The following is a 72089-nucleotide window of genomic DNA, read 5'->3' on the forward strand; positions in this document are numbered from 1 at the left end:
AAAATGGAGGTGTGGAAGGTAAAGGGGTAAGGAAGAGTAATGGAAGGGGTTGAACAGTCCAAAGTAAAGTGCACCCATGGTGGGCATACACTGAGATACCCCCTTGAGCATCAACTTAAATATTAATAACGAAAAACAGGACTGTAAAATAGGTACAGTGTATAGGGGGATACTAGTGGGATGGGGGAGGGTGAAGGAAGAAGATTAAGGTGACAGTATATGATAGATGCACTTCATATACCTATATGAAACAGAACTAAGAAACCTCCTGCAATTGCTTTAAGTGGGGTAGGAAGGAAGTTAAGGGGGAGAGATGATGGGGGCAATGTAAATAATGTACAATAAAAGTCTAATTGTCACTATGAATTCCACCTGTATAATGAATATATCTTAATAAAAAATTTATAAAAAATAAAAGTTTTGTTTTACATGACATTTGTTTCCTGAAACATCTATGATTTTAATTCTTGAATACATGAAAGTTTGTATCTCAATACTTCTTCTTTTTCTTAATTTGCTTGAATTTTTCAATGCAATTTGTTTTGAAATTTTCTTTAAAGTGTAGATAAGATTTTTTGGAAATTTTGGTTTTTAAAAAATTCACAAAGACTTACAGTCTCCCTAAAATGAAATGGATCTATTTTTCATGAGTTATATGTTTTTAAATGAATACTTTTATTTACCCATTTATTTCAAGGGCAGAAAGAATGGGTAACATTTTAATTAAAAGTAGAAATTTAACAGATTCACAAGTTATATAAAGTTGAAAAAAATCAAAACTTCCATCACCTATCCAAATTGTAATATTTATTCCATGTTTCAATTGATGCTCCAGATAATTCTATTCCCTCATTTGTCTCGTTTACCTGAAAAAGTTATGACAGGGAACAAAAGCAAGGACAGGAATAAGAACCTCCTTAAGTGTCTATCAGAACAAAACATAAGAAACAATGTACATTATGAATTTGGTTGCAACAGTGCTAAATGGAAATCAATAACAAAATAGTGTGAATAATTATTAAAAATGCCTCACACAGTGGAGACTCACTCATTTCCTTTACCAGTCTGTGTGGAAACCGTCTGTACTATGTTTAACACCAATAAAGCAAGAAGAAAATATCCCACTTTCAAAGAAGAATTACTAATATAAAGTTTTCAGTTGAAGTTTCTGTTGCACAGTGATAAAATATGTAAAAGTATATGTAGTTTACAACAATACTTTTCCTGAAGAAAAGTACTACAAAACAAGTGGTAGGAGTGAATTATTCAATACATGAGTCAATGCTTTAAAAACAAATGCAGATATTCTAGAAGCACTGCAGAAAGAGACAATGATTCTACATCAAGTTCTTTCTGAAAGCACCACAGACTCAGATTCTTTCACACAATTGTAGGCTGCTTACAAAGGCCAGAATTGCTTCTTTCAATGTGACAACACAACAGGCTAGAAAAATAAAATATTAAGATGATAAGTGCTGGAGGCACTGCTCAAGTGGTAGAGTGTCTACCTAGGAAGAGTTCAAACCCTAATACTGCCCAAAAAAAAGATACCCCCCAAAAAGTTTCAAGTTTTGCATGTTGCTGTTTTTTTATTCTCAAACATATTAAAATCCTTACCCAGTATCTATTCTTCAATCTAGAAATTTCTATCTTCTAGAAAAATATTCACCCTGCTGCTAAGTTTGTAGGTATATGTAAATGTCTAACAATATGAAATCATTTGTAAGCTCTCTTCTTTTCTCAACTTTAACCTCTCATGCCAAAAGAAAACCCACTTGGACCCAAATATGTGTTATGAATATAAAAGATACTGGGAGCTTATAGGAACATAGAGAATGTTGACAGAGATCACCCCATTATCCATTCATTCCTTCTTTCCATGCACCATCCTAGCCTGAAGACACTAGGTATCTTCTTTTCTCTCCTCTGCCCTTATCTCCTCTCTACTCCTCTCCCCCATTTACTTTCTTCCCCTTTTCTTTTCTTTCTCCCTCCATCCCCTCTTCCTTTCTTTAAAAAATTTTATTAGCATAACTTAATTTTACAAAGGGGTTTCATTGTTATATTTACATACATGCATATAATGTACTTTGATCAAATTCACCCCATCTACATTATCCTTAACCTTTTTCCCTCTCCCCTTTTTTTAACAGCTTTTGGTGGGTTTTGTTATGCCATTTTCATACATACATGTAATGTAACTTCTATCATATTCATCCCCTTATTCCTTTCTTTCAACCAAAACTTCCCTAGATCCAATCTTGTCCTTTCTTATTGAAGACCATTTTGTTCTATTCTCTTTTCCAACTCCTGCCAATTTTTCATTCTTTAATCCAGAGTTTACTAAAACAAAACCCAGGGAAGACTCCGCCTTGAACACAGTTTAAAGAGCCTATTTTGTATTTGTGGTACAATTTGAGTTATCTCATCCTTCAGGGAAAGATTAACAATGAATTCAGCCAACAAAGATGGGTCTCCCTTACTAGAAACTTATACAGTAATGACTGAAAAGAGAATGAGGTTTTCTGCATATTTTTACACATTCAATGGAACATTAAGCAACAAATAAAAATGATCTCATGGATGTCCATCTTATGACATTAATAGGCATTCAAGATACACTATCAGTAGACACATAAACAAATGAAATAGAGACCCAGAACTAAACTCATATAGCTACACCCATCTGATTTTCAGCAAAGATGCCAAAAATAAATGGAGAAAAGACCTTTTTCAACAACCTATGTTGGGAAAACTGGATATCCACAGTGGATGACTTAAAGTAGATCCCTATCTTTCACCTTGTACAAAAATCCATTTAAAATGGATGAAAGATCTTAATATCAGACCTGAAACTTTGAAACTACTTTGGGAAAACACTGAATATTTGAGCATAGGCAACAACTTTATTAGTAGAACTCCAGTTGCTCAGGAAATAAAAGCAAGAATTGGTAAGTGTGATTGCATCAAATTAAAAAGCTTCTGTTCATCAAAGGAAGCAATTACCAGAATGAAGAGATAATCTGCAGAATGGGAAAAAATCTTTATCAATTCTTCATCAGCCAAAGGATTAACATCCAGAATATAGAAAGAGCTTAAAAAACACCAAAAGAACAAATAATCCAATTAATAAATGGGCAAGTGCTGGTGGGGTGGCTCAAATGGTATAGCATCTACCTAGAAAGTACAAGGCACTGAGTTCAACCCCCAGTACTGCCACAAAAGTAAAAAATAAAAATGAGCAAATGAATTGAATAGATGGTTCTCAAGAAGAATTTCAAACAGCAAATAAATACATGAAGAAAAATTAGACATCCTTAGTCATAAAGGAAATGCACATCAAAACTATATTGAGATTTCATCACATCTCAGCCATAATGGCTATCATCAAGAAATCAAACAATAACAAATGCTGGTGAGGATATAACCCCCTTGGTGGGGGTATCAATTAATGAAGTCTATATGGAAATCAGTGTGGTGGTTCCTCAAAAAACTAAAAATAGAGCTAGCATATGGTCTTAAGATACCACTTTTGGGCGTATATCCAAAAGAATGTAAGTCAGCTCACACTAGAGACACTTGTACACCCATGTTTATAGCAGCCTTATTAACAATAGCCAAGCTATGGAATCAGTCTAGGTGCCCATCAATGATGAATGGATAAACAAAACATGATTTATATACACAATGGGGTATTATTCATCCATACAAAAGCATGAAATTATGTCATTTGGAGGAAAATGGATGGAACTAGATCTCATCATGTTAAATGAAATAAGACAGACACAGAAAGACAAATATCACAGGTTTTCTTTCATATGTGCAGAATCTACACCTTACAAAAATGACATGAATGTAAAAGGGGTACTGTTTTGGGGGCGAGTCAAAAGGAGAGGGTAATGGGGAGTGAATGATCAAAGTACTTTATATCCAGGTATGAAAATAGAATCATGAAACCATTAAAAGTTACAAAACAGGAGAAGAGGGGGATAAGAAAGTGAAAAGAGTGAATTTGACCAAAGCACATTCTATGCACGTATAGAAATAAAACAATGAAACACTTTTGTACAATTAATATATGCTGGTAGAAATTTTAATTTAAAAAGATGCAGTTGGTGACAAAATAGGATATAAATCAATTATTTATGCATGGTTCTATATTTTAAATAAATACATGAATGAAAATAAAAGACTGGAAATATAGGCAGTAAGTGTTCACAGTGATTAAGAACTAGCATAGTATTAGAGATAAGGGCAAAATAGCTTCTGCCTGGTAGCGAGAGGGGTGGAGGGAGAGGAAAGCGGGGAGGTAAGGGAGAGGGTGGGGGGAAAGAGGGAGAAATGACCCAAACATTGTATGCACATATGAATAAAAGAAAAAAAAGTAGCATAGTAGAATAGTTAGGGAACATGGTCCTAGAAACAGAAAAATCTTAATTATAGCCCGTCTCCCACTTAGTCATGTGACCTTGAGCAATTACTTAGACTCAAAGCTCTTGTTTCCTTCATTTATATGCTAAGGCTGTTGGAAGGCTTAAATGCAAAAATCTAGAGAGAATACTTACAACTTTTATGCTCAGTAAATGTGCATCTTAATAATCATTATTGTGCTATGTTTCTAGCTGTTTTGTTGATTTTTTTTCCCTGAATTTACCACCAATTTTTGGCAGTTTGACACATAGCCTTCCTAAAAATTTTAAATAAAAAACATCCAGAAATATTTACAAAGGAAGGGAAATAAATTGTCAAATTGTGTCAGACTGTAGAGAAAAAGCAGTCTTATGTGACTTGGTTAAAGTTAAGTTTCCTGAAGATGCTTCATATTTTAAGAAGAAGACAGGGAGAAGGTGGAGTGAAATGTTAGTAGAGTCTAAATAAATACCTTGTAGAAGAGATGAGTAAGACCACTTCTGTCTGGACTCCTGAATTGTTAAGAAAAACACAAAGAAAGCCAGGTTTGGTAGTGTATAACTATAATCCCAGTCCTGAGAAGGCTGAGACAGGTGATCATGAGTTCAAGCTCAGCCTGGGTTACATAGTAAACCTGCCTCAAAAAACACCTAGAGCAAAAGTTTTCTCTGAACTCAGTCTTGTTACCTGATTTACCTATTCTTTTCCCTTTTCCTTTCTTTCATGGCTACTTCCTTTGGTCACCTTGTAAAAGTAGATATGCAGCCATCTTATCTTTTTCTCCTCCTTCATCATGTTTAAGATGATTTCATGCAATTGAAGATAGTTACACTAAAAGATTACAGAAAGTCAAATATCTCTGTGATCTACTGCTGCATTTTTAATTATCTCCAAATGGTAGTTTTAAACAATACTCACTTATTTTACTCAGGAATCTACAATTTGGTCAGGGCTTGTGGGGAGGGGACAGACAGCTTGTCTCAGTTCTATGCAGTGTCATGGAGTTTAACTAAACAAGGTGGCTCACTCAAATGGCTGGGAAGCTGGTGCTTACTATTGACAGACTCAGAGCTTGGTGGGGGTTATTGGCCAAGGGCTTGAGTTCCTGTCTACATAGCCTCTCCTCAGGGATGCTTAGACTTCTTCATGGAATAGCAGCTGAATTCCAAGAGCAAGTATCCCAACCTACAGAAATTTAGAAAAAGAATGGAAGTTAAAACCTGGGCCCAGAAACTGGAAATAAACTTCATTTCTCTCACATTCTATGCACTGATCCAAGAGAACACATAGGCAGCAATTCTCAATGAGAGAAGTGTCAGGGAATTTGCATTTATTTTTACAGTATACTTTTTGAGCACAAATTATTTATATATTTTTCTCTTAGGCAAAATATATTCACTTATCCCCTTCCAAGAGTCCCCAAGTCTTATCCAATTATGAAAATTATGGCACAAATATAATACTTAAATAATATTATATCAAGGTCTCTTTTTTAACTTCACTGTTCCTTTCAGTCTGAGCTATGATGATTATTTAAAACATTTTGCACTATCAATTTATAATCAATTTCATTAAATGAATAATTCACCTATGTTTCTTTTCAAGATAACCCTTATATCACCAGTGACTCTTCTGTGGGCAGGCCCTTACAGTTTCTTAAGAAACCTACTAGACATGATTTTAAATGTTTCTGAGGTCTTACAACTCCCCATAAAACTACAGTTGTGCTAAACTTCCCACTACTATTTTCCCATAGTGGTTTCCCCATTGTCCTTCAGCCCTCACTACTAGCTTTCCTGAGGTCTTCCATCCTCCAACTGCCACCTAAATCCAAAGCCAATGCCACATGTTTTAAACTTCATTTACCATATCACCTTACCCTGGTACCAAATTCTGTGCTAGTTATCTGGAACAAATCAGTCCAAATCTCAGTGGTTTATTTGTGTTCATAATCCTTCAGTTTGAGCAGAGATCAGCCTCGGTGGTTCATCACGTTCCACATTGCTCACCTGGGAACTGGAGGAGTAGTGCTAAGTGATTCTAATCAGACTGCTGGCAGTCCAGCAAGATTTCAGCCAGAGCTGTTAGTATCGCTCCAGGTGCTCTCCACATGGGCCCCATATTGGAACTACTTGGAATTTGTCACAGTCTGTTGACTGTGTTGCAAGAACAAGTATTCCAAGTGACAAGAAGTAAGACCTGGAAAAAGCTGGGGATGCACCCTATGGTCAATGGATCAGAGCCCACCCAAAGTTCAGGGAAAGGGACATAGAACTCACATGTCATTGAAAAGAATGTCAAAGATTTTGCAATCATCTTTAGTGTGCCCCACCAAAAAATCTATTGGATGACTGCTGACTGTTAACATAACTTTGTTATCTATCTGCTTCCATTCTATTCCCAATGAGCCAATAGTCTCCAAGATCATTGTGTCAGAAGATTCACCAGAGCTTCTGACATCTTCAGAGCTATAGACACAGTACACCTCTGACCCAGGTAAGTAGCCCTCACCCACAGTTTACTGGAATACCCCTCCAGAACATGGCACCTATGACTTTGGCCCTTCCTTCCTCTGGCCCAAGTATAAATTTTATTCCTTAGCTGTGGACCTGCATCACTGGAGAGGTGGAACAGCACATGTTAAGCCTGGCCTGGCTCCTCCTTATGGATTTTGTATTTTTCCAAATTTTATCCCTAAGATCTATGCTAAGACACTTGCTCCAAGGTACAAAAGCAGAGATTTTCACTCAAGAGGGTGTGTACCAGAAATAAATAGGCTGTTAGTAATATAAGCAGAGGGAAAGGATGGATCTTGAGATTATATTACATTGACACATTGTGGCAGGGTACTGTTGAGAAGCTTAGATGGCTTTTGAAGACAAATAGAGAATTTATCTCAGGAAAATGCTTCAGGAACCCATTGCTTTGGGCTTTCTTTCCTTGATAGATATTGATTCTCAGATGGCTGGATACGACCTCTCTATGTGGTCTATTACTATCACCTGAGTGGGTACCATTTAAAGAACTTTTGGAAATTTCATCAGTCCTGTGACCAATTATGCTTGTATATTAGTTTTCTGTTATCATAGGCATTCTGAAACACATGAGGATGGGTAACTTATAAGAAAAGAAATTTATTTAGCTCACAATTTGGGAAGCTACAAGCTCAAATACAACGGTGCGAGCTCTGATAAAGATTGCCCTGCTTTTCTCATCTCATCGTGCATCATGGCACAAGTGTTGTGGGAGGGCATCATCACATGGCAAGACAGTGAAGGACCAGTAATGACTTCCCACTAGTCCCAACCTCTCAAAAGTCCCACCACCTCAACATCATCACACTGAGGACCAAGCTTCCAACATAGGAACCCTTAGGGGACAAGCCACATCCAAACCATAGCAGTGTGTAACCAGATGTCAGTCACCCAAATATCCTCAAGTACCCTAGGCTATGGAGGACATCTTATTTGCAGTGTTTAAGTAGGAATTGACTTAAACCCTTATTCAATATATGGTGGAGAACCCAATTTTCCTCACTCTATTTCCTGTTTCAGGACACCTCTTGGAGTCACTGATTTCATATATCTGCTGATCTTGCTCTCATGGTTCACATATCTCAGTTATTTTCTGTGTTGTTGCTAAACTGACCCAGAACTTTTGTTTCCCTCCCCAAAAAACACTCTCACAACTCTCACAAAGCATATGAATCAGCCCAATAGTTCTCCAACCTAACTTTAGAAATGCCTGGGGTCTTTTAAATGTCCCACTGCTGAATCTGCTTCCTAGAACAATCATAAAAGGTCCTTTGGAGGAGTGGCACCAGTCTTTGGTGTCTTGCTAAATTTCCTTGGGTATCTCAATGTCAGCCATGCTGCAGAATATACCATCTAGCACAGGTTTCACAGATACTTATGTGTGTGAGAATCAGCTGGGAAGCTGGTTAAAAATGGCAGGTTCTGATTCTGGGTCTGAGATGGGGCCCCAGATTTTGCATTTTTAATGATCTGTAATGTGGCTGGTCCCCAGAGTGCACTTTGACTAGCCAAGAAGCCAACAGACACATCAATGGTATTAGCCCAGCAAACAGCTCACACTGAACACCAGACACCCTCTGAGTAAGCATCTATCAGTGGCACCACTGATGGCTGTTTCTTGGAGGCATCTTGCACCTCCAGTCCTAGCTCCTAGACCTCCTGCTCTTCTATTTTCTTGTCTTCCTGCCTATTTTACAGGGCCCCTTCCTTGTCATTCTTGAGCTGCTGCTCCTGTATTGAGCAGATCAATCTAATCCTCTGTCTCCACGTGCTTCCCAATCATACTATAAGAGCTTAAATATGCCACCCAAAGGATTTACTCATCCCAAGGCAGTACTCTGCCCGAAGAACGCTTCCTTCAACTTCTAAACCACAACTTCACAAACCTCCCCACTTCTAATTAGTGTCTCAGAATTTCTTTACAGAGTCTTTAAGCCAAAAGAGGTGCTGACAATTCTGTTTACTAAGAAGTTGGGTTGAAAGAACTTAATGGATCACAAGACAAGGGGAGAGCACATACAGGAGATATAGGAATAGGTAGAAAACCCAAAACGTGAAAGCGTTTGATATTCCCACTCCAGAGGAACTAATACAGAAACCTTAAAACGGCGAGTTATCATGAGCAAGGGACCAGGAACCAATGTAAAGATCAGTTAGAGTTGAATCAACATGGGTCATAACACATGGGTACATGAAAGCAATAGTAGGAATTCTTCTGTATAGCTATCCTTAACTCAACTAGCAAAAATGCTTTGTTTTCCTTATTATGCTTATGTCTTTTCTTCAACAAAATCAGTGATAAGGGCAAAACAGGACCTGCCTGGAACTGAGTGGGGGAGGGGGAAATGGTAGGGGAGGGGGACAGGGTGCAGAAATGACCCAAACAATGTATGCACATGTGAATAAATGAACAAAAAAAAATTTTTAAATAAGAAAGAACTTACTGGTGATGGTTTGCATGGGTCTGGCAGATATTTCTGTATTTCATTCAAAAACTTTAAATATTTCATGGCCTCCTTGTAAGTGCCCTGAAGTACCTTAACGCTCCACACTTTAGGAACCATGGTTCTAAACTAGTAAATGATATACATGTGCTCCTCTCCCACAAAACCCCAGCAAGATAATAAGATACTAACTACACTGATGATTGTATCTGATCCAATGGGAAACTGAAATTGACAAGAGAAGAGATTTCAGGATATTGTGTCCCACTACAAATAACAACTGGAACCTGGCACAAACAGGCCAGCATTGTCTCTGCTCTAGCCAAAAAGTCACTTTTTAGATTCATCTCCCAGTGGCATTTCCAAAGGACACTGGAGTTAAAATCGTATAAGAAAGAAAATAAGAGTTTGTCTCTTGGTTGATTCATGTAATATCAGAAAATCTAGGTGGAGCACTTAATAATTAGCAGGAAATTGTGCCATCTGAGGGAACAACCTGTTTCCAGTTAAGAGCCCAACACTATAGCACAGTGATTCCCAACTGTGGAGATGGGACCCAGAGATCCATAATTTTTAAAGTTCCTCAGTTGATTCCAAGATGCATCCAGAGTTAAGTGATAGTCCGTAGATATATTGCCTCTGCATCCCCTAGTAGTTTATTGGAAATGCAGCCTTCAGATATGGTGAATCGGACTGCATTTTAACAAGGACCCAGCTCACTCATGTGCACTAAAGTTTGAGAATCTTCAGCTCACATGGAATCATAAAATGTCAGTGCTTTCTGAGACATTGCCAAACCTCTCATGTGTCTTTGGGGACCCAGTGAACTTATATTACTTAGCTGTCTTATCCTGCATATTGATGGCAGACTGAAATGAGCATTCAGGTCTGGTGAGCTCTAGCCTAGTGATCTCTCCAGAAAGCACTGGTGTGTGATGGGAAAAGCATTGAGAGGCCTGGATTTGAACTCCAGGGTCCTTCTTACTTGTTTCTAGGTCTGTTGCCTTGGAGATGTTTCTCAACTTCAGTTTTTTCATCTGTAAAAAAAGGAATTGAAATTCTTGCCCCATGTTCTTTGCAGTCTCATGGTAAGGATTTGCTAACTCACATATATTGCACAATGCTATACAGATCCAAAGAAGAAATGAGATCCCAAACCTCCTACCCCACAGAAAAGGCATGGTTGTGAGCTACTCTGCTCCAGGACACTAGAAGTTCAGTCTCTTAAGCCTTGCTACTCTGTGATCCATCAGTATCAGCACTGCTGAGAACTTGCTAGAAATGTGGAATCTCAGGACTCACCAGATCTACTGAATCAGATCCTGCATTCTAGTAAGACCCCCAGGTGATTCTGAGAGAATTAATTCACATGAAAAAATAGACAATGGCAAATGGCCAGAAATAAATGGTTATTTGATAGACAAACCAATTTGTGGGTAAAATCAAAGTAGAATTTCATTATGAGTTGGAATGATCTGGCATGGTGACATTAAAGCAACAAGTAGAAATAGGGCTGTGTCCTGCAGGTATTAGAGATATAAGGAGAGGTTTCCTAGGGGTGAAAGTTTCAATAACCAGTATTTTCTTATCTATGTTGGTCCTGCCTTCCCTCCCCTTTCCCATTGTGTTTATTATCAGCTTGGGGAATGTCCTCTTCAAATAGAAGCTCAAACGTGAAAACTTACCCTAAGTCCTGCAGAGACCGGGAATCCCAGCCAGATTTCAAAGGGTAAAAAAAAAAAAAAAAAAAAAAATCTGTCGTTGGCATCTAAAAGTGGTTCTTTAAACAGGCAAGTGTGCTAAATACTGTCTATAGACAGGAACAGTTGTGGAAAGTTGTAGAGATGGGTAATTATGGCTCAGGACCTCAGATATATCACAAGTAGACAGCTTTGGTACATGTGCTCAGATGAAAATTTTTAAAACTGCTTCTCTAGTTGACAAATTTGCACCTCAAAAGCCTCCTTCCCTCCAAAATAGTCAAATATACAAACAAAAATGAGAAGCATACTCTTTCGTATCCAAAGGCTTACCTAAATTTCCAGCCTCCAAATGGAATTCCTCTTCAGACAGGAAGGAGCTGGCTAAATCAACAGGTGGCAAAGATCTGTTATGATTCTTGCAAAAATATTTTGGAAAAAACTGTTTCTAAGAAATCCTGCTTTAGCCAGGTACGGGGGTCTCAAGTCTGTAACCTCAGCTTCTCAAAAGATGGAGAACAGCAAGATTGCAGTTTGATGCCAGCTAAGGCAAAAGATTCTCGAGACCCCCATCTCATTCAATAGCTGGGTATGGTGACATGTTCCTGTCATCCCCAGCTATGTGGGGAAGCACAAATAAGAGGATCATGGTTTAGGCCAAACTGGGCACAAAGTGAGATTCTGTCTCAAAAACAACAAAAGGGCTGGGGGTGTGGCTCAAGTGGCAGAGTCCTCCCTAGCAAGCATGGGGCTCAAGTTCAACACACAGTACCACTAAAAAAAAAAAAAACTAGACTTAATTCCTGTTGAATTGAGAGTATTCCAAAGCATTAATATGCTTCTGCATGGACTTTTTGTTGAGGATGCTTTGGAAACTATAGAAATTAGGAATTAATTTAAATTAAATCACTCCCCGACCCAAGGAAGTATAAATCATGGAATTGCATTTGCTAACCCCTTTTCTTTGATTCTTATCATCATCAAGAGGCCTTCTGCTGTCAGACCTTAGCCCTGTTTCTATGGCTTCCACCCACTCAGGTGATCATCCAAGGAGTCCTTGGGATACAGGGAACAGTGGTGGGTAGCTCAGCCTATCCAAGAAAATAAGGAACTGTCTTCCGGGACAACTAAAGAATATGGGGGGGAGGTAGCACCCATCCCTTACTTTTCCACTTTGAGAGTCTTAACCTTTGGGGAAAGAACAAACCCAGGAAGTCAACACAAGACTTGGTGCCCTGGTGAAAGGACCGAACATTTATTGAACAAATACATACTGGACATCAGGCTGAGCACTTTCCACAAAGGATGTAGTTTAGTCTTCACATCCATGGCATTAGGAAAGTGTTATATTACCATTTTTCCAATGAAGACTGAGCATAAGAAGGGTGAATCTGTTGCCCAAGACCCTGGACCAATAAAGAAGCAGAGCAGGCTTCCTGGGGGCATCTTCCTGCCTCCCCGATCCAGGGCACTTTCCCATCACACACACAGAGGTCGGAAGACCTCAGATTGTACCACAGAGTGTTTCCATATTCCCAGATCTTCCCTATTGGTAAAAATGTAGTGAAGGGCTAAGAAAATAGAGGTGAACCCTGACCCAGAAAGAGTGGCCACTCTCATTTTTGCTGATAGCAGGGCTGATTTGGTTGGTGTTGACAGTGCAGACTCCTGCTCAGGACAATGGCCCCGTGCCCAGCCCAAGTCATAGATTGTTGGTGCCAGAAGACCCCTCAGGGAACATGCTGCAAGAATCCCCCCAGACCCAGAAAGACCTACTCAGTGACCTAGTGCTGGCTATTATAAAGCCCCAAGCTAGGTCCTGTGCAAAATATAGAGTAAGTCAGAAATTCATCCTTCATGAGGTGCAGCTTCCCTCACCCAGCACTGTCTGAGTGTGGGGCAACTGAGGGAGGAAAATTTTGTCTCCAGTAAGGTTCTGAAGGAAGGTTTCAGGAAGGAAGAAGCATCTGAGCTGGGATTACAAAATGGAGAGAATGTGGGCTGCAGACAATAGGGAAGAGAGTGGAAGTCGGGGGTCCCATCTAAAGATACCACATTCATGGAGTAAGGGATAAGCCCATCTATATGTTTGTGTTCATGTATGTGGATAATTATATGTATAATTGCTAATCTACAATCTATCACATTATCACTCTTTATATCTGTTACTATAAAAAGACTCAGTTATCAGCCCTAAATTTGGCTCTTAACCATTCCCCATGAAAAACCTGAAATCAGTCACTGATAAACAGGTCATGTGCTCTACCAGAGATGGATGTAGGAACAACTTTCTGGTTTAGGATTTCACCTCCTAGGCATAACTGACTGGACTGAATACCTAAATCCTCCCATATTCGGGCAAATCCTTGGCCACAGTTGCAGCTGCTCCTGTCCACTCAGAAAGACACCACAAAGGGAGGCATGCCTCCTCTGGCTATTCCCCTAAGCTCCTGCCATTTCCAGCCCCTTCCTGACACAAGGCTGGTGCTCCCAGTAACTCTTGCCTGCCATCTCCACACTTTTGTTGTCTACCATCGGTTCATCCAGTGCCTGATGTGTTGAGACTCTATGGCATTGCTGATGGCATGACCCACCAGTGAGAGGATGCAGACAAGAAGTTTATCAATACCACTACTAACAATAATAATGAGCTTCCATTGATGTTATCAATGCTACAATGCATACTAATCATAATGAACTTTCATCGAATCCTTCCTATTCCTCCTGTCAGCCTTATGTAAGGTAACTTTTGTTATCACTATTTTGTTGGTGGACAGAATGAGATTTGGAGAAGTTTAGCAACTTGTTCATCTTGTAAATGAATGAACAGAAATCTGACCCCAAGTCAGTGTGGCCCCAGAACGCAAGTGCTTAACCACTAGAGGATCCAAAGTTCCTCTATCAGAGGGTGAGGAATATTAATTAAGCATCTGAGCCCACTGTGAGGGAAAGTCCTCCTAAAGAGGCATGATGGAAACAAAACACCAAGAGCATAGGTCAAGCATGGATGTTGATAAGAAATCACATCCTAGACTGCTGATATTAATTGAATGGTTTTTGACATACAGCAGGGTCTTGCCGACCTATAGCTCCTGGACCCACAGAAAATAACAGCCTAGGTCTGACCATGCAAGACCAAAACCTCTCCCTGCCTGATATGTAGGAAGAGTTGATAACACCTAACCTAGCCTGTAAAAGTTAATGACACATAGCCCAGTTTTCAGGACTAAACACCCCATTTTTACAGACCCCAATAAAAATTTGAGGTCTTGGGCCTCCATTGCAGCTCTCCTTCTTGAATCTTCACACCCTCCTGTCTGGACAGTGCTCTTGTGCTTTGCTTTCACTTTGCTTTGCATGGATAAAATCTCTTTCTTTTTATTTACTTGCCTTGGTAAATTCTTCTATCAATCTGTGCCACCCAAATCCCCTATACTTGTGACACAAAAGGGGGGATCTGGGGCTGAACTCAGACTTTCTAATTATTTATAATCTCTGTTACTGCTTTCCAGATTCAAGAATCAAATCCATTTACCCAGATAAATATCATATATGAGACACAAACCAGCAGGTTTTGGTCCTGGATGGTGGCATCCTCAAAGCACTTTCAGACAAATACCTCAAAACCAGAGGTGACTCTCAAACTTTCTTTATTCAGTGAAGATGGTCTTATCCTCACCCACTGCTCCCTGGCCTAGGTACAGCTCCTCTCCATGGGGACTGTTTGGCTCTTCCCTTCTCCTGAAAGGACAAAGCACTGCTGAACAGGGAGCAGTCCAGGGCCTCTGGAGTTGAGCAAGAGTGAGGAAGAGAAATGTGTTCACAGGAGTCCCTGATCCAAAAGCAGTATCCCTGGAGAGTTGGAAGGAACTCAAAGCCACAGATATAGGAAGAGGGAAATTCTGAGAATAAAGATGTTCTCAGCTCCCTGGCCAAAGTAGGGGTAAGAATTTGATCACATGGTTAAAGGGAGGAGAGTTGCTATAACCAAAACTTCAATAGAAAAAAAAAAAAGGAAATGTCTTTTTTCTACTCTAGAACTGACCCAATTTTCTTTTTTCAGAGACCTTTTAACATAACAAGTTCACAGTTTAAAAAAAAAAAAAAACTATAGTACCATGAAGGAAAATTATATTTTTTGACTATCTCTAAAGGAGAGCTCTGGGGTGGGGGCAGGGGGGAGAAATGAACCAAGCCTTGTATGCACATATGAATAATAAAAGAAAAAGGAAAAAAAAAAAAAAGGAGAGCTCTGTCTCTGCTGGGAGTCAAAGAGCCAAACTGTCCCTCATTGGAATTAAAGGTAAGAGATCTGGAAGTGGGAAAAGTCCCCTGACTTCCCAGTCCAGGGATATGGAAAACCTTAATGTTGGTGCTAGAAAAACCTAAACTTTAGCAAAGACTACCTTACTTTTTCCTTCTTTCCATCACAAAGTAGCCTGGCTTCTGTTAGCCACCTTTCAATAATAGTAACATATAAAGAGGAAATAGATAGCATATAAAGAGGAAAAGATTATTTTGGAAGTTTGAGTACTGGATCAGTTGGCCTTGAGGCTTTCAGTCCATGGTGGCACATCATGAAATCATGTGGGGGAGCAAAACTGCTTACCTAGCAGCTAGGACGCAAAAGAAAAAGAGGAAGGGTCCAGGGTCTCATGATCTCTGTTGAGGGCATACCCTCAATAACCTAAAACCTCCTGATAGACCCCACCTCTTAAAGTTTCTACCACTTCCCAATCACACTAAGCTGGGGACATGGACTTTTAGTGGGCATTCCAGATCCAAATTGTAGCATTAATAACAGCTACAATTTACTTTTTACTTCAGGAAAAGAACTAAAATCACTGAACTGTGAGGAGCACTTGACTTTCACCTTCTTCAAGGAAGAGATTAGCTCCTATTTCACTTTGGAATCCAAGGCAAATCCTGAATATTTCATCTACACCTCCAACAAACCCATGACCTGTCAGAGTAACAATAGAGGTAGGAGGGGGGATAACACTCAATTAGAATTTGCAAATTCAAATATGGACCTTAATGAAGTAAAAAGACTGAATACACAAAACAACAATGGCCAGACCATCTATGACAACAGAAATCTGACTTGTTAGAAATGAAAGAGGCATGGAAGAGGCAGAGACACAGCTCAAATACCAGCACACGGTTTATTGTTCAGGCAGGAGTCCTGTGGAGAGGGACCCCAGCAAGAGAGCTAGAACCCACTGCCACACACAGGCTTGGGCTAGCTAGATACAGGGGGTGGCTAGTGGAAATGTACCAGAAAGGTCACTAAGGGATACTGTTGCTGGGCAACCAAGAAAGATAAGTTGTAGTTAGGTTACTATCTGCTCAACTGTCCTTGGCACCCATCCAGGGAGATAAAGATTAACAACTGTCCCTTTGTCAGTCCTTGGGGTTGGGTGGGGAGTTTCTAGTAAGCCACCTGCAAAGGGGAGGGAGTCTGGTCCTAAAATGGCTATCCTCACTGTTAACCCCAACATTCCTGCACTTTGATAGAAAGATAAATGAATTAGATAAATAGATAGATAGACAGAGAAAAGGACAATGAAATTTCATTTAGCTACTTTTTGTTGAGGCAGGGTGTTGAGATCTCTAAAAGATAGGGATTATCAATAGGATCTTTTTGCTGTAGCAGGCCTGTTGGAGGAACAGGATTGAGTTGATCTGGGTAGTGTCCTGGACAAAAGCCTGGAACCTTTAGCCCAGGAAGACCACTGTCCCCAGCTGTCCATTGTTTGTTGTTGGAGATTGGTAGCACATTTTGAGGTCTCTTAGGTATTATGAACAATCCCGGACTAGTTGACATAAAAGCAGCATTTTTCCAGTAGAAGCAGCATGGTTTTGAGTGGCAATCTGTATAAAGGAATGTAGGCTTTGGGAGATAAAATGAGACATGTAGTTAAACACACATAGCCAATGCTTATCAGCTATCAGGAGAAAGGAAACCAAGGGATCTTGGGATACAGACATCGGCTATAGGCCTAGGTAAAAGAACTGGGGACAGGGACAAAGGCATGCATAGTAAATGGTCCCAACCACAGTTGAGACTGAATTGGTCACCATCTCAGTTCTGGTTTTGGGAGAGGTTCTGGAGTTGTTATGTGGGGGGTGCTTCATTCTGAGGAGAGTATGTTGTTGGGGGTAGTTTCAGTCCCTTGTCACAAAGATGTTATTGATCATTTCTGTCCTTTCTTGACTCCAGGTTGGCTGCAGGAAGGAATGGCTCAGAGCAAAGGACAACAGACAAAATGGAGAGATGCTATGTTTTTCTGTTTTTAATCAATCTGTGGTCCCAAGTAGGGAATCAGTGCCTTTTAATAAAAGTAGTAGAAGTACCTGGGAAATCAGGGAACTAGGGTCTTTTGGCCAGTGACAAATTCAGGAGAAGGGGACAGATAACTGACAGCTAAATCAAAAATACTTGTTTTTTAAGTTTAAAACTGGAAACATTTTTATAAAGTAGAATACAGAGTAAGTAAAATTCAGAAAACTCCCAGTTAAATAGGCTGCCTAGGGGAAAATAACTCCATGAGCACGGAGTACTAAAAAGATAAGTTTGGAGCCAGCAAAAGTAATTTGTCTTTACTTAAATAGAAGGTCTTGGCCTAAAATATGAGTTTGTCTTTTGTCAAAGATGCCTGCAAGGGCTTGGATGTTTAGTAGCTCTATGTAAGATCACTTCTTTAAAAACTCTTGGCTTTAGTAAAATTTGTGAGGTCTGCACAGGTGAGTCCATCTGGATTATGAAGAGCCTCCTCTGAAGATTTTGTCAATTAGCCATTTGGTTAATGAAAGTTCCTTGGTGCCAGAATAGCTTTTCCAGATGTTGACAGTGGAGGAGGAGGACCAGGCAGGTCAGATGAGAATCGGTGCCAATGAAGACTCATTTGGCCAAATTATAAGCAACAAAAGAGGTTTAGAAGAAGTGGGCTTACCAGGCATTCCATTTTTAGTTCTGTTTGGACTATAGATGATATTCTGACAACTTAAAAATGCTGCAGAATGTCAACAGACAAAAATTTTTCCAAAAAGCCAACAAAAACAAATATTTAAAAGGCTGACTCAATTGAAAAATAGGTACTTGTTAGAATCATTTTGGGAGGTTTGATTGCAAATGCTCCAGAAAAGAACGCAGACTGCTAATGACAAGATTTAGAATAGCTAGGGTTAAAATACTGAAAAGTAGTTTAGGAACTGTCAGAGTATCCATTATTTTTATTATAGACATTTTGACTGACAGCATTAAAGAGGCAACACTAAGTGCTCCTTGTTACAATTAGGAACACATGGATACAATACACCTGTGTGGTGAAGGTTTCCTTTTGAAGTAAAATTTAGAATTTTGGCTAGTAAGATAACAGGTACACAGCATTGACAAAAGTGAAAACTTTAGATCTCTTACAAGTTAGCCGGACAATGCTGTAATTTTAAAGTATTATTTTTAATGTACAAGTACATTATGTATATATATATATATATATATATATATATATGTATAAAATAACACTTATTTGACTAAAACTAATATAGGCCAGGTTTTATGTAGCAGGATTGCCCAAATGGCAGGTTATTTCTGAATGTTACTGATTACAAGCAGCAGAACTGCCAAAAGTTTCATTAACCAATTTATAAGCAAAATGTTAAGATGGAAAGCTTTTGTATAAAAGAGAAATGTAGCTGATCATTTTACATAAATTGACACTTTTAACTTTGTAAATATTTGTACAATATTTAGATAAAGTCTAGACACAGAACACAGTTATAAGGTGATCATTTAAGGCACCTTTATATGAGCAAATATGTAAATGAACTCTGATTTAGTAGTATTTAAAGCTTGACAAGATTAACAGAAAATACAAGTAATTACTTTGGTAAAATATTTCCCTATAACAGTTTTTTTACAGATATTATTCACAGCAGAGCAATATTAAGATAGCCTTATTATTTTATGGACATAGAGAATCAGGTTCTAGTTTGATATGACCCTACAAAATATTTTTGGTAACTCTTGAATTATAGTCAACTTAATCACACATCTAAGCTTTTATAAATTTCATCTATTACATACTTTTGAGACTTACTCAGGACCTTTATGTGATGTTTAAAACTTCACATGGTTTGAAACTTTTCATGTTTTGTAACTTTTCATGGTTTGTCCTTACCCCTCCTCTCTATCCCTCCTCCATATGTACAAACATTTTTATAAAATCCTTTTTTATTTAATAGTACTTTTTATTTTCTTTAACTTTTTCCCAAAAATATTTTTAAAACTTTTTATATCCTTTATAGACCCATGAAGAAAGGCAATCTTAAACTGTTTTTATACAATAAGTAACTTATAAAGATACCATTTATTAATAGCTCTAATTAGAAAAGAATTGAATGTAAATTACATTTACAGAGGATGAAACAGATTAAGGTTACTGTCCATAAAATAATGCCTGTATTGTAGTTAGACCTGATTGCATAAAACGTTAAAAAACTGGTTTGTCTTAAAAGTAGCAGCAGAAGAGGTGGGGAGAGAAGAGAATAGAAGCTTTTTATGTTTTTACATTAACTATAATAAGAATCATCCTAAAGATGTTTAAACACATGCATATGTAAAAAGTTTTAAATTAGGCATGCCATAAATGTCAATTTAAGCATGCACAGATTTAAGGGCTCAATAACATGTAAAAATTAACTAAGTGGCCATAAATAAATTGATTAGTTATTTTTTAATTTTTAGGAGCAGATTGAGGTGTATCCCATTTTGTTCTTTTAGGACTCATTTTGGGCAGCTTGATAGTTGAATTAAGTCAATTCTAGGAAAGTGTTTTAACTCAGCCTCAGTTTTTAATAAGACTGTTGTCATAGCTATTAGATTTTTGTCTTTAATAAGTTAGTCATATAATAGACATACACAAAGTTTACACAATGACATATAAAACAATTATATTAATTATAAGTGCACTCTTAGGTATTGAAGCCTTTAGATTTACCTCTAGAGGATTTTTTTAATAATCTTTAATAATAGTTTACCTTGGGCTACAGTAGCTTTGTTATTAAGCCAAATCTTTAAAGTGAATTGAGGGAGCCTAGTCTTGGGATGGTGTTGGCATCCCATGTCATCCTGACAAAGGACATGGGATGTATGAGGGGGTGTACAAGTTTACCCTCTTCTTTTATATTAAAAATTTGTTTTTAAATTAGAATTTGTATGACAGGCTGGGATAAGACTGTTGCAGTAAAAAGGATCACATCTCCATTAAAATTGGTGATAGTAAGCATAGAAAAATGTAGACTTAATTTTAGATAAGGGGCCTAATGAAAAACCTCAGTGCCTTATTGAATCCATAGCAGAACTCAGGAAGGCTGTTCTTTTGTCTTTTAGCTAACGTCCTAACCTGGAAAACTGAAATTTTAATTTTAAATACACGGAGCATTTTAGACAGAGAATTGAAATTTTGCCTATGTCCCTTTAGCCTGTGCACACATGAGGCTGAGGGCATGGCTCCATAATTCCAACCACATGGTGCCTTGGCCAGGAGGTGAATGGGCCAGCCCAGGGTTACCACCTGCAGTGACCTGACATGTCTGCAATGCGAAACTGCCCATCTCAAAAGCAAGACTTAAAGGAGAAAACTGTTAGTAGAGTGTTTAGGCAGACTTAGAGGCTTAGGTTTAGGTGGGAGACCAGGAGGTCAGGACAGAAAAGTCGCTCCAAACATTAACTATATGTTATTTGGATTTTTAATTGATTTTGTGTTCGTAGTCCTAGGATCATGTGAGTCACTCAGGTATCTAAGAAAATTGACAATGTAATTTGAGTAGGACTTTTTTCTCTCTCTCTTTTTTTCCCTTGTCTATCTCTGTCTCTGTTGTTCTCATTCAGATGGCTAGTCCAGGAGAGGAAACAGGAGCAGGCTATGGAGTAGGAGGGGTGAGAGAAATCTCCATAATGGCTGAGACAGATTTAGAGACAAGAGTTTTAAAGTTAAAGCTTTTCTTATGTATTGTGAGATGAGAGAAGAGGAAAGGATGACATAGAATTGGGTACAGTCAGAGGAGGAGGGGTTTTTTTAATGGAAGACAGGAACCCCAGGGGGATTTTTGTTTAAGAGAATATGATGAAGTGAACAAGATTGACAGAGGGAGAGTCTAGCAGGGAGATAAACAAAGGCCTAGATATAGGAGTACCTCAGACCATGTCTCACAGCATTGAAGGAAGTTTTTGAGATCATGCTGAATTTGGAAATTGAAAGTTCCTGTTTTTGTCAATAGTTATTATTGTCCAACTTATATTGGTGTCAGACTGTGTTGCAGTAGAAAATCTAGGCTTAAGATTTCTGTGAGACCCAGGGTCTGGAGGTTTTGGAGGAGACATCCCAAAAGACTGTCCCTCAGGGGTTTCTGGCCCATTTTTGTGGAAAAAGGTGGTGAGAAATCCCCACAGTGGTCCTTCCCAGTAGGACAGACATATCAGAGGGCAAGAACATCTTTACTTCCTACTGATAGTCTATGATATGCCTCTGAGGCAGTGTACCTGTATATTTTCTAGGCATCCCCAGAAAATAATAGGTGAGCCCACCCAGTTGGTAGACAGGGGGGTCTCTTGTCCAGCCGGTGCTTCCATGGTCTATAGTAGAACATCCACAGCACAACTAGAGAGAAACATGGATGAAGGGGAAAAGGACCAAAATTGAAGACCAGTGTTGGATGGAGGGTCCAGTGATGGGGAGTGGTCCCTGATGGAGCCATCAAAGTAAGGAAAGGATGGGAGAGACAGAGCATCGAAAAGGGAGGGAGAGGCAGCAGGGAACAGGAAGGAAGACTCTAGCCTCCGTTTAAGGCCCGAGAGTGAACCTGGGAAGAGCTGTTGCTGTTTATGGATTTTTAGGTTGTAACAGTGGAGTCAAACCTAAATGCCCCAGCAGTTTGAACAAAGGGAGGGTCAGGATCTGAGGTAGAAGAAAGCCTGGAGATAGGGAGTCTCTTGCCATTTGCCATTTCTCACAATAAAGTTGTTAAGGTCTCGGAGGACATTGGGATTAAAAGTTTTAAATTTGGGCCATTTAGAGGAATTATTTAATTTGAATTGAGGTCACATTTTTGTTGAAAAACTGATGAGGTTTTTTAATTTTAGATCACCCTTTAGGCCCAGTTTAGTAAGGTTGTATAAAAGACACCCTAGGGTGAGTTAGAGGGAATCTTTGAGTGGGTATTGCCCATGACTGGGGTTAGGAAGTTTTTCCTAGGGCATCCCCCAGAGAAAACTTGCAAAACAGGAAAAACGAACCTGGAGCAATATGTAGACATCTCTAATCTACATAGTCAGGGGCTAGACTCATCCGCCTACCTTTGAGTCTCTGCCAGACCCCAACCGGTCCCTTGCTGTAGCCAGCTCTAAATAAATAGCCACTGACTGTTCTCATTTGAATGGTCTTCATTAATGTTCATAGAGAACAGAAATAAGAAACTATCTTCTTCCTATACATATTACCTTCAACCAGCAAGTCCATGGATTTTGTTTATGGTGTTATTGTCCCTTTAAAACATATGTAGTCAGGGTGTCATTAATTATAAAGTTCTAGGCTGAAATAAATTTCTGGGTCACAATGATCTCAGTGTCAGTGAATTTGCTATTTTCTTAAACACAGCTGACCTCCCATAGTGCTTTTGTGTCCCAAGATGTAGCCAGGACATCCCTAGTTATCTCCTCTGGGAGGACAGCTGGAGTGATGCTATGTTGTGAAATCAATGATGAATGCATGTAGGGAGTGGGTGCATTCCAGTGATGCTGACCCAGTTGCAGGTGCAAACACAGGAGATTTGTGGAGTCTGGTGCTTATGGAGCATGGCAAGGCCCTGTGGTGTGAGTTCTCACAGGGGGAAGGTGGGGCAGCAGCTATGGATAGGTGGGAGGAGCCAGTGGGAAAAAAAATCTGAAGTAGGTGGCAGGCAGAGCTAGCCTTTGTGTTAAGGTCAAAGGCAGGTCAGGCCCAAATCCTGGCAAGGTTAGAGATCAGGCAGGTAATCAGACCAGGAACTTGAGGCCCAAGCCACAAAGTTGGGGGTGAGAGGATGCTTACATGGGTTTTGAGTTTGAAGGTGGCATGCAATATATCTAATGCTGACAGACTGGGTGGTTCTCACATACTCAAAAATTTTCATCTATAGCTGGGAAAGCCAGATGTCTGGAGGTTGGTATTTCCCATTGTTCTGTTGCTGATCTTTCCCTTCTATGTCCTTTGGAAAGGTAGACCCTGCCTGTGTCAACTTAAGACTAAAAACCAACCATTTACTCAAACTCGACACTTTTCCTTTATCATCCACTGAGCTATACGATTGCTTTCTGACTGAAAATCCTAATACTTACAGCATTAACTTAGTTACTCATTTGATTTATCTACTAATATAAAGTTCAGAATCACATGACATATCAAAACTAAAAATAAAACACTGTCTCTGCAATGTTTTTAAGAATTCTCCATTCTACATGATTATGTCTTTATTTAATACTGATTTTGTTCTGTTTACCTATTTTGTGTTTTGGGCATTCTATCAATTAACAGTCCCTGCTTGGCATTGGCATTTAAACATTGATTAGTGATGTGGATATCCCTTGATTTAATGAGGCTGCCTTGAAAAATTTCAGACTGGGCTCAGGTCAGATGATAAACACCCCCAGAATGATACTGGCTGTCAGACTAACTTGACATAACTCTTTCAGAACCATGTATAATAGACAGTATCTGTCCTTATCCATGGTTTCACATACCCAACCAAGTCTAAAAAATAGACAGTTCCAAAAATAAACAATTCATGAGTTTTAAATTGCACAACATTCTAGGTAGTATGATGTCATCTCATGCTGTCCTGCCACATCCCCCCTGACTTATGAATCACCCCTTTGGCCAGTGTATCAATACTGTATACACTACTTGCCCATCAGCTACTTAGTAGCTATCTCAGTTGTCATATTGACTGTCGTGGTACTACAGTGCTTTTGTTCAAGTAGTCCTTATTGTACTTAATAATGGCCTCAAAGTACAAAAGTAGTGATGCTGGCAATTTGGATATGCCAATGAGAAGTTATAAATTGGTTCCTTTATGTGAAAAGGTGAAAGTTCTCAACTTAATAGGGAAGAAACAAAATCATATGCTGAAGTTGCTGAGATCTATGGCAAGTTATTGTTGTTAATCATTTATTGTACCTAGTTTATAAATTAAACTTTATCACAAGTATGTATGTATACGGAAAAATACAGTAGTGTGTTTAAGCTGTAGTACCATTTATGGTACTGGACATCCATTGAAAGTCTTGGAACATGTTATATCCCCACAAATAAGAGGGGATTGCTGTTTTTGAGTAAATGTTCTTGATAAAAAATGTGCACCAATTGTTTTTGCTGTGAAAACTGACAGTTTGTACCTTCTATGTCCCTTATAGAGTAGACAGCTTTCTCATTCAGGCAGATCCTCAAATAACATGGGACTTGGAGTGAGCTGAGATTGCAAACTGCAGACCAGAACTCCCTTTAACAAATTGTTGTTCTTTCCATCTCTGATGCCATCTGGCAAGCACTGCTTTGAATCTGTCCCTCTCTGGCAACACTTTCTTGACCGAGGCAGGAAGTAACTTAACACACCTTATGAAATTATCCTTTTCTTTCCCCTCCCCTGCAGCCTCAGGTAGTATGTGGCCTATGTCCCAAGCCACATCTGGCCTTAACCTAATCATTTTCCATCTCACAAAAATGTTTCAATACACTTTCAGCATGCAGGAGTCAATAGCTACTCGTAGTGTGGAAATCCAGTATTGTTTGCCAACAATTACACATCCCAAAGTCACAAAACAAAACTGTCTCCTGCCATGGATTTCAGGAGATATACATGAAAACATTGAAAGAAGGCCATTACTGCCACACAGCTCAGGGGCTGCATCCTCTGAAGGGGTGTGCTGTCAGAGGGATAGCAAGAAAAGGGGAGAAAGTGACTACTTTTGTCAGGACACTTAAAAATCCAAATGTTTTCTGTGATCTGTTCCTTCATAGGTTTACTGGTGATTTACACCAAACAAGCTGGGTGTAGTGACTCAGACCTGTAATCCCAGCACTCAAGGCTGAGAGAGGAGTACTGAGAGTTTAAGGTCAGCCTGGGCTACACAGAGAAACCTTTAAAAAAAACAAAACAACAATGTAGACAGGACTCAGAAAGATCCACAGTTTCGGGCCTCCACTGGGGTCTTAGAACATATCCCCATGTATATGGTAACAAGCATACGACAGGATTCAGTGAAAAACTTAATCACAGCTAAGGCTTGTTTTCTCCACAGGTTCAAATTATGAATTTTCATCTAATGCAGATAATCTAGATGAAGACTTCATTAAAATATTTGGTAGGTCTCCTCCTCCTGTGACACTTTTGGACTATATATGGAGTTATATGCGTGTCCTTGGTTGTGTCCAGGTCACCTGTCCCAGCTGCTTTGAAGGGGGAAAGCAGGAGCTTTCCTTTTCCTTCCTTCCTTCCTTCCTCCCTCCCTTGCTCCCTGTCTTCCCCCCTCCTTCCCTCCCTCCTTCCTTTCCTGCCTTCCTTCCTCCCTTCCTTCCTTCTTTCTTCCTTTTTTTGTTTTTGCAGTACTGGGGTTTGAACTCAGGGCCTACACCTTGAACCAGTCTACCAACCCATTTTTGTGATAGGTTTTTCTAGATAGGGTCTTGTGAACTATTTGCCTGGGCTTTCTGCCAACAGTGATCCTCCTGATCTCTGCCACCTGAGGATGTCACCTGTGGTGCTCAGTGAGGAGGCAAGCACTTTGCATTATTGGTAGAATCCGTTCCTATAAGTGTCAGAGTCTCAAAAAATTAAGCAAAACCTGGAAGACAAATACTTGTAAAGAGCTCTGTTTCTCAAAATGGAGCCTGATAGCAGAGGCAGGGCCACCCTCTGGAAGCTCTTGAACTGCAGTGTCAGAGCCCAGTGCTGACCAGCTGCATCACAGCTGTGTGCAGGATTTCTGCTTATGAGAGATGGCGAGGCTCTGAGGCTGCAGGACCTTCTTCCAGGATTGTCAGCTTAAACTGAGTGTGAGAATCGCCTGGGAGTATTGTCACAGTAGCCATGGCACCTGCCCCTGTGATCAGTTTCCATGGCAGGGGGTACAAGCTTTAGTTCAGTTATTTATTGACTCATTTTTTTTGCTGGTGGATATGGAACCCAGAGCATCATGCATGCCAGGCATTTGTTGTACCACTGTTCCAGACCTCACCCCTGTGCAGTTAATTTTTTAAAAACATACTAGGAGTCTCCAGGCTGGGACTCTCTGATCTATTACAACTTTGTCATTTATGGCATGAGAAAAACAATGGCCAAGGAAGTCTTTTTAAGCAGAGAGAACAGATGTGAACCACAACTGTGAGCTGAGGAATCCATCTAAATTCCAGCAAAATCACTCCTTCCATGGCCTATGATGTAGGTCAGGAGTGAAGACTAGAACTGCCCTAGCTCTCAGAAAGACCTCCAGAGGCTGGACCTAGTGACTCATGGCTGCTGTTCCAGCTATTCAGGAGGCAGAGATTGGGAAGATTGTAGTTCCAAGTCAGCCAGGGCAAAAACTGGGTAGACTCCATCTCAATAAAGAAAGCTGTGCACATGCCCATCATCTCAGATATATGGGACCCATCCATCCGTAGGAGGATTGAGGTCTGAGGCCAACCCCAGTGTGCTCCTGCACCCTATCAGCTGTGCCTCTGGTACTAGCCTCTAATATTCTGGAGATGAGTGTCTGCTTCAGGGTTGGGAGCATGCATTTGCCCCAAGGGCTGCTGGCTTGCCCCTGCCATGCCAACACTGGCCTTGGCACTGGTGGACTCCCTGGCTGGCCAGCTGTTCTCTGAGCAACATCTTCCGGGACTTGTATGTTAGTGCCTTCATCCAGGAAAGCGTGGTGAGGAGGACATTAGAAAAATAGCTAACACCGATAAAGATAACCTCATAGGTAAATATAAAAGCCACTATTATTACACTTTTGGTTTCCTCTGTAACTTTTCTCTTTATCCTGTATTATTCAAAGGGCAAATGCATAAAAAAATTAAAAGTATAAGCTAATGATACAATGATAAAGACATACTCTGTGACAGTAACCATATAAAGGGGAGGGAATGGAGATATATATGATCAGAATGAACAGTATTGAAACTAAATTGATACTATTCTAACTAGGTTGTTATAAACTTAAGATAACCAGGTGTTTAAGTTTAACTAAGTACTTCCAATAACTAACTAAGAAAATAACAAAAAGTATAGGTAAAGAATGAAGGAACAAAAAATGGAACATTAAAAAAAGCCTATCACCAATAAAAAAACAATAATGGGGGAAGTAAGGAGCCAAAAAGGTAGAAAAGAAAACAAGTTTCTAAATGGCAGATTAAATACATTTTCAAAATCAGTAATCACATTAGGTTTAGAATTAAACTATTAAAAGACAGATAATAACAGTTTGGATTTTAAGAAATCATTTATGTGCTATCTACAAGAGATTCACTTTGGTTATAAAGACAGAAAGTTGTTGAAAGCAAAAGAATGGAAAATGTATTCTGTGCAAATAAAAGTCAAAAGAGAGCTTGGTAGCTACATTATTTTCATACAAAACAGATTTTAGGTAAAAACTATCTACACATATTTGGAGGTTTCAACATTTGACTTTCAAATATGGACAAAACAACTGGACAGAAGATCAATAAGGAAAGAGAAGATCTGAACAACAACACTATTGCCCAGTGAGAAGTAACAGACATACACCACATTCCACCCCACAACAGCAGAGTATGCATTCTTGTCAAGAGAAGAGGGATAGTCTCCAGTGTTCCATATATTAGGTCACAAATGCATCTCAATACATTGGAAAATATTGAAATCATACAAAATATCTTTTCAGATCATAGTGGAATGAAACTGGAATTCTACAGCAGAAGTGAAAGTCAATAATTCACACACACACATACATACATGGAAAGTAAGCAACACGCTCTAAAATAACCAATGGGTTAGAGATGAAATCTCAGGGAAATTAGAATTTACCCTGAGATAAATGAAAAAACAGAAACATACCAGACAGTGGAAAACAGAGGAAAATAAATGAACCCATGAGCTCATTCCTTAAAAGTATTGACAAAACTGACAAATCTTTAGCTAAATTGACAAAAAAAGCAAGACTAAAATTATTAATTATGAAATGATTTGGGGGACATTACTACTGCTTTTCCAGAGATAAAAATGATTAGAGGAGAACAGTATGAACATTTGAGTAACTTAGATGAAGTGAAAAAAATGCCTGAAAACATAGCAACTACTAAGATTAACTCCAACATAAATAGAAAAGCTGAGTAAATATAGGACAAGTAGGGAGACTGAATCACTACTTCCCAATGAAGGAAACCTAGGATCAGGTATACTCACTTGTGAAATTTATAAAACATAGATTAGACTAAAACTATTTTTTATGTTTCTACTCAAACTCCTCCCAAAAGATTGAAGAGGAAATAGTTCCTGACTCATTCTAAAAAGCCGCTATTATGTTGCTATCCTGTAGTCAAAAGACACTATAAAAAAACCCCATAAATCCATGTCCCTTATAAACAGATATCTAACTAACTACAACAAAACCTTAGCAACCAGATCCAGTGAGGATTATACACCAGACTATGTATGACTTATTCCTGGATGAAAGGATGGCTCAACATACAAAAACCCATTAATGTAACTCACTACATGGGCAGAATGAAAGGAAAAAACAAATGATCATATTAATTGATACAGAATAAAGCATTTGACAAAACTTAAATTTCTTCGTAATATCCTTCTTAAAGCATTTTATCATGAAACCCCTTTATGATCAAAAACTCAATAAACTAGGAATAAAAGGGACTACCTCAAAATAATAAAGGCCTATATGAATGGCACACAGATAACATCATACTCAATGGTGAAAGACTGAATGCTTTTCCACTCAGATCAGGAACCAGGCAAAGATGCCTGCTCTTATCATTTCTATTCAACTTAGTCCTGGAGGTCACAGCCAGACTAATTAGACAAGAAAAAGAAACAAGACATCCAAATTAGAAAGAAAGAAGTAGAATTCTGTCTGTTTACAGATGAATTGATTCAGTATGTTGAAAACCCTATTGACACCACAAAAATTGTCAGAACTAATAAATTCAGCAAAGTTGAAGGACACATATGTCACACACAAAAATCACTGTTTCTTTACATTGACAATGAGCAATCTGAGAAGAAAATTTAGACAATCTCATTTATAACAGTATTAAAAAGAATAAGCTATGTTGTATTGTGCCAGCACAGACTCAGTGGACTCGTGTCCAAAGGCTGAGCCCCGAGAACAAAGAGGTCTCCCCTTATATACCCTTGCAAGCAGGTTACAGAAGCAAAAGGCAAAGTTCAACCCACAGGTGGCTGCATGTGACTTCATTGGCTACTTCATTTTCCCAGAGTTATGTGACCTTCATGTTTCAATTCTTTAAGTTTTATCACTCTGCTTTGCCATCCCCTCCCCCTGGCTCATTGTCAGAACACCAACCTGTCTGTTTCTCTTCTGGTCCTCCTCCCTGCTACATCATTCCCCCCTTTGATGCTTGGACCCACCTAGGGTCAAAGAGCATCATCTTGATCTAGATTTGTATTTTTATAGTATCATTACATGTGTGGTCATTTTTGTTTTTTTTTAATAGCAGCCTCTATAATGGACCTGATAAACTGCAATACCAGAGGGACCAGGCAGGGTAACATCAAATATGCTCCCCAGATAAGACCCATTGTACCACTTTTCATGACAAATGTAGCCTGTATTCTTTTTCTTTTACTCTGGGGCTTTTAGTATCACTTACCAGTAACCTCATTAACCTGGAAGTATATGAGAAAATTTAACATCTGACCTGTTGGTGGGTGCATGATATAAACTATGGCTGTGCAGAGGTCCCAACAATAGCTCTCTAATAACATTTAGTACATGGGAAAAACCTTGTAAAGGCCAACCCAAAAGGTAGGAGTCCAAGTGTGTAGAGGAGAGCAGGGGTATGTCCCATGTTTGAACTTCCTCTGTGGGTAGACTAGTCAGCTTTCAGAGTGAGTAGAGCAGGGCTGTTGTCCCATTGTTTGTGGTCCCCTGTTGTCTCCTGGGAAGTGGAGTCCTGCCAAGTAAGGGGCACATGTTCTGGAGGGTGATCTTGAATGGTGAGGCTGAGTCAGGGAGGCACTCCCACTTGGGAGAGGCTGTCTTTACTGGGCTGTGGTGGATCCAGGGAGCAATTTTTGTTACTTTTAACTGTTTTGGAGATAGACAAGACAACAACAAAAGTCCCCTCTAAAGGGGTTTTAATGGTTGGACATTTTATTCTATTACCTAGACAGTATCTTTTGGGTTGTTTTTTTTCAACTGAGTAGAATTACCATGGTAACAATGTATTATCAGTATATATGTCTAAGAAAACTCATTGTTTAAAAAAGTTAAAACTACCATCTTTAAGTATCAAAGGACATGTTTAGAGCCAGTAAAAATTGTCATTTTGTCTCTAAGTAGAAGACCCTGTCTAAAGATAGGAGTTTGTGTCTGGAAGGGCTTTAATGCCAGATGGCCACACATGTATAAGAACCACTTCCTCAATCCTCTCAGCCTTGGTTATTCTTGAGAGGTCTGGCATGAGTGACTCCATTTGAACTTTGATGGCATTCCCCCCTTGTCTTTAACTGTTTGTCTCTGAGCAGTCTCTTTTGAAGATTTGTCTCCCGCCCGATACTAATCAGGCCCGACCGTGCCTAGCTTCTGAGACCAGTCGAGATTGGGCACGTTTAACGTGGTTTAGCTGTAGACTAAAGCTCTTTCTTGATTGGTCATTTTCTTTTTTCATCATGAGGATTTGCTCTTTCCTAGATTTTCTGTGTTTGTTTGGTTTTGATCCCACCTCGGGGGAAATAATGAGCAGATCAGGTGGGAGTCAGTGCCAACTAGACCCTTTTGGCCAAATTTAAATGATAGAGGCTTAGAAGGAGTGGCCCTTAGGCAAAAGGCTTTTAGACAAGGACAATACAAAACAAAATCCAACAAAAGCTGATGTCTAAAAGCTAATCTGATTGACACATAAAAGCACTTATTAGAGTCATTTTTTATGGACTTGATTGTAAATGCCCCAGAAGGATCAGAACTGTAATGACAAAAACTTAAAAGAGCCATGGTTAAAAGTTCGATGGACAATTTAGCAAGTAACAGAACAGTATATCAGTACCATCCACTTTTTGCTACCATATTTATCTAAATGTTGTATTTTAGAAGGCTTGAAATACTTGACAAACATAAATATTACTATAAGGAACCAGCAATAGCATCATAGCTCTATAGAGGTTATATATACATATTAATTTAGTTGAGGTTCTTGAAGTAAACTTTAGATTTTTATCAGTTGCAGGGGGAAGAAGAGTTTTAGTAAACCCAAATAGCCCAGTCACAGACACATAGGGTACCAACTGTATTAGAATCATCCAAGAAAACAGTTGTTTAACCATGAGGTCATCTAGAAAGTTTTACATAAACTGTTAGAAAATAAGAGGCATGGAAGAGGCAGAGAGACAGCTCAAACACCAGCACAGGGTTTACTGCTGAGGCAGGAGCCCTATGGAGGGGACCCCAGCAAGAGAGCTAGAGCCTATTACCACACACAGGCTTGGGCTATAGGGGGTTAGTGGAAAAGTACCAGGAAGGTCACCATGGGATACTGTTGCTGGGGAATCAGGAAAGATAAGTTGTAGTTAGGTTACTGTCTGCAACTGTCTTTGGCATCCATCCATCCAGGGAGATAAAGGTTACAATTGTCCCTTTGTCAGTCTTTGGGCTTGGGTGGGGAGTTTCTAGTAAGCCATCTGCAAGGAGGGTAGGGGGCCTTGTCCTAACATGGCTGTCCTCATTTTTAACCCCAATTTAAACCAACTCTTAAATGAACATGACTAATTTACCTTAGTAGTTAAAACCCTGACGAAAATTACCAGAGTACACAGCTAAATATTTATGGGGACTAAGTGTGGATTTGGGAAACCTAATGGCCAAGAATCATGGCTCAGATGTTGATAAGGGATCATGTCTGCTGACATTAACAGATGGCTCATGACATATAGCAGGATCCCGTCAACCTGTAGTCAATGGAGCTCCCTCTAACATAACAGGCCCAGTCTGGCCATCCTAGGACAAAAATTCCCTCCTCCTGCCATGTGGAAGGTGTAGGACTACCATTTCCAGTGTGTTCACTCCAATAAAAGCTGGAGGTCTTTACCTCCAGTGTAGTGATCCTTTTTGAGATTTTTTGTTTGTTTGTTTTACATAAGTAAATCTGTCTCATCCCTCCTATCAGTGCAGCAGTACTCCCTGTGCTCAGCTGTCTCCAGCTTCTCTGTGTTTTAATAAACTCTTGTTGTTTTGATAAATTTGTGGATTAACCTGTAGCACCAAAAATTTCTGACAGTTATCTTGACAAAATAAAAACCATTTTAAGACTGTTTTTGTAAATGTTATTTAAGAACAATATTTTTAAGATAGTTTTTTTGTTATGAGCTTAAAGAATTAAATTTTAGTTTAATATTAGTACATTAAAATTTGACTTTACAAAACATTTAATGCAACTGGATTTTAGTCAATTCAATCACTTACATAAGCATTTATAAGCTCCTTCTTTTTATAGCTTACTCTGTACATTTATGACAATTTATTTTGTATCCCCTGGGGGATCTTGTCTTTACCCTTTTTTTAAATTTAAAAGTATTTTAACCTTTTATTTTAAAAAGTCATATAATTAATAATATATATATGTACTTTACTTGTTGAAAATGACTTATTAAACCTTTTCACTTAGAACCTTATATTTGTATACAAAAAACCAGAAAGAAAGCAACCTCAAAATTATTTTTGTTTAAAAACAATTTATAGAAAGCCCATTTGTTAATAAACCCACGTATTGTAAGAGAGAATTAAATCCAAATTTTATTTATGACAGAATGAAACGGGCTAAGGTCATTTTCAACTACCCAAAATTTAAGATTCCTGTTGCAGACTGTGGTTCCCCCCTTTTCTCTTTTTTTTTTTCTCCTCTGGTCTAAGAGTGTTAACCCCTGAATGCCTGCATCCTAGTGAGACCAGATTGAAATGAATTTGAAAGCCTGTTTTCTTAAAAGTAGCACTAGAACAGAGTAATAATTTTTTACATTTACTTTATAATAAGAACCATCCTTAAGATGATTATATATTCATATGTAAAAAGCTTAAGCAGTTTATAACAGAGATCTTTAAAAACAAAAACCCTGGTTTTTTTGTTACCTTGAATATCATATCAACCTTATAACAGTAGTTTAAGAACCACTTTGAAGATGCTTACACATACACACATAAACACACACACACACACACACACACACACAAGTTTTATAAAATAAGTATGCCAGAAAAAAAAATGTCAACTTAAGCGCACATAAGATGAACTGGAATTCCAGGAGCAAATTAAAATTTTCCCAGTGCTTTAAACAAATTGACACACACACACACACACACACACACACACACACACACAAACTAGAGTGTACTCTCAACAAAAAGAAAAAAAACCTTTAAATTATACCCAAAGGGCTATCCAGTGGAATGGTGGATGATACCTCTGTTCTCTTGTAAGTCTCCCTCTTTGCATTGAATATTTGTTACCTATCCCTTAACCTCCATTGTGGCTATTTCCTGGGAAAAGCTCAACCCCCCTAATTCTTGGGAGTGTCTCACACACTTTCACATAGCACAGTACTTTCACATAGCCCGGCTACCTGAACCTGCGAGACACAGCTTCACCACAAAAGGCGGTTACTAGTGGTCTCTGGGAGGTGATTAGTCTCCCCTTCTGCCTCCTGAGGCAGGCCTAGATTTGAACCCAGGTTCTTATCAGTTCCTTCCTTCACCCCAACTCCCCAGATGATGAGTCCCTCCTCTGGATCAAGCTGTCTGTTGGCGCCTGGTGGGATCTTCTCCCAGTGTTCTAGGGGATGCACCCCAGCGACAAGGAAGGTGACAAATCACTGTCTCCACAATCCTGGACTATCCACCAAGAAATGTTGAAGGAATATCAAGCTGAGATTTGGGATGTTGAGGCAGTTTAGCAGGAAGGAATGTTTATTGTGCCAGCACAGACTCAGTGGACTTGTGTCCAAAAGCTGAGCCCCCAGAATAAAGAGGTCTCCCCTTATATACCCTCACAAGCTGGTTACAAAAGCAAAAAGCAAAGCTCAATCTACATATGGCTGCATGTGACTTCACTGGCTATTTCATTCCCCCAGTGCTATGTGACCTTCATGTTTCAATGTTTTAAGTTTTATCTCTCTGCTTTGCCATCCCTTCCCCCTGCCTCATTGTCAGAACACAGCCTGTCTGTTTCTCTTTTGGTCCTCTTCCCTTCTACAATTCAAGTTCTGATTCAGCCAGGACACAACTTTGTGAACCGCTCCCAACCTCTTTCCTTATGACAAGTGGCTTGATGGATGGGGTCAGCAAGGACAGTGTTTAAGAGAGTACCTTGCTTGGCCCACCAAGGATCTTGGGATCCTGTCCCAAGATGATAAACTTCACATCTCTTATTACACATTTGGGCCCATGTGAAGACTTGGTGTGGGGATGGATAAGCAGTATAATGTTTTCTGTCTTCTGCAACAAAGCCTATTAGTTTTATGAAATGTGGCTTCCCGAACTCCACACTGAGATGCTTCTTCCAGCTCTCCCAGACGTGGTGGGCAGCGAGTCTGAGCAGGCCCATGGCGTCGTCCTCTGGATGTGGATCAGCTGCGCCAAGCTCAGAGGCATAGCGGGCAGCATGCCTGGCTCGTCCTGTCTTGCCCAGGCCTTCTCGGCGTGGTTGGTTGGGCCCCCCTAGGCTGGCTCAGGGCTGCAAGCGCGTCACTGCCTGGCGGGGCTTGGAGAGAAGGAGGAGTGGAGGAACTTCTAGCCAATCATGCCGAAGTTGAGCGGATGCATGCTGCCAGGGGACTAGGGAGACTTACGCAGGGCTCCATCCTTAGCAGTTGGTTCCGCGCATGCTCAGGGTGAGGCCAACCTGCTTCCTTAGAGTTAAGATATCAAAACTTCCTAAAGTGTCTTATAGATGGAATACCATCCCTGTCATAATCACAGTGGCTTTGTATTTTCAGAAATAGAAAACTACACCTGAGATTCATATGGACTCTCAAGTGCCACTGAACTGTCAAATCAACACTGAGAGAAATTCCAGTTTCTCATTTCAAAATGTACTACAGTTATCAAAAATAGTGTGGTACTTGACATAAGGACGGACACACAAACCAGGGGGAATAGAATGGAAAATGAAGAAATGCATTTGACTTTTTTTTGAGTTGGAGTCTTAACTAGGAATGGGGGCACATGCTTGTAATTCAGATACTCAGGTAGCTGAGTCAGGAGGATTGCAAGTTCAAGGCCAGCCTGTATTTCATAGTGAGTTTGAGGACAGCCTATGCTACACTGTGAGACCCTGTGAAATCGGTGGAGAGAGACAGAGAGACAGAGAGATAGAGACAGAAGGAGGGAAAGGCAGAGATGGGGCCTTGAACACACTGTCTTCTTGCTTTAGCTTAAATAGAAGGATTGAGGTCCAGGCCCACCTGGGCAAAAAGTAAATCCCTATCTCCAAGATAGAACCAAAAGATAATTGTATATACATAAACACAAGCATAATTACATAATCATATGTGTGTGTGTGTGTGTGTGTGTGTGTGTGTGTGTGTGTGTGTACAGCATGTTTGCAATAGTTGAACTATTTGAGAGGACTAGAGGGAAGAAGGAGAGGAAAAGAGAACGGTAGTAATAGTGAAATACATTGCATCTGTGTAGGAAGAAGGCATAACAAAACGCACTGAAAACTGCTGAATAATAGAGGGTAGGGAGGAAAGGGTGAGAAAGAGTGAGGGATTAATCTGATTTAAGTAGAATATATTCACAGGTGAAATACCATGGCAAAGCCCCTTTAAACAATGAATATGCACTTAACTAAAAAGGAGTAGAAATTAAAAGAGGATCTGTTAGTGGGTGGATACTCATCGGAAGAGGAGGGTGAAAGGGAGGGTTAAACGAAAGTGAACATGGTCAAAAAACTTTATACACTTATGAAAATAGGACAAGGAAAGCTGTCGATCATTTTAAGTAGGGGGAGGGGGTGAGAAAGGATGCTGGGGTTGAACCTGAACAAGGTGTATTGTAAACGTATGTGGATATGCCACAATGAAACTCCCTGTGCAACTAGTACATGTGAATTAAAATGTCTTCAAACATAACCAGAGTGAAAAATGCTGGAGGTGTGGCTGAGGTGGGAGTGCCTGCCTAAGAAACACAAAGTAACAAGTGTTGGTGAGACGGAAGGAAGTAGAACCCCACAAGCATTGCAGGTGGGAATGTAAGATGGTACAGCTACTGTGGGAAACAGTATGGCAATTGCTCCAAACATTCAACATAGATTATCATGTGATCCAGCAATTCCGCTTCTAGGTATATACACACTAGTACTGTAAACAGGAGCTCAAACTGAGAGGTAGAAGGGGACGTATATATAACTGCTGTTTCCAAGGGAAAAGCAGGATCCTAACAACTTTAAAAAGAGGAGGCAACTTTAATGCATCTCACATCTTATAGGGGAATGACACTAGTAACAGGAAGGAAAATTAGGGCACTATGGCACTACCTATCATGAAGCATGGGACAGATTTTTCTAACCACGTATCTTTGGTGGACAGTGTTAACTGGACAGGATACCCAAACCTATTACAGTTTTCAGAAATGATTTAGGTTGCCCTTGCCAAGACAGGGCATTTAAGAGCTTACCATTCCTTTTCATTTGAACTTGTCACATTTATTGACACATTCAGAGATCTCTTTAGTTACTTATAAAGTATGTCAGTCCTGTTAACATGCCTTTGTTTGCTTCCCTGGAGACGCCACTCTACTGCAGTCGTTACCCATAGAAAAATACTTTATATTTCCATGGGCATGAAGTGGTTAGAGGGAGACGTGATCATCAATATCACTCAATGGATGATAAGAACAAATGTGACTTGTCACATCATAGAAATCTCAAAAATGAAGAGCATACTTTTCCCCCAAAGAAGATCCATGTTGTTGAAAAAAAGTAGGGAACTTAGACAGGGATGTGATCACATGTAGAAAGGATAGAATTCTGTGTCAGCAACCTGCCAATAGAGATAAATGACTTTGGCAGCAAGGTGTGAACCTATGTTGGCAGGATGTACAAGTTTGTGCAGTCCAGTTCCCAAAGATCATTTTCCCCCAGCATCTGCCTGGGCAGTCAGCAGTGAGGTAACTTCTCTCTCTACATTCACCTATTAACTTTCAAACACATTTCTGCAGACAAGCATTTAACTTGCTCCTAAGTGTGTCTGAAGAAAATTTCTCTCTTTCTTCTATGTGTTTCATCAAAGGATTCAGTCTTGCATAGAATTCTCCCGAACAGGAATATTTTCTTGATGTCATGAACAAAATTCTCAATAAGTGAAAATGGTAAAATTGGGATCAGGGTAAATACATAATTCCTCTTGTCTGAGTTCAGATCCAAATATGAGTCTCCACCATGGCTCTGGCAGATGGAGTCAAATCTCCTATAGAGAAAGTTTGGTTGGGTACCATGGGTGCTTTACCCCACATAAGAAGAGTGTGCAATCCTTAGTCATGTCCTCACACTGTGATATGCTGTGAACATCTGCTTCTATAAAATGTGAATTCTAGAATGTATTTTCTTGGCAGGCACACATGCCAAGAAGGAGAGGGGGAGCTGGCACAGTAGCTGGCCCTCCTCCCATACTTACCAGGGATGTCCTTCTCTCCTGGGGATGGTGGCACTTGTGAGGAGCTAAGCACATTCCTGAGGTGCCAGCCAGAGGATTGCTGTTCATCCCGAGAAGCATGTCAGTTACTTCTGCCTGCCATGCTGGCTCTGACCCCAGACCAGGCCTGGGACTCTCCCTTATAGGCAGCATTTTAAGCCTGAGGATCCTTCTCTGCTCCCCTGGAGGGCACTCATTCTAAAGTCTCCAGGATCGAAGGAAAGGCATTCCTCAAGCAAATTCTCCCAACAGGTTCAGCCAAGCTCTTTCTGGCATGGCAGCCCGTCTTATCCTGCTGCCACCAGCACCACAGGGAAAGATCTTCCTGAGCAGAAACAAAACATTTTGTAGAATTTGAAAGTAAAGAAGCCCTGAAGAAAAATTTCCAGGGGGTCTGGGGATGTAGCTCAAAGTCTGTGTTTAGCATTCTGGAGGCCCTGGGTTCAATTCCAAGCATGAAAAAAGACACAAAAGCCAAAACATTTCCAGGGAGGAAGGGGTGCACCTAACACCCTCCTCCCTTTCTATTGGAGTTTAGATCTCCCCTCTGGAGAGGACTCCCTTTTATTCTTGCTGCTGTCACTATTCCCCATCTCCAGGGCAATGCTGGGAACATTTGGCAGTGTCACATGACTGAAAGGGAGATAGGGTGTGTGTGCTTGTTGTATCTAGTGGTTAGAGGCCAGGGATACCATTCAACATCCTTCAGTGCACAGACACCCCCAAGACCAACACTTATTCAGCTCAGAACAGTGCAGTGACTGAGAGACCATGAAGTATCTCCTCCTCTGCAAATTCCAGGGCTAGTTCCTGCCAGGAGGAATCCATGGTACAATCCACTCCCAAAACACAGCTAGAAGCAACCCCTCAGTTTGTTTTCAAGACTCTCCCCAAACCCCAGCAGAAGTGGACCACATACAAGGCCTGCTAGGAAAGACTACTGGATACATGGGACAACTGTCAACTGTCACCTTTCCTCAAGTGGCTTCCCTGGACACTATGAGATCTTGGTCCTGCCACCGCTCCAGCCTAGAAGCTGGACCTAGAATCTCAAAATCAATGTGACACCTAGAAACTTCCCACCCAATGAAGGAATTGGCTTCTCAACCCCTCTTCCCGCCAATCTCCACCCCAACCCTCCATGTCTGTGGTGCAGCAATAAATGCCGCCAACTTACAGAGGAGGGGCTGGAAGCCCAAAGGGGTCAGGAGGTTGCCCTCTGAACTCAAACGCTTGTTTTTAGCCGTGAGTCATCTGCCCACCAGGAAGGGAAGTAGTCTGGCCATTCATGCTGCAGGCTGGACAGCAGGTCTACAGCACATCCCCCAAGCCCAGGTCTAGCATCATTGCCATCATCCCCTGCTGTTACTCAGGGCAGCCCACGTGGATACAAAAGGCAGTCATTAATGGAGACAGCGCTCAGAAAGAGCATTAGTGAGCTAGGGTCAAAATCTCCAAGGCAGGTTCATGAGAAGCATCAGCTAGGGGCACATCCATAGACTCCAGCCCTCATCTTCTTCCCATGTCAGGCCAGAAATCCTTCTAGGGCAGCTAAAAGCAAGCAGAGTCCCCGTGCTCAAGGAAAGTCGCAGGGAGCCAGACATCTTTCTTCTCAGACTTCCAAACAATTAGCCCAAACTGCTTTCTTGATCCTAGGAAAAGTGGCCCTGGGCTCTGCACTTGCAGGTGGTGGAATTTCTGCTCTGCACAGAGGGCCTTAAAGGAGAGAGGGTCAAAGAAGTTGAGATGCCAACCAGGTTGTGATGGATATGTGGCTGGTAGAGTAACTTGCATTTTTTCCCCTCTGGGTGCAGCGTCTTGGGAAGTGCTGTAAGATCACCAAGGCAACCACCTCTAAAAGATGAGGCCAGCTGTGTGCAAAAGGGCAAATAATGCCAGCCCACCTTCATCAGGCAGCCAGAGCCAGGGCAGAAGGCAAAACAACAGGGCTTGGTTGGAAATCTGCCCAGTGATTCGTTCTCAACCAAAAAGGGCTGAGAAAGAGTCCATTGGCCTGAGGCCTAGGTGCACCACCTGTCTTCAGCTCCCTGGACTTCCAGAGTTGCAGTGGTAGGCTGGCCTCAAGGCTTTTCTACCCACACCTGTCCCTTTCACCTTGGCATTGGAATCTAGAAGCCCTGCACTCCAGCTCAACTCTCAGTGAGGGGTGGACAAGCACAGCAGGTAGGGCAGGGCTTCCAAAGCCACCACAGGTGGCCTCGGAGGTGGGGTGCTTGCTGTCCTCAGGTTGTTGGACCTCACCTTATGGATGATCACAGGCTGGTTGGCTGTGAATTCGGAGGACTCCATGGTCATGCAGGCCCAGCCCTGCCAGGCAGGTGGGCTTCAGAAGGAACTGGTGGCCCAGTACAGTGGGAATGCAGCTGCAGCTCCCCCCAGAGTGCTTGACCAACTAGCGCCCAAAAGGTGACCAACAGCAAACACACATGGCCTTCTGGAAGGTGGCCTAATTGACAGCAGGCACCCAGAGGCTAAGGAGGAAGGGGCGGGGCCTCCAGAGCTGGGTGAACAATTGAGATGCTGGGAAGAAGGGGTAGGGCATTACCATCCCCTGCTTGGTGTCAGCGGATGTTGTCATAGCATGCTTGTTAAAGGGGACACTGGCAGTAGAAGGTGGGTGTTGCTGGGCAGGTGCACAGGCCTGGCTGGAAGTGGGCAGATTTATAAGTTCACCTGTCCAAGAAGAGGTTTTCCACATCCCAGATCTTCAACCACACTCCTAGTGGGAAGAACTTCAAAACTCCTCGCACCACACACACCCAAAGAGAGTGAGATGATGGAGTGCTGGACACAATGCTACCTCCTCCTGGTTTACAAGAGAAAGTAGTGAGCAACCACAATATTAAGCAAATCCTGTCACCCAAGTTAACTGCTGCAATGGGAGGCAGCCTGAGTGCATGCTCTTTGATTTTGTTTGGATCCCTCCTAAGGTGTTTTTGCTAGCACCTTGAGGATTTAGAAGAGTGGAAAAATTGAAGTTAGATGTCTACGTGTAATTTGTCACCCTACAGTTAGAATCCTATCATTGTGTTTAATTTTTGTATTTTGAAAGAGGGAAAAATAGGGCCATCTTGTTTTAAGTTGCATTTCCTTTATTGAATTATAAGTGACATGTGAGAAACCCAAGTATAAAGGGTATAATTTGATGAGTTTTGATGTATGAATATCCCTTGAAATCATTGTCACTATCACCATAATGGAGAATCCAGGTGTGATGGAAAACACCTGCAATACCAGTTACTCAGGAGGCAGAAATAGGAGGATCCTGAGTGTGAAGCCAGCCAAGCCACAGTTAGGGAGACCCTATCTTAAAAACAAAATAAAAATAAATTAATAAAAACAAAAGGGCCAAAGGCACAGATGAAGTGCTCGGGTGCCTGCTTAGCAAGCCTCAGGGGTTACTCCAGTACCATGAGGAAAAAAAAAGATATCCATTGCCCCAAAAGTTTCCTTATAGAATTCCTTGTAATCCCTCCCTCTCCCCTCTGTTCCTACTCCCCATTTCCAGGCAAGCATTCTGCCAGATTTCTCTACTATAGGATTGCTGTTTTCTAGAGTGGTATATAAATGGACTCCTACACAGTGTACTTCTTTTGTTGTTTGGCTTCTTTCATACAGATACAGCATGATTATTTTGAGGTTACTTCACATTGTTGCAAACATGTCTGCTCCTTTTAATTGCTTAGTAATTATTCACTAAACAGACATACCAGAGTTTATTCATCCATTCACCTGTTATGGATATTTGGGCTTTTCTAGTTTCTTCCTATTGCAAATGAAGCCACTATGAAGACTGATGTACAAGTCTTTGAGTGGACATAGACTTTTGTTTCTATTGGGTCTACAAGTGCTGGATCAGATAGCCAATACATGTTTTCACAGTTTAAGAAAATGATAAACTATTGTGCAAAGTGTTTGCCAGTTTACGTTCTCACCAACAATGGTGGGAGAGTTCCAGTTTCTTCAAATGGGTAACATTTGGTGTTGTTACAGACTTTTTTTCCTCTTTAAACCCTGTCATTATGTTCGATTGTGCCTTTCTCTAAAGGCTTATCATGTTGTATAGCTTGAGAATCTTTCATGCATTCACTTCCCACCCTGGAAGCTGATCCTCCTGCTTAACACTTCCTCTCGTTCATGGAATGACAGGCAGTACCGCCTCTCTGCTCTTTCCACTAAGAAGCGCACTCACAAACATCTTTGCCCTGACTAGCCTCTAACTGGCTTCAGCCTCTGGAGAAGCCTGGCTATTTCTTCTTGAGTGGACTGTGTTAGTTTGTGTCTGAAGAGGAATTTTTCCATTTCAACTTATTGAGTGATCTGGCATTATGTACTCATGATTTCCCTTTCATGTGTGTAGCATCTGTTGAGATTGTTACTTTCTTATTCATGACATTATGATTCTTTCACCCTGGTCAGTCTGTCTAGAGGATTTATATTTTATTGATTTTTTCATAAAAAAACCCAGCTTTTGATATCATTCACTTTTTTCCCAAAGTTTATGTTTTCAAGGATTGTAACATCATCCACAAAGAAGAATGTGCTGCACACATGTCTGTAGCCAACAGAGCCAAAAAAATTTTCTCTTTACAAAGTTTGTTGACTCTCCTTCTAGACTTGGGTGACTGCATAAAAGTAGATGTCTTGGAGTTGAATGTGGTGGCACATGCCTGTAGTCCCAACCTCCCAGGAGGCTGAGGCAGTAGAATAAATTGAACCCAGGAGTTTGGAGCCAGCCTGGGCAACATAGAGAGACCCCATCTTGAAACAAGACAAAATGAGCAAATGAAAAACCCAAAAGTTGATGCTTCTCCCTCATGCCTAGCTCCTCAGCAAATCTGTGTGGAAATGAGAGAAGTCAGGCAGAGAAAGTCTGCAGGTGAAACTGGAGTTTTGGATCCCAGGACCACACACTGAGATTCCACATGCCAGGTTCAGCCACTCACTCCTAAATCCTAAATCAAGAGGCATGGTGAAGGCAGAGTGAGGAGATGTACTACACGGCTCTGGACGTGGCATGGGAAGAGGGAGAGTAAGCACTCAGCTCATCTTTAGCCATCAAATATGAGCTTCAGGTTTAAGTAGGCAAAAGACCCGGGGACAAGGGACAAATATATGCATAGTTAAACAGTTCATTTACAGATGAAGTTGGAGTGGTCAGATTCCGGATTTGTCATCTGGAGCCAGGCAGGTGCTTCATCCAACTAAAGTTCTACTATTGGGTGTAGTTTCTGTCCCTTGCCATGAAGATGTTACGTGTCTTTGCTGGCATACAAGGTGATTGAAAAGTGCCTGGAAAGAATGGCTTACAGCAAACACAGACACAAAATGGAGGGCACATGCCATGCTTTCCTCTTGCTATTAGTTATTTGTGTGCCAAGTAAGGAGTCAGTGCTTTTCAGTTTAAGCCACTTGAGCCCCTCTTACGATGGTTCCATAAAGATAAACTGTCCATATGCCACATATGTGTGGGTGGCAAGACAGCTCTTCTCTTCCTCTGGTGATGTGATGAGATAGGAGGGAAGGGAAGGGGCCAGCAGAGAGAAGGTCAGAAAGGTTTCAGATTTGGGACTGTGTGAAAATAGAGAGGATTGCTAATGGGTGGTAATGCATCTGGACTGTGGAGCTGCCCTTTTTTCCACTGCTTTGGTTGAAATAAGCCGCAGAATTGTGTGAAAGCTTCCAGGCAAGTGGCTCCCAAACGACTTCATTCCCCAGCACACACTTAGGCCTGCCAGGGTCTTGCTCTGTGGCAGTTTTTATTCCCAGGTCTTTCCCACCCCCACAGATTTGTTGGGATCTACCAAGACCTATTTTCAGCATTTCCAAATGCAAAGTGGTGATTTTAGTTCATCTTGGGCTGTCATGTTTCTCTTCACAGAGACCAGAAGTGAAAGAGCCATAGCTCAGGTGAGCATTTGTTTTTCTATTTCCTTACTGGTCATTTGAAGTTGGCCATTTTCTGTTTTAGTGATACTGAAGGTATGGGTTTTGTGTTGTTGCATATGCTGTTTTAGTAATTTTTGTACTAGTTTTTGCTTTCCTGAATGCGTGTTAGAGAAAGAAGATTTATGCTATGGCCATGAACGGGTGACAAGGGTTGAATTGTGTTCTCCCAAATTCAGATATTGAAGGTCTAACCCCAAGGACTTCAGAATGTCAGTGTATATAGTGACAGAGTCTTGACAGAGATAATTAAGTTAAAATGAGATCATTAGGCTGGACTCTGATTCAATATGACTGGTGTTTTGTAAGAGGAGATTTGGACATAGGTTTGTATGGGGGGGGTGATGTGAAGTCACAGGTCACCACTTTCCATTTATTGACTGAATAACATTCCATTGTATGGATATACTACATTTTGTTTATCTGTTTATGAATTGATGGAAATTTTGGTATTATGGATAGCGCTCTTATGAACATAGCTTTTCCAAAGCAACATTAGGATTCCTCCATTTTGGGGATCTTGCTACTTACTAAAGTGATTGGCTGAGCACACTCAAGGAAATTCTCTCAATCTGTAAGAAGAGTCAAAGTTGTTGACACAAACCTGGTAGTAGAGGAAATCCAGCATTGTTTTCCATCAATCACACATTCCAAAGTCACAAAACAAAACTGTCACCTGCCATGGATTTCAGGAGATGTGTACGAAAACGATGAAAGAAGGCCACTAGTGCCACACAGCTCAGGGGCTGCATCCTCTGAAGAGGTGTGCTGTCAGAGGATAGCAAGAGAAGGGGAGAAAGTGACTTCTCTTGTCAGGACACTTAAAAATCCAAATGTTTTCTGTGATCTGATCCTTCCTGGGTTTACTGGTGATTTAACCAAACAAGCTGGGTGTAGTGACTCAGAACTGTAATCCCAGCACTCGAGGCTGACAGGAGTACTGAGAGTTCAAGGTCAGCCTGGGCCATACAGAGAAACCTCAAAAGACAAAAGAAACAAACAAACAAAGAAAAATCATGGACAGGACTCAGAATGACCACAGTTTCTGGCTTCCACTGGGGTCTTAGAACATCTCCCCATCAATACAGGTAACGACCATACATCTGGATCCAGTGAAAGACTTAATCACAGCTAGGGCTTATTTTCTCCACAGGTTCAAATTGTGAATTTTCCTCAAGTGCAAATAATCTAGATGATGACTTTGTTAAAATATTTGGTAAGTGTCCCCCTTCTGCGACATTTTTGGACTGTATTTGGAATCATCTATTTGTCCTTGGTTGTCTCCAGGTCACCTGTCCCTACTGCTTTGGAGCAAAGGTAAACATTCTTCTCTTTTCCTTTTTCTTTTTTTTATGGTACTGGAATCTGAACTCAGGACCTCTCCACCAGCCCCTTTTTGTGATAGGCTTTTTTTGAAATAGGGTCTTGTAAACTATTTGCCCAGGATGGCTTTGAACCCTGATCCTCCTGATCTCACCCTCCTAAAGGAGGTTTCTGTAATCCTAGTAGCTAGGATTATAGGCATGAGTGATGAGGCAGTGAAGTATGAAGCAAAAACATTAGGTCAGCTGATTACAGGGGGAGTTGGGCATGGAGGCAAGTTTATGTGGTTGATGCTCAAAGTGCCCATATTTCTATAGGCCTGAGTGTCTTATCAGGTGTGGGATGCTATCATTTTAGCATTCTGGAAGCCAGTGAGTGGTGGGTGGTACCAAATTGAGATGTGAAGGAAAGAGCTGTCTAAAATCCTTCCTATAACAGTCCACCAACTATGGAGTCAGGTAACCACCCTTGTGTTATGGGGCAGTCCATCATGGGAAGAGTCAGGCAGACTTTGCCACTCTGGATGTCGTTCTGAGACAAAAATCTGACTTGGAAGTGGGGCTCACTGTTTCTTCCAAGGAACTTTATACACAAAGTGTAATAACTTCTCTTTCATGACTGCATTTGAGTTTACTGCATGCAAGTGCCCCATTTACTTCCTGGCAGAGCATTGCCTTTCCACATACCTCCCATCACTGACACCCCTGCCTCAGCCCTTGTAAAATATTTGCTCAGGACACCACAGCTGAGTTCTCCTTTAGCCTATGCCAAAGCTAGAGATTCCAGCAGAATACTTGTGGAAAAAAAGAAGAAAAACAAAACAAAACAAAACAACTCATGCACATCAGCCCCATATTACTCACAAATAACAGAGAAATTGTTTCCATTAAGAAGAAATTTGAAAATAAGTCATTCTTTACCAGGATACTAGGTATGTGATTTTATTGAAATCCTAAGACTATTAGTAAAGCAATATTATAACTCATGGCATTGCCAATGTATTTCATAAGATACTTGTTTAAGAAAAACTCAGTATTTTCCTGTATGACCTTCCTAGTTTATTCAGCACCAGTCTGAAATAAACACCCTTGGATGACTCTATGATGAACTCATTTTTAGCAAAGTGCTTTACAGAGTTAAGTATATTTATTCCTAGTGATTGACAATGTCTCATTTATAGAGAACAGTGTGTTTGTAATTCATTGGATGAAAGCAGTCATACCTCCTGTCATTTAGCATGCATCATATATAACCCTCTACCAACTATCTTGTAGAGTTAAAGATGCTGTGTGCACAAATTTCTCACTTACTTGTCAGGAAACCACGTGAAAAAATGAGCTTTTGTTGGAACTTAAGGTCCTTGTAGACAATTCATAGATGCTTTGAGACACTGAGAATAGGTGGCTGCAGGCAAATGCTCCTCTCAAAATACCTTGCAGAAGAATATGACTGTAAAAATCATACATGCAGATTCCATGAAAGATTTAATCACAGATAAGGTTTTTCTTCATATAGGTCATCTCCATCATAAGAACTCATACAATTCTGACTTTGGGTCAAACTTAAATGAACATGAAGAACATTTGGCTAAAATATTTGGTAAGCTGCCTTCTCATGTGAAAGCATCAGGCTGTATTTTAAGAGTCACCTGCTTATTACTGGTTATCTCTCAGATCACTGTTTCCGCTTTGAGGGGAAGGCAAGCAGTTTGCCTTGTGGTTAGAATCAGATCCTTTAAGTGACAAAGTCCTGAGTAATAAAGCAAAATGTAGAAGATAAACACTTGGAAAGGATCATTCTCCTGGAAGAGTGAGCCAAGTAGCAGCAGGGCCACCTCCTGGAAGCGAAAGAATCCCCTCGGGGATTGTTACAGGGACATTCCACCCTGTCCACAGCAATCAGATCCTGTGTGGGTGTATGGGTGGGGATATTTGCATTGATAATTTTTTATGTTCTCCAGGGATTCTCAGCTCATTGATCTAATCCAACATGCCTACTTAATATCTGAGAAAAACCAGAGCCCAGATGGAAGATGGAAGGTTAGTGAAGATCCAGGAATCCATCCCTTTACTAAAACAACAATACAGCTGACAACAACTATCATAAGTCACCATTAAGGAACACAGGAATGTTGTCTAACACTGGCAATACCCAAGGTGATCCTGATGAAGAGGCTCTTAGGTTAGGGAGAATTCCAGCATTTCATGTAGCAGCTCCCATTTTCCATCCCCAAGCTTGTGGCAGGCAACTTTGTGGATAGCAGTCCATACTCCAGTGAGGCTTTTGGTGCCAGGGTGAGCAATAAGGACCTTGTCCTAAAAACCCAGGGTATGAACACTGCTTTAGACATTGGAAGGGTTGGCAAGTATCTTAGCCATTGTTTAAAGCTCCCCAAAATCCTGTTGAGGGGATTTAAAAGGCATTTCATCCTCCTTTTTGGAGATATTTAGGGAATTTTGTTGGTCCACTGACTGAATTCAGAGATAACAACCTAAGAACAGCACCCACACACAATAAGGAATACACACTTTGCAAAAAATAATTGGCCCAAATCACAAATGGACCGTCCAGCCCTAAAAATAAAAGTCAGCGGTCCCTGAGAAGTGAGTTATATTTCATGAGTTACCAAAATGTAATATTCAGAATGTCTGTCTTGAAACTACAAAACATACAAAGAATCAGGAAAGGATGGCTCATTGATAGGAAAAAATAATTTGTCAGAACCCATTCCTTATGATGTCTTGGCCTTGGAATTATTAGTCCAAGAGGTTTAATCAATGTCTTCAGTATGTTGAATGAGTAAGGAACCCATGGACAAAGAAATGAAGGAAACCAGGAAAGCAATATTTGAACAAAATAAGAATATCCATAAAGAGAAATTATAAAGGGAACGTAAGGAAGTTCCAGAACTGAAAAGTACTGAAACTGAAATGGAAACTCTCCACGGAAGTCAAAAAGAAGGTTATCCAATCAGATGAGCAGGAAGGTAAATAATGAAAAGCAACAGAACATGAGAGACTTAAGGAACACCACCAAGTATACCAAGACACACAGTGTGGGAATCTCAGGAGAGAGAGGTAGAGGAAATGTTGTAGAAATAATGTCCCCAGCCTCCCCAGATATGATCAAAGTCTTGAATAGGTTGAAGAAAAACAGATGAACTAATTTAGCATGTTGAAAGCCTATAGACACACTAAAGTTGTTAGAGCAAACAAATTCAGCAAAGAAAGATACATATGCATCCCACAAAAATCCTTGTTTCTTTACATTGACAGTGAGCAATCTGAGAAAAAAATTAGAACAATTTCTCTTTAATGGTATTAAAAGAACAAAATACTTATGGATAAACTAAAGCAAAGAAGTAAAACACTTATCCCTTGTAACTACAAAGCTTTACCGAATAAATTAGTCATTGGGGAAGTATAAAATAACCAAATGCACATCCATTAAAAAGAAAAGAATCCAGTACCATGGGTTCTCACCGGTAATCCTAGCTATTTGGGGTGCTGAGATCAGGAGTATCGCAGTTCCGGGTCAGCAAAGTCAGAAATGTTTTATGAGATTTCTCGTCTCAGTGGAAAAATGCTGGGTATGGCATCCCAGTGACATTAGGAATCTTAAATAGGAGCATTGAGGTCCACCTGGGCAAAAAGCAAGACCCTATCTCAAAGACAGATCCAAAAGATAAATGTATATGTAAACAACAGCATAGTCACGTAATCATATGTATTTCAAAATATGGACCCTAATGCATTAGTAACAGTTTTAAAACAGAAAACCTTTTGACATTTGTTTTCCTTTATTTCTACCCAACAACTTTCACCTACTTTTATGGGTCACATGGGGAAAGTCTTATAGAGGAATGACACCAGAAGCAAGAAGGAAAATTAAGGCACTGTCACACTAAATATAATGCAACCTGGTGCAGAGTTTCTAGCCACGTATCTTTGGTGGACAGTGTTAACTGCACAAGATATCAAATCCTAGTAGAGTTTTCAGAAATGATTTAAATAGCCAAGACAGGGCATTTCAGAACATACCATTCCTCTTCCCTTGAACTTGTCACATTCACTGACATATTTAGAGACTTCTTTTAGGTACTCACAGAGTAAAGTATCTAAGTTCTCTGTTTTGGTGTTAACCAGATTTTTTTTGCTCCTGAAGATGAGCTTGTACTAGAGGTGTTTCTCGCAGAGCCAAATGGTACATTGAAATATAAAGGGAGAACATAAGAGCAGCTGGGTACAAGGACAGTTTTGGATGAAAGCAAGTATATATATAGTTGACAATATGTACATATTTCTATAGGACTGTGTATTTTGTCATGTGTAGGATGCTATCATTTTAGCACTTTGGAAAGCAGCAACTGGTAGGCAGTACCAATTTGAGAATTTAAGATATGAAGGAAAGAACTGTCTACAATTCTTTGATAGCTTTCCACAGACTATGGACTAACCATGTGCTTTGGGGTGACCCCTGCTGGGCAGGGTCAGACAGGTTCTGCCTTTCTGGAAGCCGTTCAGAGGACAGGAAACTGATTTGCAAGTGGGGCTCACTGTTCCTGATATCACAAAACCTAGCTAGCACAGTGACTTTCCACTCAACACAATTTATACTCCCATGGGCATGAAGTGGTTAGAGGGAGACATGTGGTCATTAATAATTCACTCCACTCAATGTATGATGAGAACAAATGGGACTTGTCCCTCCATAGAAATCACAAAAGTGAAGAACATGCTCTTCTGCAAACTGTTGCATTCTGTTGAAGAAGAGTGGGGAACTAAGACAGGTACGTGGTCACATATAGCAATGATGGAAAGCTGTATCAGTCACCCGCCAACATAAATGTGACCTTGGCAGCAGGGGACTGTGCCTGTGTTGATAGGATGCACACAGTTGTGCAGTCCAGTTCCTGAGGGTCATTTCCCACCACATCTGCCTGGGCTGTAATATCATCTGCAAATAGACATGCTTTTACTTCTTTACAATTATATTGCCTTTCGCTGATTCATGCATCATGTTTAATTGCATTGCTAATAACTCTATGACAATCTTGAGTAGTAGTGGATGTATAGTTGCATCCTTTTCTGTGCCTCTTTCAGAGGAAATGACTCCAGTGTTTCCTGACTAAGATAGTTTTTATGGGACTAATATTAATAAGAGCTTAACTATCTATCTTCCTATCTATCTATCTGTCTGTCTGTCTATCTATCTACTTACCTACCTATTTAACTACCTATCTTCTCATCCATTCACATACATATGTACATAAATACATTTTGAGAATTTATCTTTTAATTTCTATTTGCTTGAAATTTCCTATTTTGAAATTAGGAATGGGCCTTAAATTTTGTCAAATATCCATTCAGTATCTATGGATACTGATTTTTCCTTAAATTTGTTTTTAATGTGTATGATATTAATTAGTGTTGAACCAACCTTATATTCATGGAACAAATCCCACTTGGTCAGAGTGATGTTTGGTGACTCATTCACTGGTCAGGAGTAGATGCTGGTTGCTGAGTATGTATGTAGACCAACCTGTGATTTGTGACATTTAAGTATTGATGCATATGAGTTGTTACTCCGTCACTTTTTTTTCCGACAGGTTCTTACTATATAGCTCAGGCTATCCTTGAAATCAGGATCATCCAAACTAAGCCTCCAAAATGCAATCATCCAAACTAAGCCTCCAAAATGCAGGGATTATAGGCTTGTGACACCATGCCTGACCTCTTCTTAATTTTTTATTATAATAAAGCAGATGTACCAAAATTTACCAACTTAACTATTTCATGTGAACAGTTCGGTGCTATTGAATGTTATAATTGAATTTATAATTCTTGGGAAGTGATAATGGAGGTGTCCAGGGGCCCTTCCTTCTGTCTCACTGCAACATCGATCCAATTCACTCACGGATTTGGATTTAAGTTCTTCTTCTCCATTGCACACAAGTCTCCACCAACCACACCTGAGCCTGAAATGCGGGCATCACGTCAGTGCCTAGCTGTAGTCCTTTCCTAACTCACATCGCGGAGCCCTGCTCCTTGCGACAGCCAAGGTGCCACCTTGGGGAAGCAGCGGTCCTCGGATCTCCTACCTGGGAGTAAGCCGCCAAGTTCAAGTTGAGGAGCAAAGCCTGGGGTGCGGGCGGAGGACGCGCAGCCGCCGCGCAAGTGACCTCCGGGCCCCGCCCCCGACGCCGCGCCCGCCCGCGCAGCCCCGCGGCGTGACGTTGCCCGCCCGCAGCCACACGTGCGGCCGCGTCGTGCGTCCTCGGGGTCCGCGCCGGGGGGTCGGGGAACCGGGGTGCCGGGGCGCGGCCCCATCCCTCCAGGCTCCCGACTCCGAGGCGTCGGTTTGGGGTCTCAACGGCCGCGGTGGCGCATGCACAGAAGCCGTTTTCCACGAACCTTGGCGGGACATCCGCGGCTCGCGCTGCTGCCATCAGCCCCGGCCGGGCGCACCGCACGGAGCGCGTCTGCAGGCCGCCCGCGGGGGACAGCGGGATCCGCCGGCTGTTGGGTTCGGGGCGCTTCCTGTTGGACGCGCCGCGCCCGCGGCCGAGAGCTGAAAACGGTCCCAGCGAATGGAAGGCGACGGGGGCAGCCCACATACAGGTCTTGATACATTTTTCTTCCTGTAGATTGAATTCAGGGCCTCACAAATGCTGGGCAAACACTCTGTCACTGAACTACATCTCCTGTGTTTTGATTCATTTTGTGTTAAATGTTGTATATAGGGTTAGATCAAGTTCCACATTTGTTCGTTTGCATGTGGGTATCCAGTTTTCTCAGCATCATTTGTTGCTCCGTGAGTGATGCTGGTTCCCGCAAGTGTTAGGTGTTGCTCACCCAGGAGTGTTCATGCAGTGCCAGTGCATCTCAGTCCCTAAAAATGTCCCTCACCTCCTGCATAACATTATGCAGTTGCTAATCGCTTGACCACCTTCTAAGTACAGATGGGTTTATCTTCTATCTTCCCAGACCTCAAGACTCAGATAGGTAGTGGTCAAGTTAAACTAGGTTTGAAGTTAATTTCGTATGTTTTTGTAAAGAAAGAATCCCATTATAAATTGGTTATCATATTTGTCTTGATATAATCCGTGATATTTGGTTTCTAGGGCCCTTGAAATTAGAAAAATGTTGGGCTGGTGGTTTGGCTCACGTGGTTGCATGGCTACCTAGTAAGGGCAAGTCCTGAGTACCACACACACACACAAAAACCGGATAGAAAAATATGTCAAGTAGAAAATTTCCTTTGGGTGGGGATTACAATGTTGGGTTGAATCACTTGAATCTATTGTGTTTATAGATAAAAAAAATAAGCACCTGCATCTTCATGTGGCTCAATCTAATATATTTGAAACATCCAGAGGTCTCTGAATAATTGTACAGGTCTCATATCCACGTCCAGGCTTCTGCTCTGATTTTATTAATTTCTTTTCTTTCTTTTGGTTAGTTTGGTTGAGGGATTATCAATCTTGTTGGTTCAAAGAACCAACTCTTTGTTTCATTGATCTGTTGTGTTACTCTTTTAGTCTCCATTTCATTACACCCTCATATTTATTACTTCTTCCACCTACTAATTTGGGGTTTGGCTTGTCTTGTTCTGGTATGACCTTAAGGTACATCATTTGGTTATTTACTTCAGATCTTCCTGGTGTGTAATATAGGCACTCAGCTATAATCTTCCCCATTGGAACTGCCTTTTTTGTATCCTACATGTTCTTAGATATTATGTTTTCATTTTCATTTTATTTTAGGAATTAAAAATTTTTTTCTTCTGAATCCTTCAGTGCCCTACTCATAATTTAAAAGTGTTCTGTCCAAGCTCCATGTGTTTATATAGTTTCACTAGTTTCTCTTGCTATTGACTTCTAATTTTCTTCCACTATGGTGTGATAAGACACAAGAAATTATTTCAGTTGTTTTGAATTTGCCAAGACTTGTTTTATGGCCTAAAAAGCGATCTATTTTGGAAAAAGTTCCATGGGCTGCTGAGAAGAATGTGTATTCTGCAGCTATTGAATGGAATATTCTGTAGCTATCTGTTAAGTCCATTTGAGCTATGTTGTAGTTAAGTCTGAAATTCCTTTTTGTTTGGATCATCTATTGATGAGATTGGGGTGTTGAAGTCACTGATATCAATGTGTCTGTATTTATCCATATTCCATCTGGCCCTTGGTATTTCTCCATCCACTATATTTGCCTAAAAGAGGGGCCTCCTCCACAATAATCATACTCCAATTAATTTAGGAAAAAAAGGAACTAGAATACTTATTGGATAAACTAGGAGTTTAAAAATTATCGAAGCTAAATGCAGGTGGCTCATGCCTGTAATCCTAGCTACTCAGAAGGCAGAGATCAGGATCATGGTTCAAAGCTAGCCCAGACAAATAGTTTGCAAGCCCCTATTTCAAGAAAACTCATCACACAAAAAAAAGGGCTGGTGGAGTGGTTCAAGGTGTCGGCCCTGAGTTCAAGCCCCAGTAACGAAAAAAAAAATTAAAGCTAGAGGCAATAATAATTATGTAATGAAAATCAGGGGAATGGGGTGAGGAAAAGGAGAGAATATAGATAGAAAAGGGAGGAAATGGGATGAAGCTATAAAAAATAGTAATGAGGGAGCACACAGAGAAAACCAAAACAATAACAACAGGCCATAAACATCAGTAAAGGGAACCAAACCACCAGTCACCATTTTTTCCCTGGGGAGGAGACGGGACAGAGCCCTGTCCTGCTTTTGCTCCTGCTGGGTTCAATTCTTGCACAGGAGATATCCTCAAATTGCTTCCACCAACTGAGCCTGAGGACTCCACTTACCCTGTTGGACGCCTCCTCACATCAGAGGTGTGCCGCCTGTGTGGGTTTGAGGTGAGAAACTCCTGAGAAGTGACTGCTTTCCTTCAATCTCTTCAGCCCTCTGGACGCATACAATATAGTCATAACTGGGTCGTTAAGGCATAAGGTTCTGATTGATCCTGTGTGCCCTGTTTTCACAGCTCTCTATCCTAAAACCCCTGCTCATATTTACACATGGTTTGTCCCTTTTGTACCAGCGTTCAGGCTGTATCTCTGCTGTTGTTTTTGCCCTCATCTCTCCAGCATGGTTTATGCCTTGCATTTCCCATTCAAGTAGAAATGTTGTGAATCTGAGTCCATGTCACAACCAGTTTCCTGGGTCAGTGGAGGGGGGAGGCCTTTGGGGCTTAGAGATATAAAACCACAGGATCTTCTCTCCCTGGCTGAGAAATTTGATTGTAAGGCCCTCCGTGGCACCTGTGAGTAAGGTAGGAAATGCAGGGGTCACTTCTCCAATATCTGATTCCTGCATGGTGTGCAGATTTCTTGTTTTAAACTCTATTTTTGCAGAGTGCCAGCCTGTGAGCCTGGGGTTTTCTAATGCACTTGTTTGCCCTTTTGCTTGCAATCCTGTCAGGGGAAGATTCTCCTGCTTTCGTACCATTTGCTTAGTGCCCTATGTTAGGTCCATTGTTTCTTTCATAAATGTAACATTGAATATTTCTGAATTTCACTTGGTCTGTACGTGTCAGTGGTTTTTTGTTGCCTTCCCCTGACCTCCACACCCCCCACCTTTCCCACACCACCCACCTTTTCCTACAGGCAGGCAGTTTATGCTTTGTCTTAGGTTCATCTAGGTCATAGTTTTCTCAAGCTGAAAAGAGGTTTGGCAATCCAGATGTGTGCTTCAAAATCTGATAATTGTTGCCGCTGACAATAATCCAATACATGATCAAACTCCCAACTCATCAATATAAAAAAAACTTTCAGACTCTCCAGAGAACCTTGGTTAATTAAAACTTAGACCACATTAAAGATTAGTGTAGAGTGTAGCTCTTAGGTCTGTTTTTAACTCCTGTCGTATAGAGAAGAAAACTAAAAAGTACATGTTCAAATGTACTGGCTAGTTTTTGTAATGCTCTCTGAAAAAGCTCAGCAAGAACAGTCCTCTGGAGGATGGGCTCCATGTAACTCAGAGTTTTCTGCTCTTGATTCTGATTTGACAAGTTGGCATTTCTAAAACAAAGTAATTATAAGCCATATTAAGTGGAGAGTTTCTCCTTCTCTCTTTTTTCTCTTCTAATCCCCCTCTCTAACTCTCTCTTTCTCTCTCTTTGCTCCTAGGGTTTGTCCTCAGAGCTTTACATATGCTGGACAGGCATTCTACCACTTGAACCTCACCTTCACATCTCTTGTTCTGGTTATTTATTTTGGACCTAAAGTCTTTGTTTTTTCCCAGGCCATCCTGGACCATGATCCTCCTATTTCATTGTTCCCATCATAGCTGTGATGACAGGTGTGCACCACGGTGCCCAGCTTTTTTCTGTTGAGATGGGATTTCACAAGCTCTTTTACCTGGACTGGCCAGGAACCACTATCTTCCCCATAGGTGGAATAACAGGCATGCACCACAATGCCCAGCTATTTGTTGGGATGGAGTCTTATGAACTCTTTGCCCAGGGTGGCCTCGAAGTATGATCCTCTGATCTCAGGCTTCCAAGTAGCTGGAATTACAGGTATAGGCCACCAATGCCTGGCTTGAGAGTTTTCTCAGCCAAACTGGAAAAGGAACAAATTCAACTCTTTTCCCAGGATCAATTAGAGCTTTAGGAGATGGTTATTGCACACACTTAATAATCTAAGTCACATTGCAGTAATTTTTCTTCTCTTTGTGAAGTTGGCCAAAGAGGAGTGACCAAATTTGCCCGAAACTGTCCCTGTGGGCCTTGGGAGGTCTCCCTTCTAGGGCCTGGGGCTCCAGCCTGGTGTGACAACTTCTGGGGCTCTGAGGTTCATTATTTTTCAGCCTCCACCATTGTATTTCGATAACTCTCCTTTCCATTTGCTAAATAGTTCAAACAGTTCTTCCCAGAACTCTTGCCCTGGAACCCTCAGAACATCTCTCATCCATTTCCCAGGGCCATTCCTGTGTCAGAACTCTCTTGGCCTCCCAGTTCACCAAGCCAAACTCACTCAGTTCCCTTGCCAGGTCTTCCATGCAAACAAGTCAAAGATAACCAATGGCACAGCTAGGGTGCAAATGTCTTTGTTCTTGTAAACGATTGTGTAGTCTCCCCACTCCTAAGTATTTCCTTACTTTGTCCTTCAACTTGTGAAACATTCTGCTTACAACTTTATGGTTTAAACATTTTCATGAACATTTATGCCATCTGTGAACAAGTCCTAGCTGTTATTTTTATTTCATATAATTATAAACAGAGACTGGGGCTCAGAGAAGTTCAGTGACAATCTGGATGTCCCACCCTCGGTCTCTAAGTGTCATCCCTGACTGGCAGCTGTAATATCTCTTGACTTTCTTTGGTTAGCTGTCCTAAACTTGAACTGAGAGCCTCATGCTTGCTAGGCCAGTGCTCCATCACTTGAGCCATGCCACAAGCCCCAGAAGTAGCTCTTGGAAACAGAGAACCTTAAACATTCTCAGGCCTACTAAATCCACCTAGACCTCCTGAGTCAGATATTCTGAAGTGGAGCCCAGCAGTCCAGGCTGTAACAAGCCTTCCCTGTCATCCTGAAGCACTCCACTGTGAGAGCCAGTCATGCGTGGGATAGAGATCCAGGAATTTGTTAATTCCTGCACATGGGGTCGCTGGTCTGTGTACTCTTCCTGTGTCTTCTCATTTAGATATCCAAAAAGAGTCTGCTGTGCAGTTTGCTGCTGCAGTTCCTGCAGAAGAACATCCTCATCACTGCCATCATGATGACAGAAATCCTTGTGATCATGGTGCTAGTGCTGCTCTTGTTCTCTGCGTACATCAGGAGGAAACAGACATTGTGAGTGGCTCTTTGCTTTCTCCTTCCTTCCAAGACCTTCTAGGTGTTTGGACCAATGTTGTCTCAGACCTTTCTGCAGATCCCCGGTTTAGGAAAAGAGCACAGAGTCCTGTTAAGTGTGATTGTGTTTCATCATCACCCAGTGTGCTTCCGATCTTCTAAGCAATGTTTTTCAGGCACTGTGTGGTGATTTTGTTGCACACCCAGCTTTGGGGATCCCTGGTCTGGGCTAAGATGAGAGCAGGGCTGAAATTCAGTTCATTCTCACTAGTCAGCTGCACTGGTTGTTAGCATACAGAAGCATGGCCCCTACTAATTGGTAAACAGCCACTTCCTAGAACACTCCATGCACTTCCCCGTGACGCTGTATGTGAAGGGCTAGTGCCTGGACCAGCAGAGGCCATGAGAGGCAAGGCCCCAAGAGTGGTCACATTGTTCCACTCACTTACTATTCTGATTATCTTTCTGGACAGCCAGGTCCAGAATAGAGTGGGACTTTGAGCGGCACTAGGAAGGAAGTAGTGTACAGATCATGCCTGTGCACAGTTGCCATTGTGAGCCTCATCCTGCATCCCTGGAAATGCATGTTACTGATCATGTAGGTAGAGCAGCTCTCCCCAGACACTTCAGGTTGTCCCCAATACTATGTTGGGTGCTTAGTTTGTGCCCAGAAAAAGGGTCAGAGATGTGTGATTAGGAATGTAGGGTCCCACAGAGTGGGAGAAAATATTTGCCAATTATACATCAGACACAGGACTGATAACCAGAATATACAGGGAACTTAAAAAACGAAATTCTCCCAAAGCTAATGAACCAATAAAGAAATGGGCATGTGAACTAAACAGAACTTTCTCAAAAGAAGAAATTCAAATGGCCAGAAAACACATGAAAAAATGCTCACCATCTCTAGCAATAAAGGAAATGCAAATTAAAAGCACACTGTTAGAATAGCCATCATCAGCAACACCACCAACAACAGGTGTTGGCGAGGATGCGGGGAAAAAGGAACCCTCTTACACTGTTGGTGGGAATGTAGACTAGTACAACCACTCTGGAAAAAAATTTGGAGGCTACTTAAAAAGCTGGACATCGATCTACCATTTGATCCAGCAATACCACTCTTGGGGATATACCCAAAAGACTGTTACTCCAGAGGCACCTGCACATCCATGTTTATTGCAGCACTATTCACAATAGCCAAGTTATGGAAACAGCCAAGATGCCCCAGCACTGACAAATGGATTAAGAAAATGTGGTATCTATACACAATGGAATTTTATGCAGCCATGAAGAAGAACGAAATGTTATCATTCGCTGGTAAATGGATGGAATTGGAGAACATCATTCTGAGTGAGGTTAGCCTGGCCCAAAAGACCAAAAATCGTATGTTCTCCCTCATATGTGGACATTAGATCAAGGGCAAACACAACAAGGTTATTGGACTATGAGCACATGATAAAAGCGAGAGCACACAAGGGAGGGGTGAGGATAGGTAAGACACCTAAAAAACTAGCTAGCATTTGTTGCCCTTAATGCAGAGAAACTAAAGCAGATACCTTAAAGCAACTGAGGCCAATAGGAAAAGGGGACCAGGAACTAGAGAAAAGGTTAGATCAAAAAGAATTAACCTAGAAGGTAACACCCACGCACAGGAAATCAATGTGAGTCAATGTCCTGAATAGCTATCCTTATCTCAACCAGCAAAACCCCTTGTTCCTTCCTATTATTGCTTATACTCTCTCTACAACAAAATTAGAGATAAGGGCAAAATAGTTTCTGCTGGGTATTGAGGGGGGGGAGAGGGAGGGGGCGGAGTGGGTGGTAAGGGAGGGGGTGGGGGCAGGGGGGAGAAATGAACCAAGCCTTGTATGCACATATGAATAATAAAAGAAAAATGAAAAAAAAAAGAAAAAAGAAAAAAAAATAAAGAAAAAAATAAAGAGGCAAACAGCAAAAAAAAAAAAAAAAAAAAGGAATGTAGGGTCCATCTACTATCTTTATCCCTCCCTCTGTCTCTGAGGCTACAGTATTATAATTTATCCATAAGAATGACATTGCTTTCACTAAATGCCAAGACCCTTGGGACTAGTTACCATTCAGGTCGGACACCACTAGCTCACTGATTCAGGAATGGGGCCCCTGACGCAAAGTGGGAACGTTGGACTTGGTAGAAGTTAGAGATATGAGATTTAAGAGCTCCTGAAAATAAGCTGGGTCCAGTTTTCAACTCTGACCCGGGCTCATCCTGTGGGCTGCCATTCTCCTTCCTTGCAATTTATGGTACCAAAAGAAGTGGTCAGGATGATGTCTGTAACTCAAAGAGATGAATCAAAGCAGTGGATGGCCTGAGATAGTTATGAGGAAGGGAGGGAAAGAATTTCCCAGAGGCATTGTGTGGTCTAGAGGCAAAACTAATTTTGTACGTAGCAGCATGATTTTCATTGTTTTGTTTTAGATATCCTCCAGCAAACATTAAATACAATGTTTTTATAATGAATGGGAACATTTGTTGGCAAAATTCTAAGGACAAGAATCTCAGAAAATTTGTGGAAAAGCTGAAGAACTATTCCTGTGTCTAAGCTGGGTCGAGGGAGCATCCACACTAGAACTCTAAACTATGATGCAAGGATATTCTTGATGCAGACCCCATAGAGAGATAACTGGATTTGTGGTGACAGATGTATTCTATGAAAATGTTTACTTCCCGTTCTGATCTTGAATGAACCAAGAAAGAGCCTTATCATTGAATGATTATGATGACAAGGAACTAAGGACTGGTGCAAGAGAGTCATGTTAACCCAAGATGAACCTAAGAAGTGATGTATTTATGAAGTTCATAAAACACTGATTCATTTATTCAGTCATTCGTTGCAAAGACAGTAATCAAACACCTGATACGTAGACATATCAAAATAGGATGAGAGATCCAAAGATGAGGCAGGCATGGACTCTGCCCCCTGCACGATCACAGTGGAGGGGTGAGTTGAGATCATTAATGTACCGAACATCGTTATCAAGTTGTAATACATGGAGCATTACACAAAGAAACTGGTGAGAATTGTGCAAGCTCACCAGGGGAGGATGTTTCCTGCTTAAGTATTCAGGGTGGTTTTAGCAGGAGAAGTAAATGTGGTTATTGAGAATGTAATGAAGGAGGGTTGTTTATGATGGTGTGAGCAGAGTTAGGGGAAACCAGCAAAGAAAGACACCGTGGAACAAGCAAGAATGCCAAGGTGTTATCATTAGTGGGGGATCAGTAACAAAGAGCAAGGGATCAGGGGATTAGCTCATTGATAGAGCATTTGCCTAGCACGTTTTTTGTTCTGGAATCAATACCCTTCACTAAATAGAGAAAGAAAACAAAGAGAAGTCAAACCCAAGGAAAGTGTGAGAGAACTTCTGACAGTATGTACCCATCAGGGAAGGAGTATAAGCAAGTTGTAACAACCCAACAGGAAGAGATCAGTGGAATCAAAAAACTGGTGGTCCTCCCCTTCAGTCTCTTTTCAGTGGGGTACTGGGGGCGGGGGTTGAACTCAGGGCCTTGTTCTTGCTAGGTAGTTACTCTACCATCTGAGCATCTCCAGCAGCCCTTTTTTTGTTGGTTATTTTGAGATAGAATCTGTCTTTGTGCTATAGCCAGCCTGGACTGTGTTCTCCGCACTTACGCTTCCCTGCATAGGATGACAGACTTGTGCCAATCTTCTCAGCCATTGGTTAAAGTGGGGTCTTGCAAACTTTTTGCACCAACTAGTCTTGAAGTACAATCCTCCTGATCTTCACTTACTGAGTAACTAGGATTACAGGTGGCCTGGCCTCTACAAATAACTTAAATTCACCAAACCCAACAAGAAGCTAGAAGGTCAGGAAGTCATTGATGCAATTCATCAGCACAATCACTCAAGCCACTACTGTCTCCTGTTACTCTGACCAGTGTCTGAGTTGCGTGAGGTGCTCTAATTGAATAGGAACAGTGTCATCTTGGAATTTAATGGAACCAAGACTTCGTGAAGCTCCAGTGACCTAATTACCTTCCATTTGGCATCACCTCTTAAAACATTCACCACTTCAACACTCCATGATGGGGATCTGTGAACCTTTGAGGGGCATTCTATCCATATTCAAACCATAGCAGTAATGTCCATACTGCTGGTCACGAGGTGATGGTTGTGGAAAGGCCTTATGTTGATGAGCCTGTTTCTATCACTGTGGCTCCTTATACCTAGCAAGCGCTTTGGTGAGCATTTATGTGGGCATAAATATCTTCACACTTTACACACTGTGAGATGCCTGTCTCCATTTTCCTGCCCATACCTCCTTGGCACCAATCTTCCAATTCTATTCTTTCCAATCCCTACCTTCTCACCAACCCACAATACACTGGCCACAAATTAGAGTAGAACAGTGGTTCTGGTTCTCTGGATTAAACTGTGAGGTCTAGAGGTCAAGATGTGGTTACATTTTACAATGCACAGGACAAGTGTTTCCCCCAAACCCAGGAGTGCATTACAAGGATTTATGCAGCTAATAGTGTCAGTAGTGCTGAGGCTGGGACCCTGGTGTGAATCTGTACCCTAACAGCCACACTGACATATCCCCTCATCACTGTCACCCAAGGCTCTCCTGAGCATGCCTGTTTCATAACTGCTGTCTATTTCATGTGGGGCCTGCATGTTTATTAAATTCACTTGCAACCCAGAAATGTGCATTTTCTTCCTCTGGTAACTGATCAGAAGTAATTCTCCAGGAAGTCTTGATGTGGATGACGACAATGCAGTGAAGCATTTAGAGCAGCCACTAGGGGGTCTTAGCCACCTGCTGATGTGGGCGCTTTGACCTATGGGACTGCTAAGCCTGTTCTTATATACAGCCATCTGTTCTTAAGGATGGGCATCAGTCTGAGACAGGAGTTGTTGGGTGACTTTGTTGTATGAATATCACAGAGTGTATGAACACAAGTCATGTTAGATGTGAATTCAATAGGTGATAATCTTAGGGAATGCTGTCAGATATCACAGTCCATACGTCATGGAGCAGTGTGTGACTATACATCATGCACAGTGTTTGTGGACTGCCATGTGATTTAGTGCATCAGATAATCCCCAATTCATGGTCAGGGAACGCTGGGTGGGAATGGAGTGAGAGAGGCTGCAAGAGGAGAAGGAATGAGGGTCAAGGGGGCAAATAAGTGGGGAGAGGGGAGGAGGGAGTGGGAGATGGAGTGGGGGAGGAGGAAAGAAGACCTGGATGGGGAGGGTGGAGGAATGGGATGAAGGGAAAGTGGAGGATGAGTGAAGTGGTAGGGTTGGAGAGGATTTGAACAGAAGAGGGGCTTGGGAGAAGGAAGATGGGGGACAAGGCATACAGGAAGGCAAGGAGTGACATTGGAGGAGTATGGGAAGAATAACCAGGTGGGGAATGGGTGACATCTTGGATACTGGGTAAGGCACAGCCCATTCCCTGGATGGCACCAGAAGCATCAGCAAAAGCTGTTATTTATTGATTTCTGGTCCCTACTGGAGCAAGCATTTATAAGGTGCCCCTTGATCCAGGAACAATGTGTGGTGGGCAAGTTTATCTCAATGTGCCCACCCTCCTGGAGTTGTGTGGTGGAGTCTGACCTTCCTGGGCCTCCCCTTGGGCTCTGTGCTCTAGTTCTTTCCTATTGAGGTGAACATGGCCTTCCCAATTTCACAGAGAGTAGAGGGGAAGGTGCCCATCTGTCCACCCACAGTCTCTGAGAGCTTGGCCAGGGCAGGTGCACCAAGAGAGGACAGGTGGTAACTGGGGTGTAACCATTCCCACTGGATGTCTGCCCACCTCAGATGCTGTTCTCAGGGAGGGTCCCTGTGGAGTGGAGCCCAAGTGACTCTGGTACTGGTCCTTCCGTGGCCTGCTCTGAGCCTCAGCTTCCTCATCTTGGCAAATGGGGTAATAATTCACCCCCTTTGCAGGACTGTTAGGTGGTTCTTTCAGCAACAAACATTTATAGAGCACTTACTGCATGAAAGGCACTGTGCTGGTATTTTCTGGAGCACCCAAGGAAGCTGGTAGAACAGTCTTCAGTAGGTGCTGGGTCTTAAGCTTGGGATGAGAGGTGTCAGGAGGTGCTGTGCATACAGCAGGAACACCAAAAATACTAGATTCTCCAGTAGGCTCTTAACAGGTTGCACTTGCACCCTCACCCTACTCCTTCTAACCTTTTGGGCTCTTTCCCTGACAGGCAGCTCACCCTCAATGTGGTGAACTTGTGAGGCTCTGCTGCCTTTAGCCTTTGCTGTGTCCCAGTGCTCACCTTGCCTGTGAGCCTCTGAGAGTCTGCAGGAGATGTCTTTCATGTGCTTTTCCTGCACCAAAGAGGGGGCTCCTTCTGCCTTGTCTTTCTGACATTCCCTTGGTGGGTGGCCTATCTGCCTTATCCCTAGATTGGTGAGGTAGCCACCGGGCAGCAATGGGGATTTGAGGTTCAAGCCCTATGGAGGCTCTGTATTCCTGTTGAGCAAGCTTTACCACTTCTTAGCTGTGAAATCTCAAGCTTTGGTTTCCTCTTGGCATCAGTTTTTATGTCTATAAAATGGAACAAGCCTACTTGGTAGGCTTCAAGTGCTGGTCCTTCCTATGGTGTTCAGAGCAGGTCTGCAGTACCTAGAATAGTACCAGGCATGGAGTGGGAGCCTGCTCCGGTCAGCCAACATCTAATAGTGCTCCATATCAAGAAAGAAGTTGATTTTTCAGCCCTTATTTTCATTATTTCTCTCCTTCTGCTTGTTTGGGGATTTGCTTGTTCTTGTTTTTCTAGGAGTTTGAGCTGTAGCATTAGATCATTGATTTGAGATCTTTCTGACCTTTTAATATATGCACTCATGGCAATAAACCATGTTTCCTCTTAGGACAGCCTTTGCTGTGTCCCATAGGCTCCGGTAGGTCGTGTTTTCATTTTCATTAACTTCCAAGAACCTTTTAATTTCCTCTTTTATTTCATCAATGAAATGTGTTGTTCAGCTTCCAATTGTTTGCATGTTTTTTACTGCTATTTTTGTTGTTGATTTCTAGTTCTAATGCACTGTGGTCAGATATAATGCATGGGATTATTTCTATTTTCTTACATTTGCTGAGACTTGCTTTGTGCCCTAAAATATGATCAATTTTGGAGAAGATTCCAAGAGCTGCTGAGAAGAATGTATATTGTGCAGCAGTCGGATGAAATATTCTGTAGATATCAGCTAGGCCCATTTGATCTATGGTGTGGTTTAGTTCTAGAATTTATTGATTTTTTGTTTGGATGACCTATCTGTTGGTGATAGGGGTGTATTAAAGTCTCCCGCTACCACTGTGTTGGAGTCTATATATGTTTTTAAGTCCTTCAGAGTATGTTTGATGATGTTGGGGGCATATCAGTTGATAATTGTTATTTCCTTTTGGTATAGTTCCCCTTTTATTAGTATGGAGTGTCCTTCTTTATCCCATTTGATCTATGTACATTTGAATCTACTTTGTCTGAGATAAGTATTGCTACCCCTGCCTGTTTTCAGGGGCCATTGGCTGTTTTCAGGGGCCATTGCTACCCCTGCCTGTTTTCAGGGGCCATTGGCTGACAGCCTTTCACTGTCAGCCAGTGCTTGTTTCTGTTGATGAGATGGGTCTCCTGTAAGCAACAGATTGTTGGATCTTCCTTTCTAACCCAGCTTTCCAATCAGTGTCTTTTGATGAGGGAATTAAGTCCGCTAATGTTCAGTGTTCATATTGATAGGTATGTGGTGATTCCTATTATTTAGTTGTCTGTTGTTTAAGGGTTTGATTGTGTGTAGCTGAATCAGTGTTACTGTCTACTTTCTTGCCTTTTCTTCTCCTGTGGTTTGGTACTGCCTGCCCTTTTATGGTTTTGTTTTCTTTTACTTTCTGTGTGCAGAATTCCTTGAAGAATCTTTTGTAGTGGTGGCTTGGTGGTCATATTGTTTTAGTTTCTGCTTATCGTGGAAGACTTTAATTGCTCCATCTATTTTGAATGATAGTTTTGCTTGGTAGAGTATGCTAGGATTGAAGTTATTTTCATTCAGTGCCCAGAAGACCTCACTCCATGCTCTTCTTGCTTTTAAGGTTTCCATTGAGAAATCTGCTGTGATTTTGATGGGTTTACCTTTAATTGTTATTTGTTTTTTCTCTCTTACAGCCTTCAGTATTCTTTCTCTGTTTTCTGTGCTTGTTGTTTTAATGATAATATGTCGTGGGGTAGTTCTATTTTTTTCAAGTCTGTTCGGTATCCTGGAGGCTTCCTATACCTGAATGGGTATAGTTTTCTCTAGATTTGGGAAATTTTCTGTTGTTATTTTGTTGAATATATTATGAATTCCTTTTGTTTGCACCTCTTCTCCTTCTTCAATGCCCATAATTCTCAGGTTTGGTCTTTTGATGGAGTCAGTGAGTTCTTGCATATTCCTTTCACAGGTCTTGAGTTGTCTGACTAATAGTTCTTCAGTTTTTCCTTTAATTACCATTTCATCGTCAAGTTCTGAGATTCTGTCCTCTTTTTGTTCTATTCTGCTGGAATGGCTTTCCTTTTGTTTTGTATGTCTCTTTCATTCTTTTTTCTGAGGTTTTCCATATCATGGGTCACTTCCTCTTTAATATTGTCAATTTTTTGTCCTTAATTCATTTATCTGTCTGTTTATGGTGTTCTCTGTTTCACTTTGGTGTTTATTTAGGGTTCCTATAATTTCACTTATTTGTTTTTGTGTTTTCTCATATTCTTTTTTTTTGTTGTCTTGGAAGTTCTTGAGTGCCTCCTGTACATTTTGGTTGACCATGTCTAGTAACATCCCTATGACATTCTCATTGATTACTTGCGGGATTTCTTCTTTCAGATTGTTTTTGTGGCCTTCGCTTGGTTCTTTGGTGTAGTATTTCTTTGTATTGTTGGAGTGTGTACCTGGGTATCTGTTTTCTTCATTTCACTTTGAATCCTGTACTAATTTATGTTTGGCGGTGAATGATTTCCATCCCTTTTTCATCTTCCCATCATCTACTTGGTACAGTTTCTGTCCCTGGACTATGTGTAATTTTGTACTAGTTGAGTTATAATAGTAAAACTAACAAAACCAAGAAAGAAGAAGAAAAAAGAAAAGGAAAAAGAAAGAAAGAGAAAAAAATGGAGAACCAAAGAAATCAACAGGGAGAGATGGTGGATGATCAAACAAACAGTGAAAAAGACAGCCAAACCCTTGAAGAAAGGAAAAAAAACAAAAACAAAAACACCGGTTCAGGAACAGTAGAATTACAGTCTTAGTTGTTCTGCTGTGGCGGGCGGCAGGTGGCGGGTGGTGGGTGGGCAGGTGGGCAGGTGGGCAGCGGCCTAGGGGGCCTGCTGGATGGCGGCCTGGCGGGTCTACAGGGCTGAGGCCTGGTTGGGGGGGCAGATGGTGGTTTGGTGGGGCGGTGGCCTAGAGGGCCGATGGGCCTGGTGGATCTGTAGGGCGGCAGCCTGGTGGGCCTGTGGAGCCTTAATGCTGTCAGTGTTTTCAAGTGCAGGATCATTCACTTTACAGTAAATAGGCCTATATTGCTGAATGATGCTTTGCCTTCTTGCAGGGTACAGAGATAATGTGTCAATACATTGACACATTTGTATGATGTTTAGGTAATGAAGAACAATGAGGTGGGGCAGGGATGGAGAGATGAGGAGAGGCTGTCAGTGAAAGGGTTTAGAGTAGGAGTCATTTAGGCAGAGACCTGACTAAAATGCAGGGTACTCAGAATAAAATGTCCAGGAATAGGGAACAGGAAGTGCAAACGCTCTGAGGTTGAACCATGCTCCCTCCACCCACCACACTTCAAGGGACCTGAGCAAGTAACCTAAGGAGGCCTAAACAGCTGGAGGAGAGTGAGTGAGTGAGTGAGTGAGGTCAAGAGGTCATGGCACATCATGCAGGACCTTGGAAACCTCTTTGAACTCTTATCCCAAATCAGATGAGAACACCAGAGGCCTTCAGGGAGAGTGGGATGTGACAGCACAAAGGGAGATCAAGGCCTTGTGCTTGGTGCTTAGTGTCCCCTCAACCCTCCTAGTGTTGGTCACCTTCACTCCCCCATTTTCAGAGTGGTCAGATGAGCTTAGCTCATTACCCTGGACCACCCTTCCACTCTCTAGTGGAAGGCAGATCTACTTTGTAGTAGATCTGTGGAGTCTGATTCCCTATGATGGCACCTGTCACCTTCCATGGCATGTTCAGTAAATCTAACTAATATAAGTGTGAGTTATCATGACCAAAATGGACTTTGCTAAATGATGAATACCTGTGCTGTGGTGTGCACACTGAGAGACCAGTATCCCTGGGAAGGAAGAGTCAGGAAACATGACTTCAGAGGGGATGTAAAGTGAGGACCAGGGGTGCAGAGAGAGGGAGATGGAAGCTGGAGTGGAGGCCAGATGTAGAGGATGTGTGGGCTGTGAGGGGCCAGTAGTACTTTCCATCTCCTGTGAGGAGCAGTCCAATCACTTCTTCCCTCTTTGGCAAGGTTGCCTCTCCCTCTGGGCCCTCACCCTGGCCACTAATTTGGGACTTTTGATGCTCAGGTTTTGTTCCATGGAGCATTAGACCTTGACAGCTCTCTGTGCACTACACAAAGCCAGAAAGTTCCTTCCACATAGGCCTTCTCAGAGCCTTTAATGAGTTCTCCCCAGCACTTGAAAGCACATTTGCCCACTTGGCCCTTTCTCCCTTTTAAGTTCATTTGGATTATAAGATCTGTCTGCAATATGGGATATCAGGTCCCATATCTTGTATGACATAATGCAGCTGTTACCCAAAGAGGACACTTGACTGGTGGAACTTCAGGCAGCTTTGTCCTGCTGAGGATCAAAGGTTTCCTCCTCCCCTCCAGCTTGTGTTGTGAGACCAAGGTTAGGGTTCTAAGACTGCCTATGGGCTGTTCAGGAGCCTGTCAGCTCTGGGAAGGACTAATGAAGACCTTGAAGATGTGCGCTCAAGAAGAGGCAGTAGGGGACTAGTCAGGGGAGAAGGTGAGGGCTTGTAGGTGAACAGGTTAACAGTGGGCCAGGAGTCAGGGCCCCTGAGACAAAGAGCTGCCTGAGTCTGCCCTCCAATGCCCCTTGGATTAGCCCAGGCATGATTGTGTGTGTGTGTCTGTGTGTGTGTGTGTGTGTGTGTGTTCTCCTGAGTGGGGCATGAGTCTGTAGGTCATGGCTCAGCCCAGTACATTTGATCTCTTGGCCCAGTATTTCAAGTCGCATTGCGAGGCTGTGGAAGGGCCCAGCTCTTCTGAGAGCTGCCTGCAGAGGGAGAACACCATGAAGACCTGCTCTAGTGTCTTTTCCCTTGCCTTTCTTCTGCCTCCTTCTGAACTCTTCCACAGGTGTCCTCAGCATCTCTGTTCATGGGGACCCTGGGGAACATGGCCCCTGTGTTTTACCAATGAGAAGGGCCAAGGAGGGAGGTGGATGCAGAATCTGGGCAGGGCAGTAGTTGTTACTGCTATTGTCACTATGGTTGCCATTCACAATGGGACAGGATTAGTGATACAAAGCTGAGATGCACAGGCAAGCTCCTGCCTCTGGCATTAGCCTTGGATCTGAGATGCCAATTTCAGTTGTGGTCCTGGACTGGCTCTCAAAGGACAGTCTCCCCAACCTTCTCTTCTGCCCTAACCTGATTTCTGCTACCAAGGCTATATCTGTGGCTTCTTTGGGGTGGAGCTTCTCAAACTGTGTTTCCTGCCACAGCTTCCTGCCCCAGAGACCAGTTTTACTACTCAACCTTCCCCACAGTCCCCCGATAAGCCCCCACCTTGCTGCCTTGTCCTGTTGGTGCAGTTCCAGGAGGCTTCCAGGAAGGGCTGACTAGAGTTGGGAAGATGGAGCAAAGGGAGAAGAGGTACACTAAGTGTGGGCACCGGGTATATAAAAGAATGGAAGTGAATTTGAAGGAAGGCAAGTAACACAGCCCAATAAGAGCAGAGGGCAGAGCAGTTTAGATTCAATGAGGGAGGCACAGAGAGCCACAGCAGGTTCTCTAGCAGGGGAGGCCTTGAGGAAGAATTGCCTAGGAGTGGCTTCCTGATCCTAGAGCTTAATTAGCTCACATGGAAACTGACTGAGGTTCAGCCAACCACAAGTACCAAGTGAGTTCTATCTGGATCTCAGTTTGTATTAATAGAAACACTTGGTGGAGATCAAAGTAGTGGTGGTTGATGCTGGCAGCACAAACCAATGTCAGTCCTGATATCTGGGTTGGGGGAGGGGTGGATGTGGCAGCATGTGTAGCTATAGCCAGAGTGACCAGGTAAGGGGCAAAGGGTAGGGACACAGGCAGGAGAGAGAGCAGGAAGAATCAGAGCAGGAGGTAAATCAAGACTTTGCTAAGGAACAGAAAGATCTGTGAGGTCCAAGCAGGAAGGAAGGGTCATGGTGTCATCACTTGGGGAACCCAGCATTGAGGAGGGCACCACTACCTGCTGACTGTGGTATCAATGCTGAGGAGCAGCTGAGGGAGGGTGGCACAGGCCTGGAAGTTGGAGGAGAGTTCGTGTGGGGGTCAGGGAACTGGATACAGCAGTGTAGATGGACCTTAATAACTTTTCCTGTTTCAGCTATTTTTGTGCACATTTTCATACTTGCAGGTCTTTTCCCCCTTATTAAAAAAAAGGAGATAAAATTTACACACACACATAAAATTTATATACCACCCTAGTGAAAAATTCAGCTTTGGCAAATGTATACTTGATTACTAGACCTCCATCTAGATGGAGACTGTCAGCCCCAATCCCCTCTACCCCCTACTGACATGTTCTCCATCGTGCAGGTCAGATGGGACCTTGGTTCACAGCCCAAGGCTCTGGCTTGCTGTGTTCACTCAGCATGTGCCCTTTGAGAGGTCTCCAGATGACTACGTGCATTCGTATTTAGTGTGAAGTAGGACTCTTTATAAGCAGTTGGTACCACACTGTACCTCTCCATCTGGTTAGAAATGTTTGGATTACTCCCAATTTTTTGCATATATGAATAGACTGTTAGAATGAAAGAGGCATGGAAGAGGTGTAAAGATGGCTTAAATGCCAGCACAGGGTTTATTGTTCAGGAAGGAGTCCCACGGCAGTGGTGGGGGAGTCCCCAACAAGAGAGCTGGAGCCCACAGCCACTTACAGACCTGGAGTAGATATAGGGGAGTGGTCTGGAAGGGAACCTCACTGAATGGGAAAATTCTTCCAGAGTGAAGTCAACATCGCTAGGGGAAGCTAGAGGAAATAAGTGGTGATTTAGGTAGATAAGTTGTTCAGGGAAGCTAGAGGAGATAAGTGGTAATTAGGTAGATAAGTTGCTCAGCTTGGATCCCTGGTGACCTGGTGGCTTGTCATTTCCTTCAGGCTAGATGTGGTCCTTACAGTGAGTGGTGGGGTGTCAGTAAGCTGACTGCAAGGGTGGGAGTCCAATCCTAACATGGCTTCTTTTTGTTCACCCTAACATTCTTGCCTTTTGACATATGTGTGTGTGTGTGTGTGTGTGTGTGTGTGTACATATATATATATATATATAAATGAATGAAAGGGAATGGGGTGCCAATGTTCCTGTATCTACTTCCTGCTGAATGGGGGTGTCAGGTTCTCTTAAGGGGAGGGAGTATCAGCAACCGTACCGGGCCTGTTGGAGGAACAGAATTGATTTGATCTGGTTAGTATCCTGGACAAAGGCCTGGAGTCTCTGGGAAACACCAGAAAGTGTTTGAAAAAGAAAGTCACAATGAGGAATAAAACAAAGGTCCCAGCAGAGGAAGGACCATGGCATCCACTTAGCCCATAAGGCACTGTTCCCAGCTGTTTGTTGTTGGAGATTGGCAGCACGTTCTCAAAGTCTCTTAGGCATCATGGACAATCCTGGACTAGGTGACATAAAAGCAGCATTTTTACTGTAGGAGCAGCATGTCTGTGAGTGGAGGCCTGTATAAAGGAATGTAGCCTTTGGGAGATAAAGTGAGACATGTAGTTAAATACAAATGAGCCAATGGTTGTCAGCATGAAGAGGAAAACCAAGGGATCTTGGGGTGTAGACATTGCCTACAGGTTTAAGTAGACAAAAGAACCGGGGGCAAGGCACACAAGTATGTATACTTAAACAGTCCCAGCCACAGTGAGACTGCGTTGGTCTCAGATTTTTGTTTTGGGAAGTTTCGGGAGTTTTTATCTGGCAAGTGCGGCATTCTGTGCAGAGTGTAATTGCTAGGGGTAGTTCAGAGCAAAGGACCATAGACAAATGGAGAGATGCTGTTTTTCTGTTTTTAGTTAATCTGTGGGCCCAAGAAGGGAGTCAGTGCTTTTCAGCAAAAGCAGTTTAAGTACCTGAGGGTTTAGGGAATTAGGATTTGTTGGCCAGTGATAAATACAGAAAGGGACAGATAACTGACAGCTACATCAAAGCTACTTGTTATTTAAGTCTAAAATTAGAAACAGCTTTATAAAGTAGAATACAGAGTAAGTAAAAGTCAGAAGACTCCCAGTTAAATAGTCTGTGTAGGGGAACCCATTTTAAAATAAATCCATGAGCATAGACAAGATGCATTAGGAGACAACAAGAATAGTCATTTTTGTCTTTATTTAATTAGAAGGCCTTGGCCAAAAATATGAATTTGCTTTCTAGGCTTGGATGTCTGATAGCCATGCATAAGGACACCTCTTTAAAAACCACTTGGCTTTAGTAAATTTGTAAGGCTTGGCACAATTGACTCCATCTGGATTGTGATAGCTTTCCTTCCTTGTCTCCAAACTGTCTGTGAACAGTCTCTTCTGAAGATTTTGCTAATTAGCCATTCTGGTTAATGAACATCCCTCATTGATCAGAATTTTCTGGGTTTTTTGGTCAGGTCCCATGCTGGAGGGGAAGCAACAGGCAGTTTAGGTGGAAGTCATTGCCGGTGAGATCCATTTGGCCAAAATATAAGCAAATTGAGAGGT

General features: G+C 41.6%; 2 long non-coding RNA genes and 1 pseudogene across 3 annotated transcripts; 1 reads left to right on the forward strand and 2 right to left on the reverse strand.

Annotated features, from left to right (window-relative positions):
- Positions 1–33569: 33569 nt before the first annotated feature.
- On the reverse strand, positions 33570–35425 carry LOC141415054 (uracil-DNA glycosylase pseudogene; annotated as a pseudogene).
- An 8400-nt stretch (positions 35426–43825) lies between these two features.
- On the forward strand, positions 43826–51496 carry LOC109676985 (uncharacterized). Of its 2 annotated transcripts, none has more exons than XR_012439800.1 (4): positions 43826–43956; positions 45146–46914; positions 47276–47354; positions 50924–51496. It is a non-coding gene; the product is annotated as an uncharacterized lncRNA (long non-coding RNA). The 2 variants fall into 2 exon arrangements; XR_002211588.2 differs by lacking the exon at positions 50924–51496 and having other exon boundaries at positions 45146–45309; positions 46831–46914.
- Positions 43944–51513, reverse strand: LOC141414861 (uncharacterized). Its single transcript, XR_012439801.1, has 3 exons — positions 51416–51513; positions 46626–50856; positions 43944–44760 (listed from the first exon to the last, which is right to left on the reverse strand). It is a non-coding gene; the product is annotated as an uncharacterized lncRNA (long non-coding RNA).
- Positions 51514–72089: the final 20576 nt, after the last annotated feature.

Source organism: Castor canadensis, chromosome 12, assembly GCF_047511655.1.
Source record: "Castor canadensis chromosome 12, mCasCan1.hap1v2, whole genome shotgun sequence".
Taxonomy (NCBI): domain Eukaryota; kingdom Metazoa; phylum Chordata; class Mammalia; order Rodentia; family Castoridae; genus Castor; species Castor canadensis.